Genomic DNA, 59,346 nt, shown 5'->3' with positions numbered 1-59,346 from the left:
TGCCTAATATAGCTGAACCAGACATTTTGATGACCGGCAAGTCCGCGACCAGTGCCCCATACGTCCACATCTATGACATATACTTTCTAAATTTTTCTTTGATAAATCATCTGGATTTTTACTCTTCTTTTTGCATTGTTGATCATTTCTCGGTTCTAGCCAAACATCATTATTATAATTTCTTCTTCGACCATGACCACGACAACGACTGGGGCTATGACCTATTTTTCGTTGGTTATAATTTGTTTGATTCACTTCAGGGAGTAGGAAAGAACCAACAGACCGACTATCATAATTTTTCATTAATAATCCATTGTGACGTTCAACAATAAAAAGGTGAGAAAGTAATTCAGAATATTTTTTAAATCATTTTTGTGATATTGCTGCTGTAGGAGCATATTCGCCGGTGGAAATGTGGAGTATGTTTTTTCAAGTTTATCTTGCTCAATGATTTCTTCTCCGTATAAATTTAACTGAGCTATAATTTTAAACAAGACAGAATTATATTCAGTTATATTTTTAAAAAAGTCCAATAATCTTAGATTTAACCAATCATGACGTGCCTCTGAAAGGATGACCAACTTTAGGTAGTCATATCTTTCTTTTAGATTCTTCCACAATTTAAGGGGATCCTTTAATGTAAGGCACTGTAATTTTAATCCCTCGTCAAGATGGTGGCAGAGAAATATCATGGCTTTGACATCGTCTTGACTAGATGTCGTATTGTCATCTTTGATGATATTTGCCAGACCCATCGATTCTAAATGTATTTCGGCATCCAGATATGTCAAGAGCAACAAATTCAAGTTTAGAAATATTAGACATTTTAAGAAAATAAAATCCTTACTCCTTTTGTTACCTTCTTAAAATATAGCTCAAAGTGATGGAGGCTCATGCTGATTACGTATTATAAATAAACTAACTTAGCAAAATAAGAAGGAGAGAGTTAGAGAAAATAAGAAGGAGCAGATGAGAGAATTTCTTGTCCTCTATTTGCATAAATAACCACTGCAAATGATGAAATAACAAGTTGGTTGGGGGGAGGGGAGTAATAGGAGACAAATTGAAGTTGAGTGAAAAGGTGGAAGTTGGCATCCACACATCCACTTGCATAACAAAAACAACCCTTTTTATCCTTTCTTTCTTTTCTTTTGGAGAGATCAAAATCAAAGTTTCTCGTACCATTGGATTGATAACATGTTTCGCCAAGCTTTGAGCAAGTCAAAAGTGATTATTTATAGAGTAAAGTTGTTTGATCGAGCTTTTAGGATAAAAATTAAGTGTGTTTGAGTAGTAGCATAAGTTGACAAAGATTGCTTTTCTCCTAAAGCAGATTTGAAATCTTGATCAAACACAAATTGACGGTATTGACATACTGCTATTCTACAAAAAAAAAAATACTTTCCAATGAACACTTAAAACAAAAAATATTTTTCAAAATAAATATATTTCGAAAGCTTGACTAAATAGACAACTAGTCATCCTAAAAGCCAATTATACCTGCACTCATGATTTACAACAAACTAATGAATGTTGTGTTATGACCGAAATAATCAAGTGTCATGTTGAGATAGAAAAGCAAACCTCGAAAGACCATAAGTAAGAAGACAAAAGAGAAATATACCAAAAGAGACACACACATTTAACATGGTTCGGTTAATCGACTACATCCACAAGAGGAGATGAACAATCTACTATATAAAAGAGAGTACATAATATATGAAAAGAAATAACCTCACACAATTCACTCAAAATAAAAAGAGGTTCACACTAGTGATAACGTATCACTTGTGTCTCACAAATTCCCCCCCTCCCCCCCAAAAAAAAAAAAAACTCTCAAAGCCCTTAAGACTACATTGTGAATGTTACATGTTAAAAGGAGTGATTATAGAGTCATAAACATTTTCCTACGAGAAAAAGAACTAGCCAATTATGGAGACTTTGTGTTTTCCTTTTAGGAAAAAGAAAACCCAATTACGGTAAGAAACTCAGGGCAAATTCTCAACATGTTGTCGTACCCGTATTGAATTCTTTACGATTTGACATGAGTGTCCTCCCCATAATGCATTTCCTGGATATTTATAATATCAGAGTACGTATTAGTTTTAAATATTTAATTACTCTAATTCAATTTTGTAGGAAATTTGAGTCCATCCATACGGATGTTTTTAAAGCCCATTAGGGTAATTAAACTTAACCCTAATATTTTCTACGTAAGAAAATTTATGGTGTATGATTAAGAATACTGGAACGCCACATTTTTCACCTTCTTCTCTCTCACAATCAAGCTAGGATGTAGATTGATATACAGGGTTGCTCTAATATATCGTGATAACCATCACCGACCAGTAATTCAAGGTGCGATTCATCCAAGCCTTCTGCTCCACTACACGAAGAACATGTAAGTTTTCATTTTATGATTTACGTGTCATCTAGTTTATTTAGATTATTGTATTGTGTGTAATCGTATAAATTTAACTTTAAATATTAATTAAATTAACTCTCAAAAAAATGATAATCATTATTGACCAAGATTGTATATCTATCTTATTTTCCCAAATATGTCTTATGATATTGATATATAAAAATTAAACTCCCTACCTAATGGTAATTAATTGAATTGACAACAAATTTAGTAACATGTCATCATAATACTCATATACTTTGATTACTTGCACTCATTGTGTTTCAACATAATTGGGTTAATACATAATTAGTTCCTTAAATTTACAAGAATAGTCAATTAAGATATTCGAACGAAATCTTGTTTTAATTAAACATCTCAATTTCTAATATAGTTTCTACTTAGACATTTTCAATTAAAATTTTTGAAATTTATTAGTGTGTTTTATTTCTTTATTAGGTAGTTAAGTGAACCTCATAAAATATGTCATTTTCTTTAATTATATGCTTTCGGCTCAATAAGCTGTAAAATCTCATGCATTTTCTATTTGGGGTTGATGCGTATAACTAAAAGTGATGACTTATTTTATGTGATTATCATAATTATCTAATAGACAACACGAGAACACACGCAAAAAAAAAAAAATCAAAATTTAAACTGGAGGTGTCTAATTGGAACATTTTATTAGGATTTGAGATTTTCAATTGAAACATAATTTAGTTCGAGTGTTTAAATGGAATATCATGACAAGTTTATGGAATATCATCACAAGTTTAAGGGGTTATGTACAACAACAATAAAATAACAACATAATTTGTGTAATTCTACCAAGTGGAGTGACATTTGTATACCTTTTAGTTTAGGCACATCTTTTAAGAAAACTACTCATTTCTGGAATATAGGATGTATCTTTCAATTTTACTCCTAATAAGCACATTGAAAAGATGTAGCTGTTTAATGGTTTCTTGATTATGTAGAACTTTATTTATTCAAATAATGGTATAATCTGAAGAACATCATTAATGTTTTCTTGAATCTTGATTATGTGAAACACTAATTATTTTGAAACAAAATGAAAAAGTGAAAACACCACTTATTTTGAAATGACTGAAGTAATAAATAAAAGTGATCCCAAGAAAATCAAAAGACAAGGATTCGTTTGAGAAATTGGATGGGTGAGTCAAATTTATAGTTTGTCTTTTCAATTCCTCTTTACTTATTATATAACAATTTGATAGTATTTCTTTCTTTTCTAGTAACCTGGCTTTTGAGTTGTCAGCTCTACTGAGAAGTTTATAATATGAAGATGGGCTCAATGGAGGCAATATCAGAAGTAATTAGAAAATTTAGAGATGAAAAAAGCATATTGCTTGATGAATATGAAAGGATTACATTTGAAATACAATTGAACCAAACTAGAAATGCAATCTCGTCTCTTCAGACCTCAGCAATAATGCAGTAATGTCTTTACTTATTGTACAATAATATGTAATCTGATATTATAAATACTACAACCAGTGGGAAAAAATCATTGTCAAGAATACTTTGTTTTACTGATATAGCTCGAAATTCGGTAACCTGGGAGTAGGGATGGCGAATAGCCTCTCGTTTTTCTTGATGACGAGTCCAAGTCCCTCTGAAAGATCAACCTTTTCGCCCTCAGTGAGTTTCCAATCAAAGGAATGCAACAATGAAGCCATCATAAACATGACCATTTTCTCTGCTAAGGGAAGGCCAGCACAAATTCTCCTCCCTGATCCAAATGGAAGGTACTTCATATTATTTCCAGCATAGTCTAAATTCGTCGAGGGACTCAAGAACCTTTCAGGCTGGAATTCTAGTGGACTTTCCCACACTTGAGGATCCCTATGAATTGCATAAACATTCAAGAATACTTTAGTTCCCTCAGGTATGGTGTATCCACCTACTATTGCAGATTGGCTCGGACGCTTTGGGATTAGCAGTGGTAATGCAGGGTGTAAACGTAACGTCTCCTTTAAAACTGCATCAAGATAGTGCAGATTTGGTAAATTGGATTCTTCAACAATGTTATTCATCCCTACAACATGTTTCAATTCCTGCTGCACCTTTGACATTATCTCCGGATTATTCAGAAGCTCAGCCATTACCCACTCGACCGTCGTGATTGTAGTGTCAGTCCCGCCAATCATAATGTCCTACAATGCAGAAACATATATGAAGACAGGGGAAAGGAACTAGTCGTCACAGGAATTTTGTAATGCTTGATTCTAGCTGTAGGCAGAGGTGGATCCAAAATTTTAAGTTTATGGGTTCTGAAACACAACTTTTTTTTTATTGAGTTATGGATAAATTATTGAGTGAATTTCTTACTATAAATACATTGTTTGGGTAAAAGACATTGGTTCTGCCTAACTTCTTGTGGGTCCGCCCTGCCTGTAGGAGGCAAGACATATTTAGGTATGAGTAAGCATATCTTTCTAAGTTTAAATATAACCGGATAGCTCGATGAATAAAGCATCCCGCATTAGTTGGGACTCACCACAAGGAGTGTAATGCAGATATTCTATTCTAATGCAAACATTAGTGGCTGATTCCAAAGCTCGAACACATAACCAATATGTAATTTGAGTTATTAACTTAGATGCTCGAATCACATAATTAGCTAAAATAGTCTTAAATAGTTTGTATGACACTGTTAAATCTTCAGACTGATAAAGAAATATAAAAAAGATAGAGGGACCATTTAGCTTACCAGCAAGATGGCCTTTATTTTCACCAAGTCCAGTGATATACCAATGTCTCTCTGCTCCATTAGCTCTAACAGGATCTGTATAAGATGTTTCTTCTCATTCGTATGGATTTCACCCTCTCTTTTGTCCGAAAGCATCTTCATGCATTCATTTATGGCAGGGTCCAATACACTATCAATCAACTTCAAAAAAGCCTCCATCTCTTTCTGTATTCCTTGTAAATCAAACCTGGAAAGCATAGGGAAGAAGTCTGATATGTTCGGCTTTCCCATCACTTGAGCAAATTTCACCACCAATTCCTTGAATTCAGTTCCATCTTTTCTATGCTTCTCCATATTCTCCACAAAATTGCTGCCAAAGATCATACTAATGACTACATTCATTTCAGTTACAAAGGCCAATTCACCAATCTCGACAGGGTTACCAATCTTGGTATGCACGTTTTTGATTGTCTTTCTGACCTCGTTTCTCCGAAGGCTATAACAGGCCTCAAGGTTCCTGTTGTTTAGCATCTCCCTTACTAACAGTTTGCGCATATCACGCCAGTAGGAGCCATAGGGAGAAAATCCAATATCTAGTCCACCATATGTGCCTATTAATGCTGCAATTGGAGGGTCACGGTTGGCAAAAACAGAGTCTTGATCACGAACCACTTCTTTGGCTAAGGATGGTGAGTTCAAAACAACACATAGCTTTCCTCCTAGCCAAAACTTGTAAATTGGACCATACTGTTGAGACAATTCTGTGAGCTGGTGATGCAAATTGGGGCGGAGGAATGGTAAGAATCCAACAATCGGAAAGCCACGAGGCCCTGGTGGCAACCTGGATTCTTCCTTGTTCAATTTGTACCATAGAATTGTCAGGAACACAATTGAAAGGGCGAGAACTGCAATCCAAAGATCGTTTAAAGGTGCTGAAGCCATATTTTGTGTGAAGACAGTTTCAGCCTAATATTTTTTAACCTCACAATGAAATCTTAGCTCAATATATCCTCCTCTCAGCACATACTCTATATATCCAGTCTTTGTCATTCCTAATAGTTGTTACGATCGAGAACTCGGGTAGTGTGAAATTTAGTCAAATAATATTATAATGATAATAGCAAAGACTATAATAAGTTGATAATAACGAAAGTAAAGCAAATAAAAAAGACACAAATTTTATGTGGTTCGGTCGGTGTGACCTAGTCCAGAGGCAAAAATGAGGATTTTACTATATTAACAAGAGTACAAAAAATTAGAGTAAATATTCTAATTAATCCCAAATACCCAATAGAATAACCTTACAAGATCACTCCAAATAAAAGGGTTCACATAAGTGTTTTCCCAATACTAACTCTCTTACAAAATAACACTTAATGAAAAGACAAGGAAAGAAAGTAATGAAATGTTTTTATATGCTCCAAGGTGTGTTTCAACTAATGACCAACTTTCCTATTTATAGGGAAGAAATGGGTTGCGTGATGTTGAGTTTAATTTGTACCACTGAAATGTCAGGAACACAATTGAAAGGGTGAGAGCTGCTAGAAAAAGATCGTTTATAGGTGTCGAGGCCATCCTACCAAGGTTTAGATAAATGAAAAGAAATTATTTGGGGCCTGTTTGGTTAATGTTACGTTGTTTCATCAATATTTAACATGTATCACTTGCCAGTGGGAGGAATTACTCATTGTATAAAATCCAACACTATTTTATACGTTGTTTGGTTAGCTAATAAAGGGAATTAGTCATATAAAATTCAGCATTGTCTTACGATTCCCGCATAACCAGCCCAGCATAACTTGTATTTGAATCAGACGACCATTAATGTTTTTGCCTTTATAGAGATTTAAACCCGAGATGTCATGGTTCTCCTCCAACTTCATTTATCACTTGCTGGCCGGGGGAACCGATGTTATCTTCCGGCAACTGTCCACCCAGTCAAGTGCAAAAAACACAGTAAAATCGCGCAATACATGCTGCTAGTGTGCTCTCCATACCCTTGGTGCAATTTAAAATCCCATATCTGTTGAGGGAGTTTGATATGATAATAAATAATAAAAATAAATTGGACAAGAGAATTTTACGTGTAAACCCCTCAAACAGATAGAGGGGAAAAACCACGGGATAGAAGGATCTTACTATGATAATATGAGAGTACACTGCTCTCAAATACAAGGAGATAACAACAATTAACACTTCTCTCTTGTAAGAGGAACAACTACTAAAGAGGACACTCAAGACTACAATATTTATTTTGGTGTATAACTCTCTTTGTATTTTTACTCTGTGTTTTTCTGAATGAATTAAATGAGGGTATGAGGCCCTCTATTTATAGGAGGAAGAAAACGCTTAAAAAAATTTATGCGTTAATTTTCTACGCGTTCTTTTTCCTGTCAAAAGTTGGATGATTTCTACGCGTTTTTTTCTGTCAAAAGTTGCTGCGTATGTTTCTTCCTTTTTGACTTTTCTTGCCCTTTTTTTTTTTACTTTTGTTGCATTTCTCTCATTAGATTTAAACCTCTAATTTTAAATAATTAAGATCAGACATCATGATCAATATATGAGCGAATTTTAGTGTGCATATAGATAAGACCTATGTTGTTCGGACTCTTTAAAATGTTATTGAACTTGTATTGAATCCTCAAAAATTGTACTCCCTTTGTTTCAATTTGTTTGTCTTACTTTCCTTTTTAGTTCATTTTAAAAAAATGTTCCTTTTTTTTTCTTGACAACTCTTTAGTTTTAATTTTTTACATGACATGTTTAATACCACAAGATTAAAAGACTTTTTGCTACATTCTACAAATCCTTAGTTTAAGACAATAAAACTCAAAAATCTTCTTTAATTTCTTAAACTCCGTGCTCAGTCAAAACCAAATAAATAAATTGAAACAGAGGAAGTATTACTTTTGGTAGATCTGACATACACCACACGATATATTTGAAAAGTCTCCATAGAATACAACATAGGATTAAGACATGAATGGTTGAAAAGTTGGCACATTTCATCCTTATAAATAACACTAGTTTATACACATCAACACAAAGAGGAAAATAACATAGAGAGCGGTGAGGTATTTCATAGATTGTGAAAAAAAATATTAGAGTGAGCGATATTTTTAGTGATGTGGGAATTTGAAAGAGGGTTATTTCTTTTAAGTATATAGTGGTTTTTATAGTATATTACCTAGGCATACATAATGGAAAATTCTTTGTCATAGTGATATCAATATTATTCCCTCATTCAAAAGGGTTTCTACGTAAAATTCTTGATATCATTATCTTTTCATTTTATCTTAATTATCTTAACTGTGAATATTCTTTATGTTATTCCTTATTTTCAAACAGAAGGGAACAACCAATATCACATCAAAAGTAAGTAACTTGCATTATTTAGTAGGAAATGCACATATGTGACATAACACACCATAAGGGCCATTTAAGCCAAAGATCAAAACTCAATGCTTTAACACCATATATAAAAATAAAATATCCTGAGGAACAAAAATATGTTGGATAAGACAAAGAGGGACACTTTAAAGTCTGCAGAACCACAAGATGAATAAAATAACTGTTGGTTCCAATTTGATATTTCAAATTGGGATTATGTATTTTTCGTTTCTTTTGAAGGGACAAAATTAAAGTTTCTCATACCCCAGGATAACTTGTTTGGCCAAGCTTTTGAGAAGCAAAAGTGCTCAGTTAGAAATGAACTCATTAATTACAACAAACTAATGAATGTTATCGTACCATGTTAGATCCTTCATAAATATACTATCTTTATAGGATACACGCACAAAGCGGCATTTCTGAAAAGTCAAGAAGACAAGAACAGGAAAATGCAATATCATCTCCTCACAATAATAACCAAAATAGGTTTTGAACTTGACAAGGGAAAAGAAAGATTGTTTGCTCACATAGAATACGTTACAACCTAGAAGGGACCAACAAATATCACATCCAAAGAAAGTGACTTTCACTCACTCGGTCTCAATTTATACGATATCATGTGACACAAAGTTTAGGAAAACATAAAAGAATTTGAAACTTGTGGTATAAAACAAACTTTAGACATTTGTATTGTTTGGGAGGAAGCACTATAACTAAAATTTGATATGATAATAAATAATGAAAATAAATTGGACACGAGAATTTTACGTGGAAACCCCTCAAACAGATAGAGAAGAAAAACTACGGGGTAGAAAGATCTTACTATGATTATATGGGAGTACACTGCTCTCAAATACAAGGAGAAAACAATAATTAACACTTCTTTTTTGTAAAAGAAACAACTTACTAAAGAGGACACTCAATACTACAATATTTATCTTGGTGTATAACTCTCTTTGTGTTCTTACTCTTTTGGATTGTATTTTGTGGGATAATCTAAATGAGGGCAAGAGGCTATCTATTTATAGGAAACTAAAAATGCGTAAAATCCGCATAAAATTCGCGTATTGCACCTTTCTTTTTGTTCAAAATGCGTTTTGTTCCTTTTTTGGCTACGCGTTCAAAATGCGTTTTGTTCCCTTTTTGACTACGTGTTCAAAACTCATTTTGTAGTATTTGACTATCTTGCATTCTCCCACTTGAAGATTTAATTGAGAATCAAATAAGTCTTCACACCATCCTTTCTACCCAATTACTGCAATGTTACGTTTTTGCTAGGCCAACAGAAGATCGTCACCATATAAACTTGTTACTGTTGATCGACTTCGTAAACATATCTGCTAGGTTGTCATTAGTGTAAATTTTCTGAATATCCAAACTGCCTTCTTCCACCTTTTCACGAACAAAGTGATACTGAACTCGTATGTGCTTTGTCATTGAATGAAATGCCAGATTCTTTGCAAGATGCAAAGGGCTCTGATTGTCACAAAACAGAGCAACCTTCTCTTGTTTGTGCCTGAGCCCCTCCAGTAACATCTGCATCCATATTGCCTCTTTTCTAGCTTGTGTAGCTGCTACATATTTTGCTTTCATCATAGATGTAACCACGATAGATTGCAGTTTTGAAACCCAGCTTACAACTCCTCCTGCAAGAGTAAACACATAACATGTGGTGGACTTGCTTTTATCAAGATCACATGCATAATATGAATCAACATAACCTTTAATAATAAAGTCTAATTCTCTATAATATATTGCAATATCTGAGGTACCCTTGACATATCTCGGGATTCTCTTAACAGTATTCCAATGCTCTCTACCAGGATTAGCCAAGTATCGACTAACCACTCCCACTGCTTGTGCAATGTCAAGTCTTGTACATACTTTTGCAAATATTAAACTTCCTATTGCTGATGCATACAGTACTCAAGACATCTCCATCCTCTCTGCTTCATTTTTAGGACTCATTTTTAGGACTCATTCTTGAGGATAACTTCAAATTAATAGGAAGTAGGGTAGCAATTGACTTACAGTCTTGCATCTTGAAGGATCACAAGATTTTCTTCAAGTAGTTCTTTTGAGAAAGACAAATCTTTCTATTATTTCTGTCTCGGTGAATTTGCATCCCTAGAATCTTGTTTACTGGTCCCAAGTCCTTCATTTCAAACTCTCTAGCCAACTGTGCCTTTAAATTTGTGAGAAGATCTTTGTTGGGGCTTGCTACCAACATGTCATCAACATACAACAACAAAATAACAAAATCGTCATCACCAAATCTCTTGTAATAAACATAAGGATCTGAACTATATTTGTTGTATCCAAGGCTTATAATGAAGGAATCAAATCTCTTATACTAACACCTCAGTGCCTGTTTGAGACCGTATAGAGATTTGTTCAACCTGCAAATCAAGTTCTCTTTTACTTGTTCTTCAGAACCTTCTGATTGGAGCATGTAAATTTCTTCTTCAAGCTCTCCATGAAGAAATGAAGTTTTAACATCTAACTGCTCCATGTACCAGTCAAATGTAGCACACATTACTAGGACCACTCGAATTGTTGTGAGTCGAACCACCAGAGAAAATATCTCATTAAAGTCTATACCTTCTTTCTAAGAAAATTCTTTCACCACCAATCTTGCACTATACTTCTCCAATCATTACCATTGCGTTTGATCTTGTAGACCCATTTATTTTCAATGGCCTTACTTCCTTATGGAAATTGAACAAGATCCTTTGTTTTCTTGATCCTTAAGAACTTCGCGAGCTAAGGCAGGCAAAGTAATAATAATCCCAACATTTTTACCAAGCCAGAGTTTACAAATGGGGCCATAATTTTGGGACAGAGATGCAAAGTAGGTGTGGAGTTCAGGATCAAGAGAGAGGAGATTACTTATCAAAGGCAAAGCTTTAGGCCCTGGTGGCAGTCCCTTGTTTGAGTTACTGTTGATAAACCTTAGTAGAGCTAAAATACCAAGAAAATAGGAGAAAAATACCCCCTTTTGCTCAATAATGAGTTCTTGCAGTGGCCATATTGGCAAAGAATCAAATAGGAATTTTAGAGACATTATTTAGGAGTCTAACTAGGAAATGGAAAATGGCAGAAGCAACGTAGTGGAAATTGAGATGAAGACAAAAAGTATGTCGGCAGACACCTCATACTGTTGATTCAATCAGTCAATGGAAATCAATATTTAACATGTATATAAGCCCACTTTTCTTTGGAGAAACAAAAACTAAAGTTTCTCATAGTCATTGAATATTGGATTTGGGGGTTATGCGGAGGGTAGGGCTGTACAGGGCAAATCGATAAACCGCATCAAACCGACAAATCGAATCAAATCGGAAAAAAACCCGACTAGTGGTTTGGTTTGACTTGGTTTGGTGTTTGGAAAAAAACCCGACCATTATAGGGTTGGTTTGGTTTTAACTAAAAAAAGTCAAACCGAACCCAAACCAACCCGATTATAGATATACTACTTTTAAATTATGTTATACATAAAAATATTTATTAAAATGTAATTTATAAATATTTTTTAATTTTTTTCATAATCTTTGTTTTCTTTCTTACATTTAGATTTGGATTTGAGAAGCTCATCTAAATAATATACAAAAAAAGCTCATCTTATAAAGTTATTTTATAAAGTTAAAACTTCAAACAATGTTCTGCCTCCATCTTATATGTTGATATTTTGTACTAGAACTCTTTTTAAGAAGTACTGCTCTGTGCTTTTTATTATATACTATGAAAAACCCGAGAAATCCAAAAAAAACCAAAAAACCGAAAAACCCGAAAAAACCCGAGAAAAATTGATATCGAAAAACCCGACTTTTATTGATTTGGTTTGGTTTATAGATTTAATAACCTGACACAAATGGTTTGGTTTGATTTGTAAAAAATCCGAACCAACCCGGTCCATGTACACCCCTAGCGGAGGGGTAGGGGTAGATCGAAAAAGTAGTGGAGAGAGGTGATTAGACAAGATATGGCGTTACTCCATATCATCGAGGACATGACCTTAGATAGAAAGAAGCGGAGATCGCGGATTAGGGTAAAAGGCTAGTAGGTATAGAATAGTGTCTGACCGTGCGCCTGTTTAGGGTGGTCATAGGTCTAGGTGTGCTTTTATAGTTGTGTTGTTATTGTCTTTGATTATCACATCACTTTGCTATCATTATTGTTCTTGTCCTGTAAATTTTGCATCGCTTTTCGTTTTATGTGCCATTATGCTGTATATATTGTTTTTTTCTTATACTTGGGACTTTGACTTTTGAGCCGAGGGTCTTTCGAAAATAGCCTCTCCATCTCCATGAGGTAGTGGTATGATCTGCGTATATCCTATCCTCCCCAGACCCACTTATGAGATTTCACCGAGTATGTTGTATTGGATATATTGGAGTAGCTTGTTTTTCAAGTTAATTTAGAGAATTGATTCTTTTCACCTGCTCTTACCTGAAGTCCCAATTTAAATGTGGTTAAGATAGTAAGAGATTCAACACTTCGTTGCACGGAATGAAGCTAAAAATTTTCTAATATTGTTTTACATTCCTTTATGTATATCTTTTGATTTAGAGTTTTTTCTTTTTGTAATTTTGCACCTCAACTAACTCTTCCACTTATAATGAGTGCAGTTCAGATTGTGTTATCTGTTGCTAAGAATCATTATAAATATTTTATTTATTCAAACTGACTATTTAGTTTTGCATTTAAATCTACACTATTTTTCACTGTTACCTTTCTGATTACTCCCAAACTATTCTTCTAGAAAATGTAAATAAATTAAGAACCTCATCAAATAAAAGGTAAATATGGGGAAAAGTCTCACAATTTTCCAAAACTTTGAACAATTCACTTAATTTGAACTATTAAAAAAATCCCAACAAGCAGCTTCGCTCTATTTGGTTCGAACCAACCTATGGGCGATCTACATCGTTGCCCCGTACAAAGGCCTCAAACGAATCCATTTGGATGCTCGTCGGATAACTGTTATTATCAAACTTCATATCAATGGGAAGGTGATCATCCCAGTTACCTCATAAATCCATTATGTAAGCTTGTAACATATCATCAAGCATTTAAATGGTCCTTTCCGTTTACCCGTCTATTGGTGGGTGAAAAAACGTGCTAAGATTAACATTGTGCCCAAACCTTTGGAATGACTGCTAGAAGTGATGTCAACCATCTCTTCCTTTATAGGAAAACCAAAACAAGTTACGAAGGGCATTCTTTGTTATTTTAAGTGCTCCAATAAAGTAATACATGTACTATTATTTCAAATTCGATTCAGAATTCAATATTTAAGTAGTCATGGTAACTAGCCATTTCACATGGAACAGTGGAACTTGACAGGATAGAGCAACATCTTTTATCTTATTCATAGAGTGTTGGATTGGATAATCTTGGAGTAGGTATAGCCACCAGAGGCATTTTCTTCTTCAGAACAATCCCAAACTTCTCTGTAAGGTCTAATGTCTCTCCTTGGGGCAATTTGCAGTCGAAAGAATGAATGAGCGAAGCCAGTACCACAAGATTTATGTTATAATTCAGGTTTTGATGCATCACAAACCATGGAACCTGATTGGCGGACCTGGTCCCATGATCGATGTATGTCACAGATCAAATGGGAACCAATTGTAAAAGCTGCCACCACCTGTTGTGGTTGGTGGGAAAATCAGAGGATACTACAAACCATGAGACCTGATCGGCGGACCTGATTCCACGATTGATGTGTGTCACAGACCAAATGGGAACCAGCTGTAAAAGTTGTCACCACCTGCTGTGGTTGGTGGGCAAATCAGAGGAGACTACAAATCATGGGACCTGATCGGCGAACCTGATCCCATGAACGATGTGTGTCACAGCCCAAATGGGAACCAACTGTAAAAGTTGCCACCACCTGCTGTGGTTGGTGGACAGCAGGCGTCCACCCAATCAGAGGAGATTAGGTTGTTTCGTCCATACATCAAATACTAGCCTTAGGACATAAAACAACTTAGTTCTACCCATCATATCTTCAAGGAAAAAGGCAAAAGATGTGTGTGCTCAAAAGAAAGAACAACTTCCTCAAGGCAGCAAGGGACCTGATCGAGCTAAAATTGAAGAATAGTTTTTAGGTTGTTGCTTTATTGTAATGTTGAGTCTTGCGTGCTAAATATTATAAAATCAATTCCTATCATATAAAGGAATATTGATTATTTCTCTCTTTGTATTGTGTCATTTTGACTTCATTGCTAGAGTTAGCTTTGAAGTGGTTAGAAAAGTCTACATTAACCTAGGGGTGGTTGTGTAGTGGAAAATAGATTTATTGCTTAGTTTACGAGTCATTGCTAGAGGTAGCCTTGATCCGAGTGTTCAAAGTTTACATCAACTAGAGTTAGTTGGGGTAGTAGGCAATAGTTATACTGCTTAGGCTCAAAGTCTTGTAATAGAGGTATTGCAAACCAAGGGGTGGAGAGGGTTGGTGTCTAGTTACAATAGGTTGTAATAGACTACTTTGCTCTTGCATCTTTAGTGAAGTTGGTTGCTAAACCCTGTGGGACAGGTCGTGTTTTTCCTTGCTTGAGCAAGGAGGTTTTCCACGTAAAATCGTGTGCAATATCTTTACTTCTAAGTCTGTCTTAATATTTATAATTTTGTCAAGGGACCAGGTTCATTGACACTGTGGTGGACTCGTATAAAGCTAACAATTTATTTTTTATATTCCGTGTCAAGTCAAAATCAAATAAATAAATTAAAACGGAGGGAGTATAAATTTACAATCCTTCTATCTAATTCATTTGATTTCGATCCTTTTAACATATAAAAGAAAAGATCTGTCATGCATCATGATCAGTGTGAGCTAATTATTCATCCATATAGATAAGGTATGAATGTTTGAAAACAAATGCAATCTTGGCTACTCGATAACAATTCATTTATGACTATAATTCATCCATATAGATAAGGTATTTCTTTTTGCTTCATTTGGGAAAAAACACGTTTAGAAGGAAACAACCAATATCACATCTAATAAAAGTGACTTTTACTATAGTAGAGTAGAACGCACATAATGATAAAACATATCATGAATAAGGCTCTGAGTTCAGTCATAGTCAGAGGCATTTTGGCATCTGCTTCATCTTTCAACTTCAGCAAAACTTGCAAAAAGTCCTTGCTTTCTTGGCCAACACCATTTCTATCCAATTTTTGTCTTTGATCAATCATGCTCTCAAATATCTTATCAAATCTCTTTACCAACACTTTCATCTTCTTTGTGACACCCTGCAAATTGAACCAGGCCAAGCCCAGGTAAAAATCGGAAACATTTGGAGTACCTAACAGCTCAGTCATCTCAGTCACAACATGCCTAAACTCCGCCCCAAGATTAGCTCTTTCCTCACCCTTCACTGTGCCACCCCATAACCTGCTTGTAATCACATTAAGCACAGTCAAGAACATCTGTTCACTAACATTCACTTGGCAAACCCTTCTGACTATAGAAGTAATTGATCGATTGTCTAAGCTCCCTTCGCCTTAGTGCATAAACAGAATCTAAAGTAGAACTACTAAGCATATCGCGAACACAAAATCTTCCTCAACATGCGCCATTAGGGTCCATAAGGAGTCCAAACTATGTCTTTGCCACCATATGAAAATTCTCTTCCAGCAGCAGGCACATCTCTGTTAGAAAAAATGGTATCTTGATCCTTAAGCACCTCACGAGCTAAGGAAGGAGACGTAATAATAATCCCAATTTTCTTACCAAGCCAGAGTCTATAAATGGGACCATAAGTTTTGTAAAGAGATGCGAAATAGGTGTGGAGTTCAGGATCAAGAGAATGGAGATCACCTGTTGGTGAATTGTGCATTTTAGTATTAGAAATTAAATTATTAAGTTCATGATAATTAGTAAGCATAAAGTGGAGAAAGTGGATGATTAATGAGTTAGTGGTTATAGGAGTTCCAAGGGAGATTAGCGGACACATTCCACAACTAACACAAATGAGTAATTAGCACAATGCAGAAGCATACTTTGCAATTCAAAATGATGCACTTTACTATATTATTTAATATTAAAATGATTAAAACCCAACATTACCTATCAAGGGCAAAGCTTTATGATCTGGTGGCAATGGAGGCAGTCCCTTCTTTGAGTTACTGATGAAAAAACAAAGGAACCATAGTACAGCTAAAATACCAAGAAAATAGGAGAAAAATACACCATTTTGCTCCATATTGGGTTCTTGCAGGAGCCATGGGGAAGCATCAAACAGAGGTTTGAAGGATTTGAGAGACATTATTTGAGCCTAAGAGGGAAATGATATGGCAGAAGCAATAAGGTGGGAAGCTCGAAGCTTTTGCACCACTTAAAAGAGAATTGAATTTCCTGAAGGCACCACTTAAAGTTTCGAGCAACGTAGGATAAGACAAAAGCGCTTGAAGGCAAATGCAATCTTGTCTACTCAAAAACAATGCATTAGTGACCATAATTGGTTTGAACTATGAACTGGGGAAAAAGAAAGGTTGTTTGCTCACACATATAGAACACCTTACAAGTTATAAGGGACCAACCAATATTAAATCAAAAGAAAGTAACTTGTCCTTTATAGTAGAAAATGCACATATATGACATAACATACCATAAGAGGCAATTTTGCCAAGAAAAACTCAATATGCTTTAACACCATATATAAAAAAGAAGTAAAATTTCCAGAAGAATAAAAATATGTTGGATGAGACAAAAAGTGACTCTTGAAAGTCTGCAGAACCACAATATGAATATGAACATACCCCCACAACCCTACTGCCTCTTCAAACATCAAAGCAAAAACAACAATAAAATAGCTATTGGTTCCAATTTGTTTTTCAAATACCGGATGCCAGTCAGGTAGGCGAGAGGCTCACTCTGATCTGGTGGACTTTGAGATCTCACATCCCCTTTGAACAATCCAATTTTCCCTAATTCCTAAAGCTACCATAAGAACATATATAGTCAACTAATTAAATTATCCACTAAAGTCAGTTATGTTTATTTTGTATTCACCCTTTTTTCAAGCAAATATTGTCAAGAGAACAAGGAAAACACCCTTTCTATATTTATTCTTGAAGTGTACAAACTGTAGAGAAAACTTTGAATCAATTTCATGGAGCACATTTCCATAGTTCATCATATAAAAGAGAGAATCATCATGCATAACACGACTCTCTACAGACACATTTTAATCTTACTCATACAGTGTTGGATTGGATAATCTTGGAGTAGGTATAGCCACCAGAGGTATTTTCTTCTTCAGAACAATCCCAAACTTCTCTGTAAGGTCTAATGTCTCTCCTTCAGGCAACTTCCAGTAAAAAGAATGAACGAGTGAAGCCAGTGAATACATGAACATCCTCTCTGCCATGGCTATTCCCGCACAGATTCTTCTTCCAGAACCAAAGGGAAAATAATTGAAATCATTTCCACTATAATCCCATTTATTCTCCAAAAATCTCTCTGGATGAAATTCAGTTGGATTTTTCCAGATAGAAGGATTTCTCTGTATAGCCCATACGTTTACGAAAACACGAGATCCTTTAGGAACAGTGTATCCTCCAACAATGCCTGTCTTACTAGGACAATGAGGAACTAAGAGTGGAAGTGCTGGATGTAGACGCAAGATTTCTTTCATAACTGCATACAAATATGGTAACTGTTGAATATGGGACTCTTCCACTATATTATCTTTTCCCACAACTGTATCTAGTTCTTGTTGTAATTTCCTCAGGACGTCTGGTTTGTTCATAATTTCAGCCATGGCAAACTCAACCGTGTTGGAGGTTGTGTCGGTTCCACCAACAACCATATCCTGTTCACAATTTTTGTAAAGTTACTATCATGTATAACAAATTTCATACTACTTGTACAGCTATATATTGGAGTTCAGTGCCAGGTTCACAGTTAAGTATTTACATATTATCTGATGCTAAATCTGCTACAATAATTCTTCAATAAATTTACAATCCTATCTGTTACTTTTATTAACACGAGATCCTCTTATTATCACTAATATTGATATAATCCATTTTTTCATCCATAATAGGTAAGGATAGACTGTTTGAATGCAAATGCAAATGCAAACTTGGGAACCAGCACTACATCGATTGAAAGCGAATTTTTTCCTGTAGTAGAAGAATGCAACCAACAGTTAATTTATTTCTCATATGACACAATAGTTCTTCAATAATTTGATGATCCTTTTACTATAACCAAAAAGAAAATAGAGGTTCGTCACAATGGTCAGTTTAAGCCAATTATCCATCCATATTAATTAGGTATGAACTGTTAAAAGGCAAATGAAATCTTGGTTACTTTTGGTTCATTTGGAAAAACATATTTATAACCAACATCATATCTAATGAAAGTGATTTTTCCTATAGGCGTAGCATGCACAATGAGAAAACAAACCATGAGTAAGGCTTTGAGTTCAGGCATGGTCAAAGGCATTTTGGCAGCTTCATCATCTTTCAGTTTCAGCAAAACTTGCAAAAAATCCTTGCTTTGTTGGCCAACACCAGTTTCCATCCCACCATTTCTATCAATATCCTGTCTTTTATCAATCATGCTCTCAAATATCCTATCAAATCTCTTTGCCAACACTTTCATCTTCTTTGTTACACCCTGCAAATCGAACCTGGCCAAGCCCGGATAAAAATCAGAAAGATTTGGAGTACCTAACAGCTCAGTCATCTTAGTGACAACATGCCTAAACTCTGCCCCAAGACTAGCTCTTTCCTCACCCTTCACTGTGCCACCCCATAACATGCTTGTAATCACATTAAGTACATTCAAAAACATCTGTTCACCTATATTCACAGGCAATCCCACCTGACTATAGAAGTAATTGATCGTTTGTCTAAGCTCCCGTCGCCTTAATGCATAAACAGAATCTAAAGTGGAACCATTAAGCATTTCTTGAACACAAACTTTCCTCAACATCCGCCATTTCGGTCCATAAGGAGTCCAAACTATGTCAGTACCACCATATGTAGCTTCTCTACCAGCAACAGGCACATCTCTGTTAGCAAAAACGGTATCTTGTTCCTTAAGAACCTCGCGAGCTAAGGCAGGCGAAGTAATAATAATTCCAATTTTTTTACCAAGCCAGAGTCTACAAATGGGGCCATAAGTCTGGGAAAGAGATGCAAAATAGGTGTGAAGTTCAGGATCAAGAGAATGGAGATTACCTAGCAAAGGCAAAGCTTTAGGCCCTGGTGGCAATGGAGGTTGTCCCTTTTTTGACTTAATGAAAAGCCAGAAAAACCATAGTAAAGCTACAATACCAAGAACATAGGAGAAAAATACACCATTTTGCTCAATATTTGATTCCTTCCAGGAACATGAGAAAGAATCAAACAGAGGTTTGAAGAATTTGAGAGACATTATTTGAGCCAAAGAGAGAAATGGAAATTGGCAGGACCAATGTGGTGGAAAATGGAATTTTAATAAAGGAATGAGAGGTCTTGGATAAAGACAAAAAGTATTCGGCAGATACATGATTTGTTCAAAATTAGTATTTGTTAATGAGCAAGTGTACGGGATGTCCATTTCATGGACCAACTAAGCAAATTGGCAAGTTGCTCAAGTTGTCCTCCTCTCCTATTGGATGTGTAAAAAAATTAAAAGAACATTGATACGTTTTCTTTCATCTTCGTCTCCTTTTTCTTATAACAGTATTTGAATAAATTTTTTGTTTACTTTATATGGAAAGATACAAAACTTAACATTTAGATATTGTATCTTTGGGATTTAAATAAATGAAGAAGTCAATGACCTTTGTTGGGTATTGCAAATGACTCTTCAGATATTGATACCTTCCAGCTAGAATTGGTGCTTCTCCCTGTCCACAAGACAGATAAGGAAATAGTATTAAATTAGGTATATATTGTCTTCATGCAAGCAGAAATATGCTCTTTCAGATCCTTTTTGTTTACTTTCTTTTAGGAAATTTCATACACCTTGCTCTAGGTTTTGCTTTGTACTACTAATTTCGCTTGTGTTTAAGTATTATGCTTATCTTCTTTGTTCGATTTCTCTATAATAATTCTTGTTAACCTATTATACCATAAAAAGAGAGAAAAATACACTTGACTAATTTGTTATTTCTAACACACTATTCTGTTTGATTAGTTCTATAAACATCTTTCTAAACAAAAGTGGGGAGGGAGTTTGATTTTTAAACCAAATTTGGGGGGTTTAAATCATTCTCACTTCCATTTGTTTTCTCATGGTTGAAGACATCTTCCTCACACCGCGAAGAGGTCCTGAAGGCTTGACTGGTTTCCAGATTCCATTTTTTACTCTCCCATGCCATGTTATCCACCGTACACTTCCACAAATAGTTCTATACTTGTATTTTTCATGCCCTTGTTATTTCACCACTTCAATGTAGATTCATTTACATCTACGGGATATTTTAATCACATCATTTGTAGTTAACACCAAAAACTTGCAGATATTTAGAAACATATGCCCTTGAATGTTGGAATGTGGTCGTTCTTGAGTCTAAAAGGATCTTACACCTTCTTGCCCACTCTCTTTACCTTCTTATAACTTGAAATTTGATACACTCCCATATTTCGACAGAATCTCCTTAGTAAATGAGAGTGCCAAATTTTCTACATGTTGATAACACAGCTAACACTATCTGGGAAAAACACATCATCTTATATAGCATCAAAATTGCTTTTGCCAATTTTGCTGAATGGATGTCTCTCAGATTTGTGCAACAAATAGTAAGGATGTTGAATATCATCTATGCCAAGCTGTAGCATGCTTGAAGATATGATATAATCATTCCTAAGTATCTCCTATCTTTATGAAAAGCTAAACATGTCTTTAAGAGCCAAAAGTTCTTCCTCCATTGCTTTTTAGCAAAATTCATGCTTGGAAGCTTGTGAGTGAGAAGTTGGAATAGAAATGGTGGATAAAGTAGATCAGAAACCTTACGAATTAGGAGTATGAGATACTCTGGTAGATAGCTGAATAGGCTCAAAAGGAGCAGTCTTTGAAGAGATCTCATATTTTGATTGTGGAGCAGTCTCATGTGGTGGATCAGTTTTGGGATGGGGTAAAGTTGGCCGACGTCGTTCATAAGCAAAATCCAGATTTGAACCGCTTAGAAAAATATGAAAACTCCTCAAAAGTAGGAAGAAGAGGAAAACCAGAAGATGGCTCCACATGAGTAGGAAAGAAATATCGATTCTCCAAGAAAACAATAATTCTAAAATATGAAATTTATTAGAACTTGGACCATAGCGGAAAAAAAAAAACACTTACTGCGAAGAGCTATAACCCATAAAGAACATTTAGTGGACTGAACAGAAAGTTTATTGTGTTGAGAAGAAGAGCTATAACCCATAAAGAACATTTAGTGGACTGAACAGAAAGTTTATTGTGTTGAGAAGGAGGCATATGCACAAAACAAACACAATCAAATGTATGGAAATTATGATAAGCTAGAATTTTGGTGATAAAGACGATAATATGAGACTCAAGATTTAACACTTTAGATGACAGTCTATTAATTAAATAGATAGTGGTAGACAAAGCTTCCACCCAGTATTTAGATAGGGCACAAGACTTGGCCGATAAAGTACGAATGGCATCTTAAAGATGATAATTATTACGCTTAGCAATCCCATTTTGTTGTGGCGTATATGGGCATGAGCGCTGTGATACGATTCCTTTAGCAGCAAGAAATTATTGCAACTAATCAGACATATACTCTTCACTAGAATAAGATCTTAATACTTTGATGCAGGTAGAAAATTGAGTCTCACTATAAGCCAAAAAAATTGAATATGGAAAATGCCTCAGTTTTGGAACAGAGAAAATACATACTTGTAAACCGATTATAATCATCTGTGAATGTCACAAAATACTTGAAATGAGCATGAGAAATAATTGTTGAAATACCGAATGACATCACAACACTTTGCAGCAGGACTATCAAATTAGGAGAAGGAAGAGTTATACTTTTACCTAATATACAAGTAGAACAATCCAAGTAGTTGCTGAAAATTGATTTTTATTGTTCAATAACCCAGATACCATAAATGAGGTAAATATGGATGTCCTAGATGCTTATGCAAAACCTCAGTCTTACTAGTTGTAGAAGTACAAGCAAAAAATAGAATGCGAGGAATGAAAAAGTATATAGGAAACAATCTTCCAACTTTAGGCCACTTCGCAATTATCGTCCCCGACATCTAATCCTACACAAGACAACCATTACGAGAAATAAGTGAGGAGATTTTGCTTTCACATCTTTCTTCACTTCCCATGTTACTTGAAATTAGGGCTATACAGGGCAAATCGATAAATCGCACCAAACCGATAAATCGAACCAAACCGGAAAAAAAAATCGACTACTGGTTTGGTTTGACTTGGTTTGGTGTTTGGAAAAAAAACCCGACCATTATAGAGTTGGTTTGGTTTTAACTAAAAAAAATCAAACCGAATCTAAACTGACCCGATTATAGATATACTACTTTTAAATTATGTTATACATAAAAATATTTATTAAAATATAATTTATAAATATTTTTTTAAAATTTTTCATAATTTTTGTTTTCTTTCTTACATTTAGATTTGGAGTTGAGAAGCCCATCTAAATAATATACAAAAAAAGTCTATCTTATAAAGTTATATTATAAAGTTAAAACTTCAAACAGTGTTCTGCCTCCATCTTATATGTTGATATTTTGTACTAGAACTCTTTTTAAGAAGCACTGCTCTGTGCTTTTTATTAGATACTATGAAAAATTCAAAAAACCCGAAAAAAAACTGAAAAATCCAAAAAAAAACCGAGAAAAATTGATATCGAAAAACCCGACTTTTATTGGTTTGGTTTGGTTTATAGATTTAATAACCTGACACAAATGGTTTGGTTTGATTTGTAAAAAATCCGAACCAACCCGGTCCATATACACCCCTACTTGGAATTATGATTATGCCATAACACCTCACCGAAGGGTATATCTACGAACTCACCTATCAAACCTATCAATGGATGGTAATAAGAACCTCCCACGAAGCTCAACTTTCAATATTGATTATTGCCTGTCCCAATAGAACTTTGGACAATTCTGAATTGTCTTAAGCCTTTCTTTGGAATATTCTTTACCTTTTCTCGGGCTTCATGTACAAGATTGGGCCAATCAGCTTCACTCTACTCGGTTCAACCAACCTATAGGTGATCTACATCGTTGCCCATACAAAGGCCTCAAACGACCATTTGGATGCTCGTCGGATAGCTGTTGTTTTATCGAACTTTATCAACAGAAGGTGATCATCCCAGTTACCTCATAAATCCATTACATAAGCTCATAACATATCATCAAGCATTTGAATGGTCCTTCTGCTTGCCGTCTATCGGCGGGTGGAAAATCGTGCTAAGATTAAAATGTGTGCCCAAACCTTTCTGAAACGACAGCTAGAAGTGAGTGGCGTACTGTGCACCTCAGAAATGATCGCTTCTGGATGCCATCCGGAACACACATACGACCATTTTGAACAAGGAAACTGTCAGCAGAAGAATAGCTTGATTAGGTATTTTTAAATGGGTTGAGAAAATTCTGGAATGAATCTAATCAAATACTGGTGATTCAGGCACACTGAGTTGCAGGTTTCATATTCTTGATGTGTACCAACTGTATAGAAACCACTGAATTAATTAGACATGGATCCCAGTTACTGGGAACACATCTCCATGTACAAAAGACAAGCATAATCACTACAAACACATTTCAATAGTCATATAAAGACACTAGCAAAAGGCAGGAAACAGGATATTGCAAACCTCAATGAGAATAACTACAAGCCTATGTTCTCATCAAACCATACTCGTAGGGATTAGTTACCCACGAATTACAATATAAAGATTTGTTGTGAAGCATATAATAATTAGTGCAGTATTGATATTTGTTATTGTCCATTTGGTTCATTGCATTAAAATAAAGTAAGTGCTCCAATACAGTAATACATGTATTACAACAACAACAACATACCCAATGAGAGTAATACATGTATTATTATTTCAAATTCGATTAAGTATACAATATTTAAGTAGTCATGGAAAAATTAGTCATTTCACATGGAACAGCGGACATTGAGTTGTTCATAAACCATTCCCAGGATAGAGTAGCATCTTTTACTTTACTCATACAGTGTTGGATTGAATAATCTTGGAGTAGGTATAGCCACCAGAGGCATTTTCTTCTTCAGAACAATCCCAAACTTCTCTGTAAGGTCTAATGTCTCTCCTTCGGGCAATTTCCAGTCGAAAGAATGAATGAGTGAAGACAGTGAATACATGAACATCCTCTCTGCCATGGCAATCCCCGCACAGATTCTTCTGCCAGAACCAAATGGGAAATAGTTGAAATCATTTCCACTATAATCCCACTTATTGTCCAAAAATCTCTCTGGATGGAACTCAGTTGGATTTTTCCAGATAGAAGGATCTCGCTGTATAGCCCATACATTTATGAAAACACGACATCCTTCAGGAACAGAGTATCCTCCAACAGTAACTGTCTCACTAGGACAATGTGGCACCAAGAGTGGAAGAGCTGGATGTAAACGCAAGGCTTCTTTCATAACTGCATATAAATATAATAACTGTTGAATATGAGACTCTTCCACTATGTTATCTTTTCCCACCACTGTATCTAGTTCTTGTTGTAATTTCCTCAAGACGTCTGGTTTGTTCATAATTTCAGCCATGGCAAACTCAACTGTGTTGGCGGTAGTGTCAGTTCCACCAACAACCATATCCTGCTCATGGTATTCGTAAAGTTATTATCATGTACAACAATTTTTTATTTGTAGAATGTTATATCGGTGTTCAGTTCAAGGTTCTTAGTTAAGTCATCACATATTTTTGATAGAATTAAAGCTTTACATATTATCTGATGCTAATGACTCTTTCCTTAGTGCAGTCCAATAACAAGTTAGCAACCAACAGTGGAAACAATCAAAATCGTATCTAATGGAAGTAACAGATTTGAATGCAAAGCCGATAAAACATACCATAAGTAAGGCTTTGAGTTCAGTCATAGTCAGAGGCATTTTGGCATCTGCTTCATCTTTCAACTTCAGCAAAACTTGCAAAAAATCCTTGCTTTCTTGGACAACCCCTTTTCTATCCAATTTTTGTCTTTGATCAATCATGCTCTCAAATATCTTATCAAATTTCTTTGCCAACACTTTCATCTTCTTTGTAACACCCTGCAAATCGAACCAGTCCAATCCCGGGTAAAAATCGGAAACATTTGGAGTACCTAACAGCTCAGTCATCTCATTCACAACATGCCTAAACTCTGCCCCAAGATTAGCTCTTTCTTCACCTTTCACTGTGCCACCCCATAACATGCTTGTAATCACATTAAGCACAGTCAAGAACATCTGTTCACCAACATTCACAGGCGATCCCGCCTGATTATACAAGTAATTGATTGTCTGTCTAAGCTCCCTTTTCCTTAGTGCATAAACAGAATCTAAAGTAGAACCACTAAGCATATCACGAACACAAACCTTCCTCAACATACGCCATTTCGGTCCATAAGGAGTCCAAGTTATGTCTTCGCCACCATATGTAGCTTCTCTACCAGCAGCAGGCACATCTCTGTTAGCAAAAATGGTATCTTGATCCTTAAGCACCTCACGAGCTAAAGCAGGAGAAGTAATAATAATCCCAATTTTTTTACCAAGCCATAGTCTATAAATGGGGCCATAATTTTGGGACAGAGATGCAAAATAGGTATGGAGTTCAGGATCAAGAGAATGGAGATTACCTATCAAGGGCAAAGCTTTAGGCCCCGGTGGCAGTCCCTTGTTTGAGTTACTGATGAAAAACCAAAGGAACCATAATAAAGCTAAAATGCCAAGAAAATAGGAGAAAAATACCCCCTTTTGCTCAATATTGAGTTCTTCAAGGGGCCATGAGAAAGAATCAAAAAGGGGTTTGAAGAATTTGAGAGACATTATTTGAGAAAAATGAAAAATGGGAGAAGCAATGTGGTGGAAAGCTTAAGCTTTTGCACCACTTAAAAAGAGAATTGAATTTCCACAAGGAATGAGATATTCCGGTTGGAAAAATGGGTGCCACACAGAGAGTAATAAAGTACGGCTTCGTTCTTAATATCATCGATTTTGGGTTTAAATCTTTTTAGATATGAAATTTCTTTTCTTATAAAGTGTTTTACTTAAATATGAAAATGCAAATTTAAATTTAGTTGCGCTTTAATATAAATATTCAATGCTAAATTAAAAAGGGAAAAAATATTCTGGAAGAAGACAAATGAATTATAAGTTGAAAATTATTTATAAGTTAAAACAAAATAAATAGGTGTAGCCAAACTTATTTTTTTGACTTAAAAGTTGTCTTCAACTTATAAATTGCTTAAAATAAGTCCATTCAAACAAATCAAATTATTTATTGTAGCTTATTTTAAGCACAAAATAATTTTAAGTTGATCAGCCAAATACTTAAAAAAATTAAAAATAACAGCTTATAAGTCAATTCAAATGGACTCTTAAATCTCATTGTCTCTTTCCTATAAACATTTATTGGACGCCCAATATTACATTTTATTTCATATACTTTTTAATATTTATACCAATATTATTTTCAAAGTTTTAAATAAATTAAAATTTTTAACTATACTACAGAAGTGAATTTGAGGAGCTTAGGATCAGTTAGTCATTTGACTGATTTGTCTTCTCCTTTAATTCATTCTATTTATATACTTAATATTTTTTTTTTATTTTTTTTTTTTATCTTAATTTTTTTTATATTATGTTATGTATTTAAAAATTAAGAAAAAATGGTACTATAATATGTTATTTAAAAATTACGTAATTAAGAATATTATATATCACAATAATTAACAATTTAAAATATTTGAAAAACATATTAAAATTTTGATTAACTCTCAAATTTCACATGTGCCACATAAATTGGGACAGAAAGAGTAACATATATTATTTGAAAATTACGTTTTTGATTAACTTTCGAAATTTGAACTGTGCCACATAAATTGGGACAGGGGAATAACATATATTATTTCAAAACTACGCTACGAGTATTATAAATCACAATAATTAATTAACAACTTAAAAATATTTATAAAAAAATATAGTAAATTTGATTAACTCTCAAATTTCACATGTGCCACGTGCGCGAGAGAGCGAGAAACCTATATTATTTGAAAATTACGTTAATTAAGAGTATTATAAATGACAATAATTAACAACTTAAAAAATTTAAAAAGCATATGAAAATTTGGTTGACTCTAAAAGCTTCACACGTGCCACATAAATTGCGACAAAGTGAGTAACATATATTATTTAAAAATTATGTTAGAAGTACTATAATATTTAAAAATCATATAGAAATTTGATTAACTCTCCTAATTCTATTCGTGCCCACATAAAATGATATAAATAAAGGAGAAAACTATACAAAATAAACTCAATTATGAAACTACTTACCCAAATTAGATTCATCCCAAACTATTTACCCTTAATGGATCTATAACCCAAACTATTTACCTTCTTACCCCCACTTTCTCCTTTCTTATCGCGCATGACATCAGCATGACATCAACATCTCTGTTATGAATTAATTCTCTGTGATACCCCATCAGTATATTGATACCATATAAGACTGAGCTAATTCGCTGTGATACTCCATCGGTATATTGATACTCAATCGGTATCATATAAGATTGAACGTTTTTTTAAAGAAATAAAAATATAACGCCCCGCAACTTCTAAGCAAGGATTTGAAACATCCTCCCTATGTGCATAGGCCTGAACCCATTGATTTCTAAGTTGTACATATATGTTAAAGTTTTTCACTAAGTGTAGAAAGTGTATCGAATGTGCTTTAGGATCGTAAGGTACCTCAAACATCAAGTCAAGTTCATAGCTTTTCTATCATCTAAGTCTTTCATGTGAGTTCATTCTATCAGCGAAGTGGACGCCATTCGCGCGACCGCACGGCAAGGTTAGTGTTACTGTTAAGGTTGCACGAAGTGCCGCACGAACTAGGCTTCGGTTGCGCGATCGCACACGTTACTTCAGAATTCTTTTAGTTTTTCTTCTTTTCACATTTTAGGAGAGGCGGCTTTGTTTTTTTGTCACGACCTAAAATGGGTCATAAGTGGCACCACACTTAACTTCTTAGGTGGAAGAACCAACGATGCAAACCCCAACTTATATTAGCTGTTCAACTTATGAAATTCGATAATAATGCGGAAGTTCAAACTTATGAAAGTAAGAAATAATAAAATCACTAAAGTCTATTACATACGTTTTTTCAAAATATGAAAGTCATCACATCAAGGATATCTAATCTCAAAATGTCAAGTGTAAGAGTAGAAACTACCCGAATAGATAAACAGAATAGTCTATGTCCGAAAACTAAGGACATCGTGCCATGACTAAGAGAATCCAACACGAGCTAGGAGGATAGCTCACCCTGCAATCTGATATACTGGAGACTGGCTAAAGCTGAGGGCGAGTCAAAGTCGAAGGTACACTCGTTGCACTTTATAAAATAAAATAAAAATACAAGTAGAGATCAGTACTAGGCAACATGTACTGAGTAGGTATCATCGACCGACTCGAAATAGAAATCAATTTGCATAAAGTAATAGCAGAAAGTCAACCATAACACTTAACAAGTGGCAACCAATAAGATCAATATCAAGCGACAATACAATGAACAATTACATAATCAGTCAACAATATCAAGAGTATACATGAGGACTCAGGCCTCCACACCACGACCTTTTGGAAAATGGGTTATTTAAGATTGGGTAGTATTAAGTTATTTTAATATATTTTCTCTTTAATATTATCGTGTTGGAACGTGACACCTGATCCAATAATATCGTGTCGGTTTGTGTCACCTGATCCTAGTATTAAGTCATTTTTTATTATCACATTCTAATTCATTAACAATATTTCATCAAGCATTTTTTATTCAAGTCATCATTTTTGATAGGACAAGTTCAAGATTATGGATTTTACGGTCTTGGAATTGCAAACCAATCACAACAATATATCAATCATCCAAACCACAATAAATTAAATGCATAGCAAACTTCACAACATTACTCCACGACTATCAATCACTATTAAGAGTATCTCTATAATATAGAATAAACCATAACAAACCTCAATCGAAGGACCGAAGTCAAGCAAGCTAATTCACCAATGCTCTTCCTTTCTTCAATGTCTCAGAACGTTTTCAATCTATCATATAATATTCGTAAGCAACTGAATCCGTAGACCCCCATATTACTATATGTCTAGCTTAGACCTAAAAACTCACTCAATTCTATAATCAATTTCTTAAATCTCAAGCCTAGGATTAAGTCTTAATTAATCGAAAAAACATAATTTTAATGATGTTTATATAATATAATACACATATTATTCGATCATCTGTACTAATATATCAAACTTAGATTATAAGGATCATTGAATCAATTTCCGCATGCAAAAGCAATTTGAAAAAAAACTAACCTAGTTGTCAATGCCATTAAATCATTATCCTATCATCAGCCAATCATTCCCCAAATCATAATCTAATCATTAGTTTCCTATTCACATTAGTTTGCCTTTGAAAAGAAAATTACTTTGCAAATTCTTAACAGTAGTGACTCAGCAATAGAATTTTGAAGACTTAGATTCTATTCCACTAGCTAATCAATGTGATATAATATATATATATATATATATATATATATATATATATATATATATATATATATATATATATCCAATAAATTGAGCTTTGTTAAAGTTGTTACCTGGAGAGCACAACTTTCTCCTCAACATCGTGCAAGTTCGCCGCACAGGTTAGTTTCTTCCTTCTCTCTTTTTTTTCTTTTCTAAAATAATTATGTACTAGAAGTGACAAATCCTACTACTTATTTCTACTATATAGAAATGTCACGATGACCAGTGAAATTTTAGTAATTTTAATTTCATTTAAGGGTAAATAATAATTATATAATTAATGGTCAAAATGAAAATCTAGAAGAATCCATACCTATCATTACTTTTGTTATGGGCCAATAAGGATATTTTTATAATTGTGTTAAAATGAAGAGTTTCTATTGGTGAACTTCTGACAAACAATTATAAATGCTAAGCATGTTTGGACATATTTTAGAAAAAAACACTTCTAAACCAATTTAAAATAAAATGTGTTTGAATAGTTACTCTTTTGTTCCTAAAAATACTTTTAAGGATTACTGCGTAAACATATTTTTAGTATTATGTTACATAATATGACCACTACTAAAGTTCATATTTTGATTATTAAAATATAAAAATGATTTATCAATATTTTTTATTTAATTTAAAAAATGTCAAATTTAAGGACTAAAAGAGAAAACAATGTTTGACTATCAAGAAATTATTAATTCTGATAATGTATTCATCGAACGATTAAAAACTATTAATTTTTCATTTCTATGTAGGATATTTTCTTAATATCAAATATGATAAACTATTTAGCGGAGAAAATTTGAAGAAAAAAAGGTTAATATTCAAATTCTAAGGAATACTAAAATACAAACTAAGGAAAAATGAGGAGTTAAAAATAAAATAGAACAAAAGAAAAGGACTATGTTGAGAAATTTAAAGGAAGGAAAAAAAAAGGAAAAACAATCGAAAAAAGAAGAATAATTATATTGGTTATTTTGTGGGGTAAGATTCAGACTTTTATTTTATGGTATGATATTTAAAGTTTAGTATCAAAAAAATTTATTAATGTAATTTAGAATTTCACATTAAGATAATTGTTATTTTATTTATAAAAATAAAATTTCTTTCATGATTGTTTTTTATTGTTGTGGAATTACAAATCAATTTTTTAATAAGTACTTTCAATATTAAAATCAAAACAAATAGAAGTATTTCTACTTATTGAAGACAATAATAAAATGTATCAAAAAATTTATCGGCAGTAAACCACAAACAAATTATACATGAATTGAAATTTGAAAGGCTTTGAAACGATCTTTACATATTGGTTGATTAAGGATTTATATATTATGAGATTCAAAGTTTGTGGTGCAAATATTACAAAAAGAAGATAACAACATTGTGGAAAATAGATACCACTTGCGAAAATATATGAAGATCGATGAATTTTTTAAAAAATATCAATATTTTTTATACTTCTCGAACATGAAATGTGCTAACTCATAATCTAACGTAATTCTCTATTTCATTGTTGCATAGAATTTATTGAAATTCAGCTTTCCCAAGTTGGTTTGTAAACGACGCATAGATATCGTATCAACATTTGAAACAGATTATGAAGTAAGGGGTCGTTTGGTAGAGTGTATAAAAATAATGCTAAATAGAGTGTATTAGTAATGCTTGCATTAGTAATGCTTGTATTAATTGTAGATAGAATATTTCTTATGCATTGTTTGGTTTAATATATTAAAAATAACATGCATTACATAAAAAAATTTATTTATAAAAATATCCTCAATAATTATGGTGGAAAAGATGTAAAAAGAATTTTTGAGGGGTAATTGGGTCTTTAATCATGTTAATGCATGCATTAAATTTTCTTGCATTGCTAATACCTAGAAATTCATGATATTAGTAATACACACCTTAATACACAATAGAATATGCTTGCATTAGTTATACATAACATGAAAAAGTGTACCAAACAAGGTACTACTAATACACCTAATTAATGCATGCATTAATTTTGCTAATACACTCTACTAAATGACCCCTAATATATTGAACTTTTTCACTAAAAATGTGAAATTATATTTGCCCGTTCTATGGGCCTTAAATTATCTAGTTTTAATAATATGAGGCAAGTAATCTAAGGTATTAAATAAATTATCACTTTAACCCACTAATCAAATTAGTTATTTAAAGTTACCCCTCAATTAAATAATCGTAGTTATCGAATAGTCTAAAATACCCATTAAATATTTACGGAATGAGTTTTTTATAAAATAAAAAATTCTAATACTCAAAATGACCTAATGGGTCGTTACACTTTTTCTCATTCCATAACCCCAATCCACGACTATTAACTTTTCCCAAAAGCCAAAGTCAATCAGTTTTGATTACATCAACCCTCTCAGTTTCAAAATTTCTATGTTCAAGAACTTCAAGAAAACACTAAGGCTAGGGTTCATTTTCCAAGATTCTTCATCAAACTTCTTCACTAAGATATGTAAGGCTTTAATGAGAGCATTCCTTCCGCTCTCATGCCTAAAATATTTTGATTATATGATAAATTATGTCTAAATCTAGGGTTTTACCCAATCTTTTTCAAGCAATGATTTTTATGCAAAGTTAGAGTTTTTATGAAAGATTTCTCACCACTTTACTACTCACTTCATTCTATTAATTACCATCTAACAGCCTTAGCCACTCAATGGTTTCACCCCATTACCACGGGTCCTGATCCAAGTGTCCCACAACATAGGACCATAGCCATTTCATAACCACACCTCATAACTAACCCCGATTTCTAGTGACAACTACTATTATAAAAACTACTGGGAAAACTTCAATGAGAATAATCCTCTATAATGTGACCAAACAACCTCCACCTCGAAACCTATAATATAGGATAAATCATATATCACATACGTCACATCGAAGTTTGACATAGTCCTCCATCTTACCCCCTAGTAAAACTATACGGGCACATCGTTTTATATAACTAACATGCCTCAACTCACGAGTTCCTTTATAAGACACTTTTCCATGGTTCATTTACCACTAACATTATTACTACATGAAAATACAGATATCATCAAGTCCTCTCAAGGTACCATCCATACATAAATACTTGGCCCTCTCAGAGGGCCCAATCTGGTTATATATGTGTTGGAACGTGACACTCGATTTAGGAATGTGTCGGAACGTGACACCCGATCCTAATACGTGTTAAAATGTGACACTCGATTCAAATATATATCGAAAGTGACACCCAATCCAATTAAGCAAACCAATCCCAAGCTATCAACAATAGACCACATTATATCACTCGAATGGGGTCATTACAAAACAAGTCAGCAAGTGATCATTTGTATAAAGTCAAGCATGTTTCCCCTATCCATACACACTTGTGCATATCATAAGTAATCAACAAGTACATGAAACACATACGGAAAATAAATCATCGCCTACACTACCAAATTCTTAAGGTTTATCTCCAGCATATACTTACTTTATATTTCTGCACACATTACTATGCCCTTTACAATTTAACCATCTATACGCAATAATATCATAATCAATAAACTTTCCCAATCATCATAGCGTCTTCTTAACCAGGTAACATTCGAATTAAACACTAATACAACCGAAATTCCTGTCCGTGGCCCATTATCCACAACTTAATTATACAATTTCTCATTAAATCTCCTTCTATACTACATAATGGATATAGATTTACTACTCAGAAAAGCGAAGCCTAGCCTAACTGGGCGTCGAGCAACTGTGGAGGTATAAAGCTATTGAAATCTTTGGTTCCAAATGTCATACGAGAAAGGCAGGACTAAATTCCACCGATTGAAAGCCTTTCAATGTTGAGATTCCTTCCCCTCTTCTTCACAAGTCAGGAGCAGCCTCTTGAAGGATTTTTGCAGTAACCCTCACCTCTAATTTACCCTTGGAAGAAGTGGAGAAAATAAGAAAATTGTGACTTAAGTTCTATCCCACGTTCTTCCTCTTTAGCAGCGCCGCTAAGGCGGAACCATCCCGCTTTGGCGGGATGGTGGAATCTAGTTGAATATATTTTTCTTGCGATTTCTTCTATTCTTAATTAACAACAATTCAGATCATTACACATGTGTCAAGATTATTTATGAAGTTATGAAAGCTATTTTTGAGTATTTACAGGTTATGCATGATTTCAAGTAAGTTATCTCATATTTAAAGTCATATGCATAAAAGTAAAAATATATTTATGAAAGAGATATTTGAGAACTGTCTCACAACACTTATGATTCAAGATATGATTTTTGAGCTTAATCTCACTTATGATTTAAGATATGACATTTGAGCTAAGCCTCACGTATGATTCAGATATATGGACAACTTTTATAATTACGAGCATTAATATTTATGTATGTATTTTGAGAAGACTATTTAGTACTAAGTGGACTTTAGGGATGAAGGTTTTCATTAGCGTTCGTAGACCTTTAGTAGCAATTCCTAAGTCCCATAACTACGTGACACCGTAGGACTTGAGTATACCTCTTTGTCGGACAACTCCATATGTCCCTAAGAGGCACAAACTAGTGAATCCACATAGATATGATATGTTCCTATGCCCTAGTAAGGATAGGGCAGCGTGCCCAACTGAGTTAACTGTTGGACATCATGAGCTTACATGGTGTATGTCGGTTATAAGAAACTTCTCAGTTTATGCATCTTTTTACGACATTCTTAACTTTATATGGTTCATTTAAGTATGCTATTTTATGAATATGGTTATGCAAGCCTACAGAATTAGACTCATCCTTACATATGTTTTAAACGAAGGTTAATTGATAATTATGCATGAACTACGACTGTTTTTCTTCTGATTCTTTTATTATGTCTTATGATTTTTAAAATCCTATTTCACTGTTCCTACATATGCTATTTAATATGATTATGTGGTGTTCCCTTATATACTCAGTATATTCCACGTACTGACGCATACTTTTCTCTGCGTTGCATTCTATTATGATATAGATTCAGTATCCCTTCTCAGACTCATGGGTAGTAAGGTTACAGCATTTTCAGTCACCAGTTGGTGAGTCTTCCTCATTTGTGGACTCTATGGATTTAGTAGTTAGATTTTTTTTATGTAGTCTTTAGATTTTTTTCTAAAGGTAGCTGGGGGCCATGTCCCGGCAGACTTATATTTTCATTCTAAGCAGTAGAGGCTTTATTTAGACATTAGCAATGTTGTCTCTTGGATTTATTGATGTCCTCTTTTAAGACTTATGCAGTTACATTTTATCAGCTTCTGCTTAATTCCTTTATGATTATGCTTTGATATATTATGCCAATGGTTAGCTTGGGATCACTTTTGGTTCTAGGTACGATGTCTCGGCCGGGGTGGAGTCTCGGGTCGTGACAAAAAATGACATAATTAAGAGAATTATTAAAATTACAATCTTATTTATTAAACTCTAAATTAGTAGAAAATATATTCTTTGTGATACTCCGTCGGTATATTGACACCATATCGGTATCATCTAGGATTGAGCTTAATCCTTTGTGATACTCTGTTGATATATTGTTACCCTATTGGCTATCGGCATCAGCGAATTTTAAAATAAATCTATGTCATTTTAAAAGAAAAAAGGGTATAAAATTAATGAGACATTTAAAGAAAAATACTTTTCTTTTTTGAAATATAAGTATTATTCTACCAAAAAGTAATATATATTGGGTCCGTACTTGTACAAGCTTTTGTATTTAGTATATTTAATAATTAGCAATAGTGTTTGGACCAAACTAAAAGCACTTCTACTAATTTTACAAGATATGTGCTCCATTCCACCAAAATTTAGACTTATAGAAGAAATTATTTAATGTTCTACTTTTGCTAAGAATTTCTTTTACAATTCATATTTATTACTAATAATATATATATATAAACATTTTCCCCCTTTTTATCACTTATGAAATTATTCAAACTTAGTAGTTTTGATTTGAATTTTATATATGTATTTTATACATGTATTAAAAAAATTAAATAAATATAAAAATAATTTTTGAACCTAATAAATCAAATATCAATAATAAAATTTCAAAATTAAAATTTTAAATACGCTTCTGTCAAATAGGGCAAGAGGACATGCCGTTTATGCGACGCAGTTGATTTGATATGGACACGACAAGTTTTTTAATCCAAAAAAACCTATATTTTAGATATAAAAATTCTATATTTATATAATTAAAAGGAAGAAAGTCTAACGTATAGGATTATGCCAAGTGACAGAGTAGGATAAAGACATGTGTTAATTTTAGGACAAATTAATTATGTTAGATAGTAATTAGTTATTGTTAGTCTTTAAATATTATTAATAGTTTTTTAATAATTTATATATTTAATGGTTAAAATAGCTATATATTTTTTAACGTTTTCTATTTTGAATTAGGAAGTTACCTACAATTAATATAACTCTTCTTGTTCATTTTTTTTAAAAAAAACATGTTACCTTAATTATTAACTTTTTTAAAAAATAAAAAATAAATTTTTACAGTAGTTTATCCATGTTATAGTCTTTCTAATAATTAACAATAGTGTTTGGACTAAACTAAAAGCACTTCTACTAATTTTACAAGATGAGTGCTCCATTCCACCAAAAATTAGACTTATGAGAAGAAATTATTTAATGTTCTACCTTTGCTAAGAATTTCTTTTGCAATTCATATTAATTACTAATAAAAAAATCACTATGATATATATATGACTAATTTATAAATTAAGACATTTTTTCCCTTTTTATTACTTATGAAATTAATCAAATTTAGTAGTTTTGATTTGATTTTTATATATGTATTAAAAAAATTAAATAAATATAAAATAATTTTTGAACCCAATAAAACAAATATCAATAATAAAATTTTAAAATTAAAATTTTAAATCCGCTTCTATCAAATATGGTAAAAGGCCAAACTTATTCGTAAACCACATGCATCGTTCCTTTATTATTACTTTTCTTGAATGTGACTGCTGCCGTTTATGTGATTTGATATGGACAAGGCAAGTTTTTTCATCCAAGAAACCTATATTTTATATATATATAATTCTATATTTATATAATTAAAAAAAAGAAAATCTAGCATAGAATTATGCCAAGTGACAGCATAGGATAAATGTATGTGTTAATTTTAGGACAAATTAGTTATGTTAGGTAGTAATTAGTTATTGTTAGTCTTTAATTAATTTTATAGTTTTTTAATAATTTATATATTTAAATGTTAAAATATCTATATATTCTTTAACGTTTTCTATTTTGAATTAGGAAGTTACCTACAATTAATATAACTCTTCTTTTTCAGTTTTTTTTAAACATGTTACTTTAATTATTAACTTTTAAAAAAAAAATAAATTTTTACAGTAGTTTATCCATGTTATACTCTTTCTAAAAAGTTTCTCCTAAATCATAGGCACACATTATGGATATGAATAGTACATATTCTTATTAAAACACAAATTAGTGGAAAAAAACACCAAGTTATTTTTAAAAAAATATTATCTTACCGTAAATTTAAATACATTTTCAAATTCAATTTTAATTTCAAATTATTTGAAAAGAATATACAACACAACATTACCATGAATGACCAAAAATATAGGAACCACAAAGTTATTGGAATATTTAAATCTGCCTTTTAAGCTAAACGTGTATAATATTTTTTATAAAAAATAACTAAAATATCTACATTTGTACAGTATCGTTGAAGTAGTTTTAACGTTTTGGTGATGCACAATGGAGTAATGGACAAAATTTTAAAAAGAATTTACTTTAAATTCAGCATTCTGGAATCCTCCTAAATCTAATGTTAAATAATATAAATTTAAACTAAATCAAGTTTAAAAGTCCTATATTTAAGAAAATAGTTTTCTCAAGAATACTACAAATCAATTTTCCAAAGTAACCGAATATTCCGAGGAAGAGAAAAAAAACGACGGCAAATAAATAAATTAGGTTAGGTGATAATTAATTACTCTTTTTGAATCTAAAACATATTAAATATCTATATTTTTTAAAGATAACATACATACGGTTGAAATAACTCTCCATGTATACACGATGGAGTCCTAAAATCGTGCCGTCATGATTCAAGGCACGTTTAAAACTTTAATTTTTCTTTTTTGTAAGTTATCAAAATTTTATATTAAATATTTCAACTTAAAAATAAATTTTAACTGAATTAACATATTTAAATTTAAGTTAAAGATAAATATTGAGTCCTAAAAACATGCGGTCATAATCCAATTTAGGACTCTCTTTGTTTGGAAACTTAAAAATAAATTTTAATTAAATTAACATATTTTAATTTAACTCAAAATATAAATATTGAATCCTAAAAAGTTGTAATTATAATCCAATTCAGGACTCTCTCTGTTGGGATGTTATCATATTTTTTTATATTAACTATATATTTAATATTTAATTAAAGTTATTTTTAATTAATTAAATTTGTCTTTAAATTTTAAGTTGAAAGATAAATTAAATCAAAATTTAGAGGTTGTGTGTGACATATTACATTTCTTAGACTTTCAAAATATTTTTCTTGTTGGATAGTGACGGCAGCAGAATTTTCATTAAGGGGGTTTAAAGTTTGAAGAGTAGACACACAAACTAGTCGAAGGGTTCGACTTCTACTATATATACATAAAAAATATTTTAATTATATATAAATAGTATAATTTTCCGTCAAATGGGTCCGAACTTCTGAATCCAAGGTGGCTCCACCCCGTTGGACATTAAAAAAGAAAGAGAGAAGAAGGAGAGAGAGAGGGGGGGCAGAGGAAAAACGGACAAAAAAAGAAAAAGGGAAGAAGGAGAGAGAGGAAGAAGAACAGTGCTATTATTCTTTTTTTTTTTTATATTTAGACTAAGAAAAATACTGTCATTTTTTGTAAAGGTAAAAACATATATTAAAATTCGTAATTAATGTAATATAATATATTATTTAAGTAATTGGCCCATTTGTTTATACTACTTCAAATTGGTCATCCACTACACCAAAAATGATTTTTAACGATAATAGTTTAATTGTCGCTAAATATGTATTTTTAAAGGAAATTAACACTCTTTGTAAATGTCCTTAAAGTCTATATATAACGACATTGAATCTAATGACAATTAACTAATTTCGGTAAAGACTTTATCACTCTTTGTTAATGTCTATATTTACTATCGCTAAAAGCTATTTTTATTGTAGTGCTTAATTTTTACCCAATAAATTTACTATTTGATTTTTCCAATAATAAATGATGAAGGGTTAAATATGAAAATAATTCCCCATGAATACTTTCATTTGATTTAGGTTAGTTGTTTGGTGATGTGAAAATTTGATCATGTTTCTTTAGTATCTGTTTACGTTGAAATTGGGTAAGCAATAATATATAATTCATGTTAATAATCATAATAAAAGAGGTACTTGGCTGGAGTGTTGAACACTTAAAAAAATTGGGTAAATGAATTAATTATGCTAAGGCACGAAAATAGAGATCATTAAAATACGTCTAACACTAATGCATTTAAGCAACTTTTGCCTGTATAATTAATTTAAGTAATAATTCATGCTTAGCGTTTATCAAACTTAAAATTAACATTTGGAGCATTTCCACGATCTCGAAACTCCTAACCCATTAAACTATGAAACACACGTACAATTCACGACTTTTAGCAATAATTTTTCACTTTAAAATCAAATAAAACATGACTATGTACTTTGAAGTTTTTTTGTATTTATTATTATTCACTTAATAGTTCGCTAATTGATTTGTAAACAGAAAGTTTTGTATCTTTCGAATTGAATTTTTGTTAGCAGCTACGCAAATGGCTGGAGATGGGAACTTTTATGTTTTCTTAATAGAACAAAAGCATTAGTGAATGACTGAAGATTCAAATTTTTTAAAGGAAAAAGTCCCATTTTGAACTGTTTAGTTTTCTTATACTTTCCTAATGCACCAGTTCATATGGTCATTTTTAAGTTACATTAGCAAATTTATGAGTGTCAAAACAAATTGATGGAGTTAGCGTTTTTAATTATTCAAGAATTTTATGCTTCTTATTTGAGTCATGCCCTTAAGTTATAAACTCATTTTTTATTATTATTTTTAATTAATAATATCACAATGCTTGGATTGAGGTATAATAGTTATTGTTATGATAAATTTTTATAGTGATAGTTAATACAACACTAGAAATCAATAGAAAACTATAACTTTGTAACTTATGAAAGAGGTGATCAGGATAAACATAATAAGTGTTACTGATCCTTAAAATAAAAATGAATAAACTTTTTTGTCACTTTGGTATTGCAATTGGAAGGTGTTAAGTTTTCTCTATTGATAAAAGAGTATCCCATATTATATTTGTTTAAACTATTGGATACGTAATAGTGGTATAATTTATGTATTGTTTCTTGACAATCTAAACGAATAATTGTAATGGATGATTCAGGCTCATCAAATATAAGTTTGTAAATAATATTCCATTACGTCCGACTAACTGACTACTTTACTAATTTATTTTTGGTTGTTGTGCATTAATTGAAGAACATCGTTTTAAAGTTTCTTATTGGTTTGATAGGTACTTTTTGTCGCTAATTTGTAAGTAACTAATTGAGCAGTGAACAGAGAATTGGGTCCTTCATCTAAGCCCTCTCTTGAAGAAGCTCCTAACTTGGAGTTGAAGCAACTTCCAGCCCGTTAATAATACATTACCTATAATTCGTTTGTCATTTTTGTCTGAGGTGTAGGTCACAACAACACTTGAGGTATTAAAAAGGCACAAGAAGGCAATTGGATGGAAAATGGCTAATTTCCATGGAATCAGCCCCGCTTTGTGCATGCATAGGACTTTCATGGAAGAAGTACATAAGGCTAGTGCACAACCACAGCGCCGATTGAACCCTGTCATAAAAGAGGTGGTGAAGGAAGAGATAATTAAGTGGATAAATGTAGGCTTAATATATCCAATCTTTGACAGTAAGTGGGTAAGCCAACTTCAGTGTGTACCAAAGAAAGCGAGAATGACCGTGGACTAATGAAAAGAATGAGTTAATCCCCACCAGAACAATGACTGAATGGTGTAACTGCATGGATTACATAAAGTTAAATGATTCCACGAGGAAAGATCAACTACCCTGTGCCATTTATTGATCAAATGCTTGACAGGTTAGTAGGACAAAAGTACTATTGCTTCTTGGATGGATATTCGGGCTACAACCAGATTACCATTGCACCGGAGGACCAAAAAAAGACAACCTTCTCATGCCCTTATGGGATATATGCATTCAAGCATATGTCATTTGGTCTTTGCAATGCTTTAGCCACTTTTCAGAGGTGTATGATGGCTATCTTCCATTATATGGTAGAAAAATTTGTAGAGATCTTTATAGATGGCTTTTCAGTATTTGGAGAGTCTTTTTATCTTTGTCCGCATAATTTAAAGAAGGTATTAGCAAGGTGTGAGGAAACGAATCTAGTTCTAAATTGAGAAAAGTGTCACTTCTTGGTAAAAGAGGAGATTGTGTTGGGGCACAAAGTTTCTAGAGATTGTTTGGAGGTGGATGGAGCTAAAATCAAAGTAATCAAAACGTTTCCACCACCCGTCTCAGTAAAAGATGTCCGTAGTTTTCTAGGTCATGCTGGATTCTATCGATAATTCATTAAGGATATTTCAAAGACCGCTAGACCCATGTGAAGTTTGTTAGAAAAGGAGGTGAAATTTATTTTTAATGATAATTGTTTGTAGGCTTTGAACTCTTCAATAAGAGGCTAACTGAAGCCCCAATCCTGATAGCTCCTTACTGGGAGCAACCCTTTGAGCTGATGTGCTATGCGAGTGTCACAGCAGTGGGAGTAGTGGTAGGACAAAGAAAGAAGAAAATATTTCACTCTATCTACTATGTCAACAAGACTCTTGACTCAGCTCAAGCTAATTACATTGTGACAGAGAAGAAGATGCTCGAATTGGTCTATGCGTTTGATAAGTTCTGCTCTTACTTGGTAGGTACAAAAGTGATTGTTTATACTGACCATGTAGCTCCCAGGTACTTGTTGGACAAGAAGGATGCCAAACCCAGATTAATCAAATAGATCCTTCTGCTCTAAAAATTTGATATAGAAATCAAAGATAGGAGGGGATTTAACCTAAAATATGCCATTTCAAAAGTCTGCCACTAAAAAAAATAAAGCAATCGGGAACAGTTCAATAACAGATAGGGCGAGAAAATTTCTCTAGGATCGATGATTTAAACCAAAATATGTCATCTCAGTTCCCAACGATCACAACTAAACCAAACCTATGGCTACGCCTAGCCACAGAGGTCGTCTCCGCTACTAGCACTAAGTTACACCAACCATCACATGCCCTACCAGAAACTATGCCTAGCTATAAGGGCATTGGAATACAAGATAAAACATCTAAGGCTCAAACCTAGCCTAAGGCCATCAACACCATTCCTAAAAAGAATAATCCCACTAATTCCAATACGCAAATAAAGCCAAAGGCCTAAGATAAGAATTTCAAGAGACTATACTAGTCTAAGTCTTATTCGGAGTCAAGAAAATGGAATAGAAGGAAGAAATTCCTAATGTAACAAAGCTTAAAACAAAGTGTAACATTTCTTACCTAAAGGAAGGCCTACACACATCCTCCTGCCAGCACCAACTACAAGGAAGAAGCAAAGTTACATGTCCCATTTACGAGGACCTCGCCAAAAGAGAGGAACACGAATTAACGCAGACACAAGTTCTTTAGAAAACTAACTTGTGTCCGCACATAACTTGTGAGATATTAAAGTATTCCATCTCTCTATAATACACATACTTGTATTTTACGTGTTGTAGATCGAAGCTTTTGGTAAATCATGATTCAAGTGTTTCTTTGTTTATTTTGGTAAGCTTTATATATCGATGGTTCTTTATTACCAAAATATGATTATATTTTCCCAACATTCAAGAATACAACCTATCGTGATTATATGTGTTGATACAACGAAATTAAGTTAACACATACAATCTATAACAAGTTGCAATTGAACAATATTTATGAATAAATATATGAGAGGAGTCTCCCTTATTTATGTTTTTCTAGTTTCTTTGTATCGAGAGGAGTCCTCTCCTTTAGGTGCATAGTTTCTAGGATCCTTTTTTGTGTGCTTGTATCGGGGATGAGCTGATTGACCTTATTAGGAATATCGGCTTATGAACCACCATAGGATTGGAGGTTAGGTTTATGCCCCCCTCCGTGTATCTTTCTATTTTTATGTATAATACAGCTTGGGGGTGAGCGGCTCAACCCCTGGCCGCGCATGAGAGGTGGGAGCCTCGTGTATGGTCTGTTCCCATAAAAAAAAATACAATAAAACAAATGAATATAAGTGAAATTAGAGCGAATGAATATAGACAGTCTTCTATATTTTTCTTGCTTGTATCCTTGTATACACCACTGTATTATTTTATGTATTTTGCCTTAGTTGTATTCATTGTGTGAGTGAATACAATTGATACATGGTTCTATTCATTGCGCAAACGAACACAATTGACATAGCTATAATCATTTCTCGAACGAATATACTGAATACAATCATCTGACAGTCAAATTTTGTTATGAACGATAATTACTGAAACTATAGTTCCATTTGGTAATTAGCCTCCCCACTGTAGTGATTTTTATAAGTTTTTTTTTGTTTAATCTATCTTGACAACGTTCATCTCAACTCAATAATATTAAAATCGGTCCATTTTAATCGGTTCAAATTCAATCCATAAATAACTCGTCGATTTATCAACTGACAAACATAATTCTCAAATACCTAGTAGCAAAGGGGACATAAATTTGTTGTAGATAAAGGTACCTAGTCATGTACTTTACCTCCACTAATTTTGTCAAAAAAGTCTTCGCTGCATCAGATTTTCCCTTTTAATTTGTATTATGAAGTCATGTTAAGGTACGTAAACACCAAAAATATCAGGTAATTTTTATTTATTTATTATAGTTTGGATGGATAAACATGTTTGATATCAAAAGAGAGCTGATTGCATTAAATTTAGACGAATCAAAATTAGTTGAATTTATACTAAACGAACTATTAATTCGTTCAAAGGCTACTTAGGTTCAAATAGGCTAGGATAAAGTGAACTAAATAATGGATCATCATTTAATTCACCTAATTCTTAACAAATTTTATTCTTTATAATTTATTTAATAGCTTAATAAAATTTCCTTTTATTACGGCATTCTGTATAGTCAATTTAAACTGAATTGATTCGGTTAAAATGAATTATTTAGCATGTGTACCATGTGAACATAGAATTTATCTAAGGTGGCATGTACACCTCATTTTTAGCAGCTTACTAGCATAAAAGCCTAATCAATCCTATTTGATCCGCCCTTCCTCCTTTAAGAACGCCACAAAGGTCAAATATGATTAGTCAAATATTACAAAATTAAAAGAAAAATTTATCAATAACTAATGAACTAAAATTGATTAAAAAAAATTGATAAATATATATAATAATAATCTTAATTTTATGATAATGGCTAGTTAATTAGGCTCCACAACTATCTAGCAACAGTAGCATCATGGAAATGGGAACATCATATTTAGACTTCAGTTGAAAGATGATATAATTAATTTTATTACTCTATTCTAGTGCCCAAGTTCAATAGCTCCATCGTGCATCATATTTTATTTTTTCTTGATAATCTTATAACTCAATCTTCAACTGCCGACAAATTTTAGCAGGCTATAATTAGTTGCTAGGTAGGATTCGATCAAAACTTATTTATTAATACGATTGATATATACAAAATTTATATATTAATTAGCTATATATTTACTTAAATATATAAAATTCATATATTTGGTAGCTATTTTATAAACTAAATCACTAAAAATATTGAGCAATTATCCCTATATTTATGGAGTATTATTTTGCACTACTTTTTAACGTGTCAGCTTAACGCACAAGGTAAAACGAATACATTATTATTTCTAACCTTGTCTGAAATATCTTATTGTATAATATAAAGGCACTTTTTCTGGTTATAATAATGTTGAGATTGCAAATTATTTAATACTCAAAATTGAAAATAGACACAAATTTTGAATTCTTTTTTTCCTTTAATTTTTTGTTGTAAGACATCACTTTAGAATTATCCTTAAGAAACAAAATATATTGTAGGTAGAAAACAATATTTAATTAGCTACAACATTTTGGACTTTTTATTTATTAAGGTCATTACCCTAATTTGTACGTGGAGTAGTTCCTCTATTATGTCCTATTTTAAGAAAAATAAAATCTTGAGGAACTCTAAAGCTACTCAAGTGATAGAAACTAACATCAAACAATTTTCAGAGTACTTTTAAACATCCAGTTATGTCAAGAACTTTAAAACAAAATAATTAGTTCCAAGATTCTTGCAAGAATGAACATCCATGAGGGTATTTCGTTTATCTTATAAGTTGATCGAATTAGCTTATAAATATTTTTTTGGCTTATTTGTGTTTGTTAAATATTAGAAGTAGTGCTTATAAGACAAAATAAATTTAAAGTCATAAGTTGTTCATAGTCAACATATGATTTTGCATCTTATTATAAGCACTTTTCATTTGACTAATCTTTTACAATTTTATTTCTAATGTCTTTTGTAATCTCCTAATATACTCTTTCTAAAACATAAACTCCTAATTATCTTTCTATAATTCTATTAATTAAATTCCTAATTATCTTTCTATAATTCTATTCTATTTCCATCATTCATTCTTTTTAGGTAAAAAAATATCTTTTAAGTTTTATATTTTTACAAATAACTTTAAGGACTTTTTGGCCATTTTAACAGAAAAAAAATGTTTATCAACATCTTAATAAACACACTAACTACTAACTACTTATTATCAGTTTCAATACTTTTATAATTACTTATTTATAAAATAAGTTTCACCATCTTAAAGTATTTTTCAATACTAGAAGAAAGAGAAGTGGGGAGTTGGAGAAATTATAAAGAAGATACACAAAAGTAAAAGTGTCATTATAATTTATAATCTCCACATAATAATAATATACAAAAGGGAATTTCTTATAATATACATATATAAATCCCTCCAATAATTTGCCTTAAAGTATATCAAGTCTGCATCCTTGGCACAGTGATATAGCACTAACATCACTACTTATTTATTTTTTCTTTGGACCTTTTTTTTTCCCTAACATGATTGGTTCATTTGACTGGTTGGTTGGTAGGTTGTCCAAAATTAAAACCACTAAATTAAAAGTAAGGTTTCACCTTGGATTCTTCGAGAAATTTCTAAGTACTAATAAAATTTGTACAATACAAACAAAATATAACACATGATACCTTTGTAAACATGCATGTAATTTGAGAAAAACACTAATGTTGTGAGAAAAACTAAATTTAATTTTCTTTGGTTATGTCCCATATTCATGACTAATTTTGATAATCACTTCTTGTTCTCCATGTCATATATAGTGTTAAAGACCTCCAATTCAACATCATTGAAGCAATTATCAAAACCAAAGTCATGGATCCCAAAATCTTGACAATCCAATAGCCAATTGAAACTTCCATCGTCCCACAACGATGTTATGTTGTTGTTGTTGTTGATATTATCGAAACTTTTTACTGGAAGTTCCCAGGATGAATCGATAAGTGGAGGAGCATCCTTAGCTTCCAGTAGGCAGCTCAGAAGTGGATCATTTTTGTTAAACGTTTCAAGAGCAAGGTTGGATTCGTTACAAGAGTTTTCAGACGAAGAAGCAGAAGAAGATGAGGTAGAAGAGTTATCTAATTCTGAAGAAGTGACTGCTGCAGTTACCCTTGTACTCTCCGGTACAACCACTACCTGCTGATGGCCATTATTTTTATTTTGATCAGATTCTTGGATTGGTTGATCAGTTGGATTTTCTTCTTTGTTTAGTGGTTCATGTGTAACAGGATCAATCCCCATTTTGAGAAGCTTTTTCTTAATATGTGTGTTCCAATGATTTTTTATCTCATTGTCGGTTCTTCCTGGTAATCTTGCAGCAATTTTAGACCACCTGATCAAAGAAAATAAGCAATATCAACAACAATAGCTACGTATTTAATGTAATCTCACAAAGTGGAATCAGAAGATCGTATATCTTACTCCTACCTCACAAGAAATAAATTAACAATATACATGTTATTAATCCCGTTCAATTATTGTTACTAAAAAGTTTGTACATGGAATGGAGATAAATTAATAAGCTAGATAAAGGAAAAAAGAATTAAGTACTATTTTAAGTCCACTTCAAAAAGACATGAAATAGTTAGATAAGATAAATAAACACTTCTTGTGTAAGCCATAATATTTTAATATTTTAGCTAGTACATTACTTGATAATGCAGGATTAATCATGAATGATTAAAGTTGTTTTTTTAAAAAAAGTGATCAAGAAGCTTCATTCATTTCACCAAAAATGAATAAATATAGAATTCTTTAATCAGAAATCATGGCATAAGATAGCTAGATTGTTAATTTACTTGTTTTGAGCTGAGGGTCTTTCGAAAACAGCCTATTTATTTTCATGAGGTAGTAATAAAATTTGCGTATACTCTATCCTCTTTAAATCTTACATGTGAAATTTTACTGAGTATACTGTTGTTGTTGTTGTTTGTTAGCACTTTTTTCCAAAAAAAACCATGCACTTTAAAAGGAAAACTAAAGCTTTTGAAATAGTAACATTTATTTTGAGTTCAATCATAACTATAGAAAAAAAAACTTTTCATTTTGCCTTTTTTTTTTTGACTCTATCGCATGAAAATGTATATATATAGATCAAAAAGAACATGTTATAACCCAAGAGAAAGGCAAGACTCAAGAGTAAAAAAGATAAAAACCCAAAAATAAACCACTAAAACTCATCATTATAATTATTCCATTGTTTCAATTTATACGTGGTTTGATTCGAAGTATAATGGTCAAATCAATTAATGTTCGATGTGAATTTGGATATATAAACTTTAATTTTTTTAATTTTTTTTTTTTTACATATTTAGAGATTATATAAGAAGTACTATAAATCATAATAGTTAACAATTCATAATATTTAGAAAGTATTTTTAAAAATTATGATCAAAGAAAATATGTTTTAACTATCTAAAAGTAACTAAGAAAAAACAAATTAATTAAAACAGAGGGAATAATTTGTGGTAGCTATTAGACATTTGGATGACTATAGATCATTTCATTAAATGTAAAAATGAGAACTTTAAACTTCAAAGTTAAGTTATTTCTAAATAAGAAAACATAACATCCTTTCTGAAATAGACAGAAAATATACGAATGACACATAAATTAAGAGAGATAAAATACCTATTTCCGAGGCGAGCATGGAGGTCAATGACCAATTTCTCCTCTGCTTCACTAAGAAGTCCTCTTTTCAAGTCTGGTCGAAGATAATTAGTCCATCGTAGGCGACAACTCTTGCCACAACGCCTAAGACCGGCAAGTTTAGGGACAGCACGCCAACAACATTGGCCATTTGTAAGAATGAAATTGATGAGTTTCTTGTCTTCCTCAGCTGTCCATGGACCTTTTTTCACTCCAAGTTTGTCACAACAAGGTTGTCTTCCCATCCCTATATTATACTAACAAGTTATAAAATAAATAAATAAAAAACTATTGTGTTTGCTAAAAAAATTTGCCCCTCTACCCACCTTTAAATATATGATATGATGACTATAGTCTATATCCACCAACTTCAACTTTTCTTGAAATCTCTTTTAGACATATATATTTCATTTTTATGAAAGTGTTATAGGCTATATATATAGTGAGAGAGAATGTAAGATTCCATGGCCCATTCAATGGCAAGTGAAAGGTACTCATGAACTACAATTCCTTTTATGGTGTTATCAACTCCACCTAAGAGAGTGTGATAGTGAATGATAGGTGACCCAAACACCAAGCTAAAATTCAAGAACTCCCCGGTTTTCTTTTTTTTAATTTTATGATATCTGATATTTATTAACTTGACTAATTCAAATTCGTATCATAAAAAATATTTTATATCAATATTTTTTTTTCTAAATATCATGAAAGAATTTTATCCATCTCACCATACTTTCGTGATGATATTCATCTTTTTCTTGAACCCTCCTGCCCCCACACTTTTAAAGATTTGTTCTTTTCTTTTTCTTCTTTTCCTTTTTCTTCCCATTTTCATACACTATCTTCTCTCTGTGATTGCACGCTTACGTTACCATTTCGTCATCAATACGTTTACAGGACCTTTCAAGACATGGGGAATAATCTCGTACTATGTTTACCATCATATCTTAATTGTCGGCTTAATTAAATCCCATCGTTTGATTAGTTTACTTTTGATGAGTTTGTCAAATCCTCCATTTGAAATCTTAAATTGATAAACGGTTGTCATACAATTCAATATAATATCATAATAAAAGGAGGTCATTAATTCGAATTTTACCACTATTCTCGTCTTTGTTTGTTGAAAAATGTTGATGTAACATATCATAAATACAATAAATTATGGTTGAAAAATAAAATGATAAAACTAAATAAAAATATATTCAGGTTGAGGCATAGATATCTCGCCCTCTTTAAGGAGATTCAAGCCCACTGCGGTAATCTAAACCGATCCAACAGTATATTTCTTGACTTGTCCCTCCTATGATATAACAACCCAACATCGTCGTGTGACTCAAACAAATTTGAATTAGTTGAAGAGTCTAGGCTCCACATAAGAACATCTTCCTTCAACATATAAATACTCTCTTTTATATAGTGAATATAGTTAAAGCCTTAGAATATTTTCTTTGTCTCAACTCTCACTTTCACTACTATACATTAAATATTTTTCACACTTAAAATCTTTCATCTCAAACCCAACACAAAGGAAGATGCACCATTATTTATAGGTAAATAAGTCTTCCATAAAATTAATGAGTAGAATAAGTGATAGTAATGTGGATCGGGATAAGCAAAAGGCCGCAGATCATTCAGGTAAGATTGACCAATTTCAATATTTTAATTGTATACATGGACATAGGGTCATATACTAACTGATTTGGATTGTATTTACCACAAAAACATCAGTACATAGAATGAGCATGGTCCAATTGGAATCGCTGTAGAGTATAGATTAGCCCCTTTCTTTACTATTTTAGACAAAGTTGAAATTCTAATTATTACTTTTTGTGGGGGAGAAATCGAGGGCATGGAAATTGTTCATGTGGCAGTAGGGCATAGAAATTGGTCATGTGGCAGTAGTTACTATATTATTAAAGTTGTTAGCCAAATATAGTAGATAACCAATGGTAGTCAATTATAAGTTAACTATGAAAATCTTGAGCAAGGAATTAATGATGATAATGGCTTATGAGGAATTAATTATTAGAAGTTATATATTATCATATATGAAATGTGATTGTAGAAAATTAAGGGTCCTGAATATTGCCTCATAGTTAATGTATTGGCCATTAGCTCAGTTAAGAGAAATTCACGCCATTTATCATATTATGTTCCAAATTTTGGTATAATGAGATAGGTAATTAAATAATAGGTGTATTGTATTATATAAGTACCATTAGAGTTATATTATTTTAAGAAATTGAGACTTAACCCTAGGTTTGAATTTAAGAAATGTGAGACTTGATAAATTAAGTGGCATCAGGATTGAAAATGTGATTATAGATTTGGGTGAGTCTTTGGGTCTAGGCTAGACATATAGCAATATATGTGGTGTTAGTTTCAAAATCTTATTATGATTATTTATTTGATTAGATTGTGGTGTTTTGGATACTATTCGGAAAGGGAAGGCTCAAGTTCAGTAGTGATTGCCGGATTATTTGAGGCAAGTGAATTTCTAAACGTCAGTTTAAGCTTGTAGATGCTTGTATTTTCTTGTTATGTGCACTGGAGAGTAATGAGAATTGAACTGGGTTATTGACTGTATGATTGGCCTTAAAAATGGAGATGAGGGGTATAAAATGGCGATCTAATGACATGTATTGATGGAATTGATGTGATGAGATTATGGATTTATTTTGGACATGTGAAATGACTATGTTGATATGAGATAGGAAAAATTGTTGTTGTTTTCATGTTACTATCGTGAATCATATGAACATGAATTGATTGCATTGGTTCTGACATACTGTGCTGGGATTGAAAATGATATGAAACAAAGGGATCGGGCTATACGCTCTGTGGTAGGATATGTATATTGAGGGGACGGGCCACAAGCTCTGTGGCAGGTAACATGGATAGAAATGTCCCCCATGGATTTCGGACTGTAATTCAGCGGATGTGTACCGATATGACAGGCATGCATTATCTCATTGCATTGCATCGCATTTTGTTGATATTTGTGAATTCGTGTTTACCACTTATTGGTCTGTATATGTTGAACTTGACTTGATATGATTCACTTGATGAGACTATCGATGAGTATTTGTGGACTATATTATTATTATTGCGTAGAGTGTAGAGTTGGATTGGTTTTATGCAGGTTGTAGTTGAGGAGGTTCGGTTGGGATGACTGGAGTACTTGTATCTATTGAGATTTGCTTAGTTTTAGTTATCCACTTGCTGAGTATCGTGTTGTTTGGTACTCAACCCTTGCTTCTACACTTGTGTAGGTTGTGAGCCTAGACCTGCTTGATCTCCTACTATTTTCTACCACATTCGAGGCTATCATTTTGAGTGTTGAGGTAGTTGTTACATCCATCTAGCGGACACATCTTACTCTTTTATTATGTTTTGGTCCTAATCTAGAGACAAAGACATTGTGACTGTATTTTCTTTTGTACTTCAGTAATGTATATGTGGCTTGTACACGTGACAACCAGTCTTAGGGGATTTTGAGATTATTTAATTGTTTTTGACTAAGTTAAACCTTGTTTTATCTCAATTACTTCTGCATTTACTTTCCGCTGAGTTTTAGGCTGACTTGTCTCGGTGGGTTGAGATGAGTGTCATCACACCTGGCTTCGGATCGTGACACTAATAATCATCTTCTACCACAATTTATACCCACTAATATATGCAGTACTTAATATTTTATTTTAATAATAAAATGTATATACACCAACAAAAAAAAATAAGATCTACGTGTGAAGAATGTTGAAATATAGTATAATCACGATGTAATATTGCTTCTTGTGAGTTGTGACCCACCCGTTTTTTAGACCCGCCTATTTTCAGAATAAGCTTCACATCATAATGTGATAAATTTTTCATTTTATGACTTATTATTATTGTACCGTCTTTACTTAGATTTTCTAATATAGATTATATAAAATGACGACACGTTAAGTTTCTTTAAAAGGTTCATAATGTGATGTCTTAAATTGATGAAAAAGTTCACTACAATTTAGTCAAATTACTTTATAAATACAACTTCACAGGTTATTGTATAATGAGTTCCTTGTATAATTGCAGTTAGGAAGCGTGTAAGTCCAAAAATACTCTTATTAGTCTCATGTTAAGTTTCATGTGAAAAAAGGCTAAATTTAGCCCAATTAAATAATAATAAAAGGACAATTAGCGCAAACTATTAACGGAGGGTAGAATTATGAATTTTGCATATTGACGGTCTAAAATTGTATTTCACTTTCTTGCCAGTGAATCATTTTCAATTATTTTTACTTTGTTCAATAAACAATAATACCGTTCTCCTAAGTTAATGTTAGCCAAAAGAATTTATGAAAGAATTCTTGGGATATGCCGACGATTTTTCAATGTCTTATAATTGAAGAAAAGAATGTTTCACTTTGTATAGTAACTTGCAAGATATTGAGTGTAGAGCATCACACACAGTTTACAAAACAAACATGAGATCAATTATTCATTTTTTTCAGTAATTAATACGGAAAAGTTTTAATTCATTAATCACTAAAAAAAAGAAGGGAATTCGTCGTTAAATATTAATCAGTAGATAACATGATATTTTGATAATCTATTGCTTATATTAATAGTTAAATAGAATTAACAGTGAATTTTTATTATTTAGCAACAGAAATTGTCTCTTATACAAGGCAAGAAACGTATTTTAATTTGTTTCTTGTATTTATTTTTCATTATTCTTCCTTTTGATCTAAATTCTACGGTTATATGTTTATTTCACATTTTTTTAACATGACATGATAAGGCATTTAGCGTACTAGGAAGCTATGTTAGTCACACAAAGCAGGTGGAATGTCAATATCTTGTCCCACCAGATATGATTTTGTGGTTTGAACACAACTTTGAAGCTGTTTTCAAGTATGTTAGGGGGAAATAAATGGTTAGAATTCGTCTATTCTTAATCAAAAATCTGGGTTCGAGTCTCAAATGAAAAAAAATTTATTGAAACTATCGCTTTCAGAAATCAACCTTGCAATGTGCAAAGGCTAATTAATCAAGCTCCAATGACTGGTACCAAACACGAAAACATGGGAAACCAAATAAGAATATGAAAATTAATTATAAAACAAAAAGTAAAAACATACGGGATAATATATAATTCAAGTTTTACTGATAGTTTTTATTAGCTCCAAAAGAACTCACATATTAGAAATATCTCTATATAAGTAGTTTTTCAATTTTTTTAGAGATAAGTGTCAAAAACACATCTAAACTATCCATCTTTTTTTTAGTTTCATACCTAAACTATTGGGAGTGTGAGTTTCATACCTAAACTATCACTTCTCAGTTTAGGTATGAAACTCAAAAAAGAGGGATAGTTTAAGTGTATTTTTGACACTTATCACATTTTTTTAACTATCAACATGAGATTTATTCGCACATTAAATAATTTGTCCCTGGAATTAAGTTTCAGGTAGCTCATTACTACAATCGACTAGGTAATTTCTGGTTGTGTCACCCACATGATCGAGCATTGGCCACCAACATCTAGAGCTACCTTAATCTTCTAATTGTGTGTGAGAGCGTCTAAGCTACTTTTGATATCTTGATATGTTAAGATAGTAAACTAAATCTCACTTCATCACTTTGTTATTTTCATATTTGTCTTATCAAATCATTGACTATGATAGACGTTGGTGGGCTAAGACAACTCAAACATACACTTAATGATGAAATAATGTTTGCTTTGTGCCGAGCAGCTACATTTTTTTCCAAAAAGTAGTGTGGAATTACTTGTAATTCTCAGTAATCATTATAATTTCTTCTTGAACATCACGAGATAATTGACCCTTTTTTTTCCTTGTGTTTTATAAAGTTGTCTTAGTTCCTACGTATTGGATATAATACTTTCGATGTGTCACTGAATCCATGCTTACAAGCCATACACTAATTAATTTTGGTGCATATTATATTCCTAGCTAACTATAAACATGACACATGGTTAAAATGAATATTGGGGAACATGAACATGATATTTGGGATACGTACGTACCTTAATTAATCAAAATAATAATACACAAGTAACCGTATCCACATGCAGATCTAGAGGTGTCCTAATAAGAAGATTGACACCACCAAAATTGCTAAATACTTCAAATTAATCGTGTTTCCCGAATAGAGATCACTTCTAGTTCTAGATTATTCCATTGCAATTATTGATTAATCTAATTACGTGGATTGAAAATAAATTAATTAAACAGATGGTTTTGATAACCACAAAGTTATTTGGTTTAAGAGATAGTACTTATCCGTTCTGTTGTTATATTTTACTAGTAAATAATATTTCTGGCTACTAGTGTGTGACGTAAAAGAGAGATTTCTTGAGCAAAGGTTTATTCTCTTCATTTTGTATTGTGTAACATATAATTGTCAATTAGGCACAAATAGTAATGTTCGAATATATTAAGTAACATATTGTTATAGAGTAGTACTCCCTCCTTGTTGATCATATTTTCATTTGATACGGAATTTAAGAAAAAATAAAGAATACTTTAAAATTTTGTGATCTTAAATTAAATATATATTAAATGTTATGATTTTAAACATGTCACTTGAAAAATTAAAATTAAAAAATTATAAAAAAAAATACATTCCTTTTAAATTGAACTAAAAAGAAAAAAGAAAAGTACAACAAAACAAATTGAAACGTATTGAATGTACATAGTACTCCCTCCGTCCATCTTTACTTGTCCACTATTGATTTGCACAATTCTTAAGAAACTATAAATAAAAAGGTAATTTTATCATATCACCCTTTGAATATAATAAATACAATATCTTAAAAAATGTAATAGAAAAATGACTACTAATTAATGATAAGGGTAAATGAGGAACTAAGTTAAAATTATCTCTTGATTTCATAAATTAGACAAGTATTATTGAACATCTATTTTTAATATAGTGGACAAGTAAAGATGGATATAAAAAATATATATATATATTCTAAGCCCAAAATTTTGGTGTTTGACTTTCAGCTCGTTAACTCAGGTGACTAATGTTTCAAAGTTGATGTACGTAGTTATTTCTTCAGCTCATCTGTTAATCTTGATTAGCTATATATATATATATATATATATATATATATATATATATATATCACAATAATTAATTCTCAAAATTTGACATGTAATACGTAAATTGGGACAAAGAAAGTAATGTATATTTTGTGAAATTACATAAAATTTATAAATCATAATAATTAACAACTTAAAATATCTAAAATAAATATATAAAGAAATTGATTGACTCTCGAAATTTATATGCGCCACATAAATTGAGACAAAAAAAATTACATATATTATGTAGAGGTTACATAAAATGTGTATAAATTGCAATAAGTAACAACTTAAATATTTAAAGGGAAAAGGGCCAAAATTACCCCTAAACTTCGAAAAATAGTTCATTCATGCCCTTCGTTATACTTTAGGGCCAATTATACCCTTACCGTTATAATTTGGGCCAAATATGCCCTTGAGTATAATAGAGTGCCACGTGTCGGTTTCTCAGTGGCCAACTTATTTTCCCTCTTATTTTTTCATCCGGATCAAATAATATTAGATTCGACCCAATCAATTTAGTATCCGACCCATCAATAATATATCATACCCAAATAAACCTAAACCTAACCCATCAATAACGCTGCTCTCTCTCTGTTCTCTCTCTAAAAAAATGCATACCACCTCTCTCTATCGTCTTCAACCTCCATTCCCAAGTTGAAGAAGAGATCAACTTAACAGCCCCTCAACCAACCGAAGATAGTCAGCCCATGCCTAGTAGCAGCACCCAATTTCCTAACTTTGAATATCCCTCAGTTGAGGAAGATGATGAAGACCCTTTTCTAAGGCCCATAGTGATTTTCTGAATTTTCCACAAGACTTCAAATGAGGCAGAAAGCGTAAGAACCAACAGGTAGAAGGGCAATAAGCTTTAGAGGTGACGACAATGGTGTTTGTGAGGCAACCAATCTTCCAGTCTCATTAACAAGATTAACTTGGCAAGGGAATGATGCAATTACTACCAGCAAGTTGGAGGCTAAAGCTCAAGAGAGGATTGGAAAATTGAATCCAAGAAGGGGACCTAACAATTGATTTAGCTTTATGAAATGTTATTGTTTTTTGTGAATTATGGTGATGTATTTACTGCTTAAGACTTGTGGTGTATTAGTTTTTGAAATGTCCAGTTATTTTGTCGAATTCAATTATGTTTAGTTTTACTGAAATATTGATGAATGTATAGTTGTGTTGTTCAGTTGAAATATGCAGTTGTAATGTGCAAAAACTGCAGTTGTGCAGTTGAAATGTGTATGGAGTGTAGTAAATTGAGATCTATCAGAAACAGTAAAGTTTGATACATGAGAATATGATACATAAACTTTCATCTTATATTCGAGCTTGATACATGAGAATAACTGATACATAAGTTGTAGATGTATTAGAAGCAGTAAGTTGATACATAAGTTGACTTAATACATAAGTTGTAGCTGATACATAGCTAATACATAAGTTATAGATGTATCAGAAGCAATAAGTTGATGTATAAGTTGTAGCCGATACATAAGTTGACTTGATACATAAGTTATAGCTGATACATAAGTTGACTTGATACATAAGTTGTAGTTGTTACATAAGTTGGCTTGATACATAAGTTGTAGCTGATACATAAGTTGACTTGATACATAAGTTGTAGCTTATACATAAGTTGCAACTGATACATAAGTTGACTTGATACATAAGTTGCAGATGATATATAAGTTGTAGCTTATACATAAGTTGCAGCTGATACATAAGTTGTAGATGTATCAGAAGTAGTAAGTTGATACATAAGTTGTAGCTGATACATAAGTTAACTTGATACATAAGTTGCAGCTGATACATAAGTTGTAGCTGATACATAAGTTGCAGCTGATACATAAGTTGACTTGATTCATAAGTTGTAGCTGATACATAAGTTGTAGCTGATACATAAGGTGTAGCTGATATATAAGTTGCAGTTTATACATAAGTTGTAGATATATTAGAAGCAGTAAGTTGATACATAAGTTGTAGCTGATACATAAGTTGACTTGATACATAAGTTGCAGATGATACATAAGTTGCAGCTGATACATAAGTTGCAGCTGATACATAAGTTGACTTGATACATAAGTTGCAGATGATACATAAGTTGTAGCTTATATATAAGTTGCAGTTGATACATAAGTTGTAGCTGATACATAAGTTGTAGCTGATACATAAGTTGCAGCTGATACATAAGTTGTAGCTGATACATAAGTTGCAGCTGATACATAAGTTGACTTGATACATAAGTTGCAGCTAATACATAAGTTGTAGCTGATACATAAGTTGACTTGATACATATGTATCAGCTACAACTTATGTATCAGCTGCAACTTATGTATCAACTTACTGCTTCTAATACATCTACAACTTAGTATCAGCTATTCTCATGTATCAAACTCGAATATAAGATAAAAGTTTATGTATCATATTCTCATGTATCAAACTTTACTGCTTAAAGTTTATGTATCATATTATCATGTATCAAACTTGTAGCTCAAAAATTCCAAGAATTCATCCATAAATGGTTTCTTCAACACATAAAACTCAACTCTGTGTCCATCAATCACCGGCTAACACAGTGTCTGCAGTTTCTGCACATCTCAATTTACTATACTTCATAACCTGTTGTTCTGCTCTTTTCCTCAAATTGGGTGTTCAAAAATGTCCGACTTCAAGAAAACTACAAACCCACTTCGTTCTTCAAATTCATATAATTTCCTTTATGATAATTCCTTAAATGAGCTCGGACAAAATTGTAGCAGCAACAATGGTGGAGAAGCATTGAGTGTCCATTTGCTTCAGAACCAACTAGTTATTTCTGATAATAAAGAGAATGATGCACCTGAAAAATCCAATCTTTGTGATAAAGAAAATGTTTTATCATTTGATTGGACTAGTAAGGCTAAGAACAACGAGTTTTCATCAGCCGCGAGAATAGGGGTTGATATGAAAAACTTTGTGCTGAGGCCATCTTCGCTTCAGAGGTTTACAAAAACATGAACCAGATTCCAAAATTGGGTTGAAATGGAGGTTGAAGACGATAGAGAGAGGTGGTATGCATTTTTTTAGAGAGAGAACAGAGAGAGAGCAGCGTTATTGATGGGTTAGGTTTAGGTTTATTTGGGTATGATATATTATTGATGGGTCGGATACTAAATTGATTGGGTCGAATCTAATATTATTTGATCCGGATGAAAAAATAAGAGGGAAAATAAGTTGGCCACTGAGAAACCGACACGTGGCACTCTATTATACTCAAGGGCATATTTGGTCCAAATTATAACGGTAAGGGTATAATTGGCCCTAAAGTATAACGAAGGGCATGGATGAACTATTTTTCGAAGTTCAAGGGTAATTTTGGCCCTTTTCCGCAAAACATCTAAAAGAAAAAAAGATTAAGTCAGAATTATATACGTATAACATAAATTAGAATAAAGAAATAATATATATTGGGCCAGGCTGGCACGGCCCTCTCTATCTAGTACATATATATGTGGACCTATATAGATCGGAGGGGGTGACACGCCACCCAATGGTTTCGGTTAAAATTCTGTATATACATATATATATTTATAAGAAAATG

At 32.4% G+C, this 59,346-nt stretch overlaps 5 protein-coding genes and 1 pseudogene across 6 annotated transcripts; 1 reads left to right on the top strand and 5 right to left on the bottom strand.

Moving 5' to 3' along the window:
- Positions 1-3,758: 3,758 nt before the first annotated feature.
- On the bottom strand, positions 3,759-7,387 carry LOC129889904 (cytochrome P450 93A3-like). The gene is made up of 2 exons (XM_055965378.1): positions 5,139-7,387; positions 3,759-4,581 (listed from the first exon to the last, which is right to left on the bottom strand). The coding sequence occupies exons 1-2, from the start codon at positions 6,057-6,059 to the stop codon at positions 3,955-3,957; spliced, it is 1,548 nt and encodes a 515-aa protein (XP_055821353.1). The 5' UTR covers positions 6,060-7,387; the 3' UTR covers positions 3,759-3,954.
- An 8,021-nt stretch (positions 7,388-15,408) lies between these two features.
- On the bottom strand, positions 15,409-17,455 carry LOC129889903 (flavonoid 3'-monooxygenase CYP75B137-like; annotated as a pseudogene).
- Positions 17,456-17,544: 89 nt separating this feature from the next.
- LOC129889901 (flavonoid 3'-monooxygenase CYP75B137-like) lies at positions 17,545-20,018 on the bottom strand. The gene is made up of 2 exons (XM_055965376.1): positions 18,928-20,018; positions 17,545-18,328 (listed from the first exon to the last, which is right to left on the bottom strand). The coding sequence occupies exons 1-2, from the start codon at positions 20,014-20,016 to the stop codon at positions 17,708-17,710; spliced, it is 1,710 nt and encodes a 569-aa protein (XP_055821351.1). The 5' UTR covers positions 20,017-20,018; the 3' UTR covers positions 17,545-17,707.
- Positions 20,019-23,341: 3,323 nt separating this feature from the next.
- On the bottom strand, positions 23,342-26,646 carry LOC129889902 (flavonoid 3'-monooxygenase CYP75B137-like). Its single transcript, XM_055965377.1, has 2 exons — positions 25,555-26,646; positions 23,342-25,299 (listed from the first exon to the last, which is right to left on the bottom strand). The coding sequence occupies exons 1-2, from the start codon at positions 26,506-26,508 to the stop codon at positions 24,679-24,681; spliced, it is 1,575 nt and encodes a 524-aa protein (XP_055821352.1). The 5' UTR covers positions 26,509-26,646; the 3' UTR covers positions 23,342-24,678.
- Positions 26,647-41,094: 14,448 nt separating this feature from the next.
- Positions 41,095-42,382, top strand: LOC129890776 (uncharacterized). The gene is made up of 2 exons (XM_055966259.1): positions 41,095-41,269; positions 42,039-42,382. The coding sequence occupies exons 1-2, from the start codon at positions 41,095-41,097 to the stop codon at positions 42,380-42,382; spliced, it is 519 nt and encodes a 172-aa protein (XP_055822234.1).
- A 4,306-nt stretch (positions 42,383-46,688) lies between these two features.
- On the bottom strand, positions 46,689-49,080 carry LOC129889900 (MYB-like transcription factor ODO1). Of its 2 annotated transcripts, XM_055965374.1 has the most exons (3): positions 48,993-49,080; positions 48,649-48,913; positions 46,689-47,350 (listed from the first exon to the last, which is right to left on the bottom strand). In XM_055965374.1, exons 2-3 carry the CDS (start codon positions 48,909-48,911, stop codon positions 46,753-46,755), a joined length of 861 nt encoding a protein of 286 aa, XP_055821349.1. In that variant the 5' UTR covers positions 48,912-48,913; positions 48,993-49,080; the 3' UTR covers positions 46,689-46,752. The 2 variants fall into 2 exon arrangements, with proteins under 2 accessions (XP_055821349.1, XP_055821348.1); XM_055965373.1 differs by having other exon boundaries at positions 48,649-49,056.
- Between the last annotated feature and the right edge of the window lie 10,266 nt (positions 49,081-59,346).

This window comes from Solanum dulcamara, chromosome 5 (genome assembly GCF_947179165.1).
Source record: "Solanum dulcamara chromosome 5, daSolDulc1.2, whole genome shotgun sequence".
Taxonomy (NCBI): Eukaryota; Viridiplantae; Streptophyta; class Magnoliopsida; order Solanales; family Solanaceae; genus Solanum; species Solanum dulcamara.
Note: the sequence above shows the minus strand (reverse complement) of the source record. Positions and strands in the feature narration are given on the sequence as shown.

Bases quoted from the DNA above. Each gene is read 5' to 3' on its own strand.
- LOC129889901 (XM_055965376.1), bottom strand. From the start codon at position 20,016: ATGTATCTGCCGAATACTTTTTGTCTTTATCCAAGACCTCTCATTCCT. The intron at 18,329-18,927 runs GTTTGTTTTCTC...AATTGTGAACAG, and splicing joins AACTCAAAGCCTTACTCATG to GATATGGTTGTTGGTGGAAC.
- LOC129889904 (XM_055965378.1), bottom strand. From the start codon at position 6,059: ATGGCTTCAGCACCTTTAAACGATCTTTGGATTGCAGTTCTCGCCCTT. The intron at 4,582-5,138 runs GTAAGCTAAATG...TCTGCATTGTAG, and splicing joins AAATAAAGGCCATCTTGCTG to GACATTATGATTGGCGGGAC.
- LOC129889902 (XM_055965377.1), bottom strand. From the start codon at position 26,508: ATGTCTCTCAAATTCTTCAAACCCCTTTTTGATTCTTTCTCATGGCCC. The intron at 25,300-25,554 runs GTATGTTTTATC...TACCATGAGCAG, and splicing joins AACTCAAAGCCTTACTTATG to GATATGGTTGTTGGTGGAAC.
- LOC129889900 (XM_055965374.1), bottom strand. From the start codon at position 48,911: ATGGGAAGACAACCTTGTTGTGACAAACTTGGAGTGAAAAAAGGTCCA. The intron at 47,351-48,648 runs GTATTTTATCTC...TTCTTTGATCAG, and splicing joins CATGCTCGCCTCGGAAATAG to GTGGTCTAAAATTGCTGCAA.
- LOC129890776 (XM_055966259.1), top strand. From the start codon at position 41,095: ATGGCTAATTTCCATGGAATCAGCCCCGCTTTGTGCATGCATAGGACT. The intron at 41,270-42,038 runs GTAAGTGGGTAA...AATTGTTTGTAG, and splicing joins AATATATCCAATCTTTGACA to GCTTTGAACTCTTCAATAAG.